Raw genomic sequence first — 72,089 nt, 5'->3', positions numbered from 1 at the left:
CAAGTGTGGTTGCATATAACTCCATCAATACTAATTAGTAAGAAGCACAATTATGTGTGTAGACTATATATGGACAAACAATCAAACTTCTTCTGGTGCAGTAATGCATATAAACCATTGAGTTTGCCATTATTATATTATTATAGCCACAAACATTTGGTCACTCTGAATTAAGATCTTGCCTATGTTTGGTTAATGACGGATCCGCCAATTTTTTGGCAGATCCACCACGTTTGGCATTTTGGCCATGATCGACCATGGTCAAAACGCCATTTACCATGTTTGGTTAATCAGCGGTTTGCTCCAAAACACCCCCAATTATATTATTATTATATATAAAAAATAAATAATTAACAGGCAGGGAGGCGAGGAGCCTAACTCCTCAAGCCTGACCATTCATCTTCTAGAAATTACATCTTAATATTTGAGACTTGAGGCTCCTTTAAAAATACGGCTCCCCTTAATATTTTTTTTTTAATTATTGTTTTAATTTATTTTATAATAATAATAATAATAATAATAATAATAATAATTATATATATATATATATATATATATATATATATATATATATAAAAGAATAAAAGAGCCATCACAATGAAATATATGTATACCCTTTTAGGTCATTTTACATGTTAACCGCTGATATTAAATTGCTAATTTTACTAAACATCTACTATACTAATAAGAACCTAAGAGAGTTAGGCCTATAATCTACTATCTACTATCTACTATACTAATAAGAGCCTAAGAGAGTTAGGCCTATAATGGGTAGAAAAAATGACGGTCAAATTTTTCAAATGAATGGCTCAGATTGATCATATTTTAATTTTTCCTTAAGATTTCCTAATTTATCCTTAAATGAATATGATTATCCGTTAACTTTTCCGTTAAATATTATCTTTTCTGTTAATTTCTATTAGTTCACCGTTAACTTACTCATTAATTTCAATAAGAAAGGTCTTAGGTTCGAACCGCATCTCAATCAAAGTTGGTATAATTAGTACTATATTTTACTCTTATTAAATTAAATAATAATTTAGTAGCTAGAACAAATAATAATACATAAATATGCATTTCTTTAATTTAGAATTATGTGTCTACAATGTCTTTATTCAAAAAAAAAAAAAAATTATTCATTATCAATCAATTAAATAAGAGAATTAATTTCATTAGTTATATTGTATTTATTTTTCTCCAATATAAAAATTCTTTACATTCAAATTCATTAATTAATACCAGGACTATATGGTCCAATGGTACTCGGGTTAGACTTCCATGTGGAAGGTTGTGAGTTTGAGCCTTAGTGGAGGCGTTAATGCGTTATTAGCTCTTTGTGTTTTAGTAGGTTGAGAAAGTATATGAACAGATACTACAATGTAATAGAGCTAGTAGCATTCAAAAAAAAAAATCATTAATTGATTATATTCGCTACATTGTCCCTACAATGTCTTTATTTATTAAAAAAAATTATTCATTATCAATAAATTAATTAAGAGAAATAATTTTATTAGCTATATTGTCTTTATATTTCTCCAATGTACAAATTATTTACATTCAAATTCATCAATTGATTATATTCACTACATTGTCTATTATCTTTTTTGTGCACTATTTTTTAATTAAATATCAAAGTTATAATACAAAATAATGTTATATATTTATTTACCAAGTATTTTATTAATACCATGAAAAAATTAAAAAAATATATATAATTAATAAAGTCAATCATATTAACTACTTGAGGGATTTGTTGACAAAGAGAGTATTCAAATTACACAACAAATTGAAGTGAAAAACTATCTCACAATATCCTTGTTTGGCAATCAGCAGTTAGCTCTTTAATATTAGTATATATTTAATATTTTATGCCCTAATTTTTATTTGCTCTCCCTTATGTCCCGTATTTGGTTTCAACTATACCTATACAATTATTTTATTGACAATTATAATCAATCTTGACTATATTATCTTGCATTTGTAAACTTAGAATTGCCTATTTAAATACACAAATTTAACATTCAATTATCTATGCATGAACAATTTCAATATAATCTTGCCTTGATATACTTTAAAGTACTTATTTAAAAAAAAAAAAAAAAACATTGGGCATTATCTCAATCGCGCAATGCGCGTAAAAAACTAGTCTTTTTATAAACCGCTAATACAATCCGGTGATCAAACCCGCTAACATAAACTGCTATTCACTAACCGCTAACACAATCCGCTAACCGTAATCGCTAACCGCTGTTTGCCAAACAACCAACTTACCGATCATATTCTGATAGCGGGCAGAAAATCGCATTATATCTTGGACCTTTTGGTTTAAATTGTAAGGGGTACTACTAATATATAGATTTATTTTAAATATACTGAAATTTCATTGTTTTGAATGTTAAATTTTAATGTAATGCAAATTCAATTTTAGTATAAACATATAATACATTAAAATTGAATATGAATCATATGGATCATGGTACATTGTATAATTTGCTACAATCGTTATGTTGTGGAACCCTGTCTACCTTGTAAGGTGGACACAGTTCTATATTAATAATTACTGAATTATATGTTCATAATTATAAAGCTATATATGTTAGATATAGAATAATCTAACTATACTGAACAATAGTATACGAGAGATCTGACCTCGTATAGAAGCGGAAGCGTAGCCGTGTTGATCTCCAACCATAGTTGATGTTCCTGTTGTGTTGCCTCTTAACGGTAGACCGTTAGCCATTATTTGCCTCATACCTGAATCAGAACCCTAGATGGTGTATTGGTGTCTACTGAGCAGTATGAGTACCGTAACTGAATGTGCTATATCATCAATCATCATGTATCCCATCAATTCAGGATTATATTAGACACAGAGTTTGGTGGACTAACAACTTCTAGTTATTCAGTCCAGCCAAACCACTTAATAAGTCTAGTCAACTTGCACCACTTAATTAAGGCCCTAATATATAATATATATTATATAATAATAGGAAAAATCTTATATTCTCCCACTTGGTGCAAGTACTAGCACAACCTTCATCAAAGAATATATATAATATATAATAATAGGAAAAATCTTACATTCTCCCACTTGGTGCAAGTACTAGCACAACCTTCATCAAAGAACAAAACACACGAATTGAATCATAGTGATATGTCCTCTATTTAATCAGAGTAGTATCCATTATGGTCACATGCATTTTAATTCTCCAACTTAGGCCCTTTATGAACAAACCCTATGTTTATTTTTGGTACCTTAAGGGATGTTTCTCAAAATAATATATGTGCACAACTGAAAAGAGAAACACATCCAAATTGTACAAAGAGTACACTGTATGATCTCTAAAACCTTATAAGCATGCCTTAAGTAGAGATCTCTTAATGTTAGCATAATGCTAACTATATTCTATGACTTCTTTATAAGTTAACATAAACACTACCTCTAACGGCTAAGAACTTGGAGTTAACACGTCTGTCACTCCCAATTATCAAAAATAGCCAAAAGATAGTCAAGTCACAAAAGCATTCCAATAACTTAGACAATAAACCAAAGTTCTAAGTCCATAAATTTGGAATCTTAAACATACACCATAACTTCCCAAATAACTTCAATGTCCGCTTTAAACGAACTGAACATAATGAGTTTTACTTATATGTCTCACAAAATTGTTTTGAGCCTTACAAACCAAAATGGCCCAGGATCAATTTTGAAGAAACTAAAGACTATTAGTCATTGAAGAATTTATTAAATGACAGTGCACCACAAGTTAAATGCTTTTGTTCTAATAAATTCCTTAATATTGTTGCAACATTTTCATTAATATGTTGCACAACCCAATGCTCAATAATTTGAACTTATGAATTTATAAGAACAAATACAAGATTAATACTTGTGGAATATTTTGGACTTATTGTTTGACATACAATCCAATTTGAGATGTATGAAACCAATATTAAATCCATAATCTTTAATGGAGCATCTTAATGATCTTTTTCTAAATGATCACTCCAACTGATTAAGATATTCTTCAGCGAAATTAATAAAGTGAACTTAATAATATACATACTCATAATTGATTTGACCAACTAACAAATGAAGACATAATTCCCCACCATTAGTTGGACATACTGAATAATCAATTTTTGGTTCCAATTAAAGTCCAACTACATAAATGAAGATATAATTCCCCACCATAGTTGGACATATATACTATAAAAAAAAAAATACATCTTCCAAAACCAAGTTAGAATTTGGCTCAAAAGATACGTTTTATTATTAATGGAATCCAAAAGATGTATGTCAAATCACGTAACTTACTACAGTTAGTTCGAAGACCCGAGCAAGATCCGTGGATCAATTAATAAAAGTGGCTAAATTTTGGGAAGTGACTGAATACATGTTTTGCCAATGCAAACCATGAAACTTAGAATTTTTTTTTTTTTTTGAGAAGATGAAACTTAGAATTATAATTGAACTAAATTTATAAATTCTAAGAATTGTGAAAAAAATCATTATCTAACGGGTCGAAGGATTTATTGACATAAAACTTGCATGTGGGCTAAAGTTTTAATTCTATTAAATCCAATTAAACCCTTATATGACAATATTTTATCTCAATTACTAAATAGCCAGAAAAATCTAGAAACATACAACTTACCTGTGGGCTAAACTTTTAATTCAATTAGATCCAACTGAAATTGTATTTATGATGAAACAATTATCAAATGAGTTGAATAATCAAGTGACATAAAACTTGCATGTAGGCTATAAAGTTTTATTCAATATGACCCATTACAACCATTATGATAAAAGAAAAAAAATTAAAAAAAAATTAAGAGATCATGTTCCTTTTCTTAATCCCTGTAGGTAAATTAAGAAATATGATCTAAAGTTTACATCATAAAACTAAACTTCATGATAGAATTGGAAATTATTTACAAATAACCATAAAGTAAATAAATTGATTTATTTCTATCATCACTGATAAAACTACTAAACTACATTCCGATACATAATTGCAATCATTATTGTATGGATCATGGTCCACACAAGTTGTGTGAACCATATTTTGTCTACTGTAAAATAATGTACATTCAGTATAAAAAAATAAAAATAATGTATATTCAATACAAAAATAATGTACATTGTATTCGGGGGATGTACATTATTTTTGTTCTGAGTGTACATTATATTGTATAATGTACATTCAATACAAAAATAATATACATTTAGTATATTAAAAATGTACTTTTTGTTATGGTCCACATAACATTGTGTGGACCATGGTGCACACAATAATTTGCCACATAATTGCATGTGGGCTAAATTATGATCGTAGTCCAGTCTTTCATTTGGAAGATTATGAGTTCGAGCCTCAGTGGAGGCGTTATTGGTTCTTTGTGTTTCAGTAGGTTAAGAAAGTATATGAACAGATACTACAATGTAATAGAGCCAGTAACTTTCAAAAAAATGATCGTAGTCCAGTATTGCATCCTAATTAATTATACAAACATAATGAAATTGCCTATGGACTAAATTCCATCATATTACATACAATTAATCACAAATGATATGTCAAAAACTTTATGTAATCAAAATGAACCGCTTAATATATAATTTTATTAGATTAAGGATGTTGTGGCTACTCCCAAACCAAATTAAAATTATAAGATCACTAGACAATTATCAATTCCTTGCCTAACATATATAATTTTAACTGATTAAAGATGTGGTGGCGTACTCCCTAACCAAATTAAAAACTATAAGATCATAACTTAATAATCTTAGGTAGTTGAATATGATGTAGCTATTCCTTAATTAACCAAGATTGAAAACTTAAGAGACTTCAGTAAATTAAAGATGATATGTCTATTCTTTAATGAACCGAAATCAAATCACATGCATTGGCAAGGAATATTTAAAATTTTGGCAAACAGATTATACCAAATTGTGATGGGAAAATCTAAATATATTCTCAAGAAAGGTGGTTAGAGACAAAGTTTCACTGAAAGCCAATTCCTTAAATAGAGTATCAATTTAAGGAGACTAGTGGCACATGATGTTCTTAAGTCATGTTCATTAAAACTAGTATGTCTCAATGTATAACTGATCTGTTTGGAGGTATGAACCTAAAACTGTAGAGTATACACCAGTAAACTGTATGGTTCGCCTATGATTAAAGTTTAAATGGTGAACTAAATTAACGGACTAAACATGTTTAAATTCAGGCACTACCGCAACTAAAATTTATGCATAAGTCCAACTTAATTAAGAACTGATATAATTCCATTCTAAATTTATGCATTGCTAAAGGCATAATAAAATTGCATAATTTAAAAAACATAATATTATGCGGTGGACAAATATGCACAAAATTAAACATTAAACTCATATATATTCCAAATAAAGTGCATAACTTAAAGCAATTTACAATATGAGATTTCAAAGTATAAACTTAATATTCAAACACCAATGAGTCCAAACAAAAAGAGACCCAACATTTTGAATAATAACGTACTGGATATATACTTTAAAATTTTTAACGTACTGGATCTTCATGGTAAAATATTTTAATGCATGAAGATCAAATTTATGAGAAATAACTGAATTTACAAATTCAAACAATATCAAACCAAAAGGATATGCTATCATTTGTAAATCAAAATCCCACAAACCCTATTTGCATAATTAAACTCAATATTATACACTTAATGTGATCGAATTCATAAAACAATCTAAAGAGTATGAACCAACTAAAAAATATGAATTTACACCAAATATTCATTTATTCATACTTAACCAAATATGGGCAATCATAATTCAAAGAACTAAATGAATTATGGAATTAATGCCAAAAGTCAATTGCCTAGAAAATATGCTTTCCAAGATTACTAAATTGATTCAAAATCACTCTCCATAACCCAAGTGACAATATTATTATTATTAATGACAAAATTGCAAATAACCAAAATAGCAATAATAATATTATCACATTATGTAGGAGACTAAATATGGAAAAACAATGGTTAAAACCGCTAACATTGATAAATATTTTCGGATAAAATTTTGAAAACTTAATAAAATTTGAAGTCCGAAAAACATTAATTTCAAGAAAATTATTTTCTATACTGGAATATAATAAATTTATTTGGAAACAGTTCAAGGTACATATCTGAATACCATAACAATATTAATGTTATCACTAATTAATTATTAATAGCAATAATTAACATTATAACAACTATTAACATTAATAATAACGACAAACTAGAGTATGGTAATGCACCTTTAAATGTTTCCATTTTTCTAAATAATAAAATATGTGACTAGTCCAGATTAGCGGTTTAACCGTAACGGTAGCACTAATTATCAATAATAACCATAAAAGATAATTAATGGCTAACCTTAATGATGCAAATCACATCTCCCCATTGCGCTAACAACGATGCTGATCCACAAGAGAAGAAAAAACTCCAGAATTCTCTCATATTCACTGTCGGTGTCAATAAACTCGATGCAGCGTCCAATGGTACGTTAAAAACTTATTTGTAGGACTTAATTACCAATATTAATAGTCATGTAAAATGAAGTGGTAATCATACCAATGTACCAAATATAGCAGATTACCATAAAATAATAATTATTATAGAATGTAATAAATGAGATTAGCCCCTAAACTTAATAACATTAAATAATAATGTCAATTAATAATAATTACAATAAAAGCAAAACGGTAATTAAGGGATGCCAAATACTAATCTCAATTTACCACATAATAATTAACCATGACTATTATGATACTTAGGGAGACTGAAGTTAAGGTAATAACCAAATTACCATTATACAGACAATATACCAACTATATTGCTTTTGCCATAAAATTAAAGACTTAATATTATTATTAAGGCCGAAAACTATTGATAGATTAAAATTTAATCGACTTAAACAATAATTACTAATTATTAATGGCCAAAATAATAATTAAATTCTTAAATCCTTAATGTCTCAAAATAGACCAAGACAATAATTATAGCACTTAATCACTCAAATTAGGCTCATAAACTTCAATGACCCAAGTGAATTATGACATGGACGGAAAATGGACTAATACTGAAGTAGATCCAAAACTTAATATTATTACCAACGATGAATACCAAAATATGGTAGTTAGTAATAATTATTAAGTGCTACGATTATTATTTAAATACCAATCAAAATGGTGGAATCCATACTTTAATGACCCAAGATAGGTTCCAAATAGTTTGTTCAAAATAGGTTCTAAAGTCCCTGAGACACATAGAACTAAAATGTGCTCAAAATTAAGAGGAAACCAAACAAGCTGCTTTAGTAGGTCATAATACCTAAAATTGACCTAAGGATCCAAAATTGAATGATATTTAATCATGAATTTATGAGTTAATAATATGCTAAATCCAACATTAATACATGCTATTATGAATGCATAATTATAACAATAATTTATGAATATACGTAGCATACTTGGATTTGCATATTAATATATTATTAACCCATATATCCTAAATAAATTTCAATACTTCAAGCAATTTAATATAAACCTCAATATTAAATTAAAATTCAAATAGCAAATTAAAACTTAATATTTGCCCAAATTGAATGATAATTTAATAGTTACTTAAGAAAGAATTAATTGAACAATTAACTTTAAAAAGTCCAAATATGATGATGGAAAATACTAAAGAAAGCCCAATAACTAAAGTAGGCCCAGAATCTTTTTTTATTAGTATTGGACCAGGTCTGCCCCAATGGGCCTAACCCGGCCCAACCCTCATAACCCATCATCATCTTCTTCACGTTAATCAGCCATAGCTGCCTTCTTGAAAGAGAGGAAGGCAGCAGGACGAACAGCGCCTGGTCTCGTCACAACGCCAGCGCCTCCATCGTCCGTCTGTCGCGATGCAACCAGCCAGGCAACAATCTACAGCGCTCGACGTTCCTTTGCGTCTTGCGTTCGTCACCATCGGCCTACTATCATCACCGGAAACCAACGCAGAAAGGCTTGAGGAACAGCAATCAACGCCGCCCGGAGGGGATGTAGCAGCGACCAATGCCTGGAGTCGGCTCCGCCTGTAGAAGGGAAGAGAGTGACGACGACGCCAGGAACCCAGCCCAACGCCAAACGTCTCCCAGATTTCCCCGTCGCAGCATCAACACTAGTCAACACCCGCCGTTGTTTCTCCTCTTCTTCAGTGCCAACGTCCGCCACCAACCGACATCAGCCGCGCGTGATCAACAGGCTGACGATCTACAACGCTTGACGGTTCCTCAACGTCGTTTACTCGTGCAGTGGTCGTGGTCCTCACATGCTTTACTCAACAGAATCGGAGAGAAAGGTGACAAAAAAACCGAACAGAAAAAAAAAAAAAAAAAAAAAAAACTGTTTTTTTTGTACTGTAGCCTCCGTCATAGCCGCCGGAAAAGATCGTCGAAAAATTTCCCAATTCCAGTAGTTCATAATAAAACACAACAGATAATTCTACAAATCCAAAAGGAATTAAAATTGTGTTTAATGCTAAAAATAATTCGAGGAATCCAAAATCAATTACAAATAATTCATTCAAAATATTCATAATATTTTGCTCAATTATATCAAAAGATATATTTTTATATGGATATTTTGATGAATTAGAATGAATGTAACTGAAAACAAAAGCATATACAAAAACTTGATGTATATGAAATTAATGTTGATTTTTAGGCATGCAATAATAATCAACCAGGCAGAGATTGATAAAGGCTCTGATACCAAATGTTAGATATAGAATAATCTAACTATACTGAACAATAGTATACAAGAGATCTGACCTCGTATAGAAGCGGAAGCGTAGCCGTGTTGATCTCTAGCCCATAGTTGATGTTCCTGTTGTGTTGCCTCTTAACGGTAGACCGTTAGCCATTATTTGCCTCATACCTGACTCAGAACCCTAGATGGTGTATTGGTGTCTATTGAGCAGTATGAGTATTGTAACTGAATGTGCTATATCATCAATCGTCCTGTATCCCATCAATCCAGGATTATATTAGGCACAGAGTTTGGTGGACTAACAACTTCTAGTTATTCAGTCCAGCCAGACCACTTAATAAGCATAGTCAACTTGCACCACTTAATTAAGGCCCTAATATATATATATATATATATATATATATATATATATATATATATATATATATATATATATATATATATATATATATATATATATATATTAATAGGGAAAATCTTACAATATATTCATAACTTTTGAACTTCATATTCTTAATTATTGAATTCTATATTCACAATTACAGAACTCTATATCCATAATTACTGAACTACGTGTTCATAATTATAAAAATATATATTCATTATTTTTGAACTTCATATTCACAATTATTGAATCTCTATATTCATAATTACATAAGTATATGTTTATAATTATGTTCACAACTTTATGTTCATAATTATAAAACTATATGTTCATAAATTTTTAACTATATATTCATAATTATGTACAATTTTGAAACTGTGTTCACCTTGCAAAGTATACACGGTTCCACCGCATAATTTGCCAATTTGCTACGGGTGGGCTAGGCGCCTGCCGTAGTTATTGCTAAAATTAGATCGTCTATTAGCTCTAACACGATGGATCAAGAAAAGAGAATTGCACATCAATTATTCAAATCCTCTTGGTTTGAAAATGTGCAGTCACCAAATTTTCAAGAAAAACTGCATCACATGATTTAGAAGACCATGGAAATAGGATCTTAACAAATTTGAATGTTTGAACAAGTTTCACCCTTCCTGAATTGTGATACGAGTATATCCACAGTAGAAGAAGGTGAAAATCAAGAATTGGGAGAAAGAAAAGAAACAACCCATGCTACTATGCCAAGGAGAAAACGAAGGAAACCGGCATGGATGGTTGATTACATTTGTTAGACTAAGTTTATTCGTAATAGGATACATTAGTTTAGTCCTAATACACTATTATATCATATTAATTAGGAATCATAGTCCTAAGCATAATAGGAGTAACTTAGTATATAATCACCATGCATGCTAGGGGGAAAGACATGTGAATTATTATTATCTTTTTCTCTCTACTATCATCTTCCTTCGCTGAAATCTCTCTCCCTCTCTCTCTCTCTCTGACTTTCCCCTCCCCTAATTCCATCTTTGGAGTCTGCATCCACTCAAAGCAGTGCCGGCTTGATACGGGTTCGTATCAATTGGTGCTTTCATTGCATCGAACTCATCTTTCTTGTTCTTTTACACACTCAAAACAGTAATCTTACTTCATTATGTCAGACAACCAATCTACATCAACAACTCGTCCTTGGGAACAGGCAATTACCGAATTTCAAAAAAAATTTGATAGACAAACTGTTACAAATCACCAACTCATTCAACAACTCATTACCTCCGTGTCACGGTTGGAAACGATGGTAACAACAAATAAAAATGCAGCAGTGCAACCTCAAACACATGGAATTTTAGGGCCTCCACCTGATAATCATCTACAACCATCTTTGCAACCGGAGAGTGGCCAAGGGACTCAACGATTTCATATGAAACTTGAGTTACCTCGCTTTGATGGCTCAGACCCTCATGGTTGGATATTTAGAATTCAAGAATATTTTGATTTTTATGATACACCCGACACACAGCGATTGCGAATATCAGGATTCACAAGGGAAGGGATTGCTTCTGGGTGGTATCAATGGATGAAAAGGAATGGAATGTTAACTACATGGAAGGAATTTTTACAGAATATCACAAAGCGGTTCGGCGAGTCTCGTTTTGAGGATTCCCAAGGAAAATTGTCAAAATTGACACAGCAAACCACAGAAGATCCAATCTTAGAAGAAGAAACCATAGTGCATGAGCAAGATGACATAATCGCATGAGATATTTCCAGTCTAAACTCATTGGTAGGCCCGGGTAATCCCAGATCACTTAAACTTTTGGGAGAAGTTAATGGCCGAAAGTTACAGATTTTAATAGACAGTGGCAGCACCCACAACTTTGTGCAACCCAAAATTGCTGAACAATTACAGTTACATACTTTGAAGGTCACACTAAGTGGCACAACACTGAAGAGAAGCACATCATACCATCCACAGACTGACGGGCATACAGAAATAATGAATCGAGGCTTAGAGCAATACTTAAGGGCTTTTACTCACATAAAACCAACCAATTGGACGTCATACTTGGGATGGGCAGAATTTTGCGCCAATACAAGCTACCGCAGCAGCATTAAAATGACTCCATTTCAAGCACTATATACAAGACCACCACCCACCTTAGCACCGTATACAAAAGACACACCAACAGTGCAAGCACTAGATGAATTATTGTTGGATCGTGACAGATTGATAAGGCCACTGAAACACAATCTTCGGGAAGCTCAGCATCGCATGGCCCAAAAAGCCAATGCCAAAAAAAGCAAAATGAAATTTTCAGTAGGAGATAAGGTTTGGCTTCGTCTACAACTATATAGACAGATATCAGTAGCACGTAGAAGCTCTAACAAACTAGCACGACGCTATTATGGTCCATTCAACATCTTGAAAAAAATATGGGAAGTTGCATACCGCCTCGAGCTACTACCACAAACAAGAATTCATTCAGTATTCCATGTCTCACAACTCAAGAAACACATAGGAACTGAAGAAAATATAGAGGTCCAATTATCAGAAGAAATTGTGGGCCGATCACCAATTTCAGCTCTACTAGCACTCTGTGGGGAACAGAATGTTCTAAAAAATGGAAAAATACAACGCCAAGTCTTAGTGCAATGGTTAGATAGTAGTCCAGAAAACGCCATTTGGGAAGCTGCCGAGGAAATGGAACGATGGTACCCGAATCTCCACCTTGAGGACAAGGTGGTCGTCGAAGGGAAGGGGAGTGATACGAGTATATCCACAGTAGAAGAAGGTGAAAATCAAGAATTGGGAGAAAGAAAAGAAACAACCCATGCTACTATGCCAAGGAGAAAACGAAGAAAACCGGCATGGATGGTTGATTACATTTGTTAGACTAAGTTTATTCGTAATAGGATACATTAGTTTAGCCCTAATACATTATTATATCATATTAATTAGGAATCATAGTCCTAAGCATAATAGGAGTAACTTAGTATATAATCACCCTGCATGCTAGGGGGAAAGACATGCGAATTATTATTATCTTTTTCTTCTCTACTATCATCTTCCTTCTCTGAAATCTCTCTCCCTCTCTCTCTCTCTCTCTCTGATTTTCCCCTCCCCTAATTTCATCTTTGGAGTCTGCATCCACTCAAAGCGGTGCCGGCTTGATACGGGTCCGTATCAAACTGCATCCTGACGCTGATCCAGGCGGAGTGTGCTGATACAGAGACTGGACCAGATCCAGAGCCTAATAACAACTAGAATTTTGACAATTAATAATGACAACCAAAATTGAGTTTTATGTGTAACATGTTTTACGCTTACATGTATATTTTATTTAAGTTTTTAATTTAATTTAATTTTAGTTTAGAGAGACGACACAGCAGATCAGACTCGAACGACGGCTCTCTCTAGCTCCACGGCCTCCCTTGCGAGGCTGCGACGACGCAACAGAGGCTGCCTTGGTTGTGTATATGTCCCGAGGGAATCTAGATCTCCTGAGTTCAAAGGTGTCTCAGGTACAAATTAATTTTTTCAGGTCATTAAAATTTAAACCTTCATATTCTGCACAGTGTTGCTTATGTAGTTATGTGGAACTATTAAAATTTTGGGTGACATTTATGCTTAGACTCTGGTAATTTAGGTTTAAAGTTTAATTGCTAATGCAGATTATGTCTCTGTAGAATATCTCATTTCCTTGACTGTATAATCTCCAAAATCTAGTAGATAGCTTTTATTGATGTGTATTGCATCTCTCCCTGGAACATCTATATATGTTTTCTTGTTGAATGGGGTAAAAATGAATGCTTTTCAAGTACCTCCATTGAAATGTAATTTTCCTTGTATATGAATCTTGATCCACATCTGCTAAACAAACAAGTAATTAAATAATTGTCTCATATAAGTTTTTGTTATATCTTTGATGGTAAACTTAGTTGTGATTTTGCTATAGAATTCAGCTTTTAAATGGGGCTTGAATGTTAAATTGTTATTGAGTATTGCAGTTATGGTTGTCTACTTCTATATTTACTTTAAAAACTTAGGGAAAATGACACTTTTTCTCCCTGTGTTATATGCTTATAGCACTTTTTCCCCCTGAGTTATTCATGCATTCACATTTACCCCCTCAATTATTATAAAAGTGGCGGTTTTTCCCCCTGATAATATTAAATGGACATTTCTACCCTTAAAACAAATATTTTATTTATTTATCTTCTTCAACAAATTATTGCTTATACGTAGGGATGACCACGGTTCGGTTCGAACTGAACCAAACACTATAACAATCAAATTAAAAAATTTCGGTTATGATTCATAACATAACCCAATATTTGGGTTTCCGTTTATTAAAATCGTGAACTGGAAAAAAATGGATCCTGAACCGTGAACCGGAGGTTCAAATCGAAACAACTACTAGCAATAGCTTAAATTAGAATTATAATATTTGCAAATAGTGTATATTTTTTTCCGCATTTATATTGACTCTCACATATAAGTATATATAATCGCGGTTTGAGTTTTATTTTGAACCGTCGGTTCACGATTTTAGATCCAATTTGAACGGTTGGTTCAAACTTTTTTTTAAAATTTTATTTTTTTATTTTTAAAATATTCTAAATTCAACACTTAATGTATTTTATTTTTTCAAATCGTGGTTATAATTTGTTGGAGAAGAAAAATAAATGAAATATTTATTTAAGGGTAAATATGTCCATTTTATATATCAGGGGGAAAAACTGCCACTTAAATAATTTAGGGGGAAAAAGTGCTATAAGTATATAACAAAGAGGGAAAAAGTGCCATTTTCCCAAAAACTTAATATATGGTAGTCAGATACTCAGATCGGTTTTCCTCAACCTTCCAACTAATTGAAAACTTAAGCTCAAATGTAATTTTCCTTGTCATGAACCTTGTATATGATTGTTGTGTTGAAAAATTTAGTTCAAACTGTTAGATATTTGAATATGTTTAGTGTTGAAGGTATAATATGAACTTTTAGTTAATGTGTTGAATATATGAGTTAGTTTTGTAGTATATTGTGTTGGTGTTGTGTGGTTGAGAGCTTCGAAGTGGCTGCGACAGTAGTGGTAGACTGACAGTATTGTTGGTAGTGTGATTTTGTATAGGATAAAACTTAGAAATTTAATCAAATGAATTGAAAAAATAATAATTAGAATCTGCGTCCAGAGTTCTAACTCCGGACACGGATTGTATTTTTTAAAAAATATATAATTACTATACGCGTTCGGGTTTTAAGAAATCTAGATACATATAAGTATTATGTGCGTCCGATTTCACTTTGAACTCAAATTGTATATACAATCTGCGTCTCCTGCTGTGACATCCTGTTAATTTAAATAATTCTGATTTTGATAAATATTCTTGAGATTAAAATTTATTTTTTAATCTTTAAATATTTTAACTCGAGTACTTTATTAACAAATTATTTGTTCTTAAGTTCAAATAAACTACTCCGTATTTTATAACCCATAATTTACTACCCAATCTGAGAAAACCTGCCAAGATCTATGTATCAAATCTCCTAAGCCCAAATGATTTTATTTCAACCTAAAAATATTTCTAGCCCAATTTTCTTAACTCAATTGTAGAGTCCAATTCTAAAACCTATCCCTATCATCTCCAATCGTTATGCTATGGACTCGTGTCCAGCTACATTGTGGACACGGATTGAAACAACGTGTAATGCAGTAACGGTGTCGTAAGTGACACCGTTATCTTTCACCAATTTTTTTTAAAATTTCAGACGATTTTTTTCCTGATGATAAAGCATTCATTTTCGCGAATTTCCCAATCGTTATATTCTACACCACGGCGCGCGTAGCACTGTGCGCCGCGCGGTCGTTTTGGGAGGCGCGGTAGGAAGTTGTTATGGTTATGTATATTTGTTCACACAATTATGTATATTTGTTCATACAATTATGTATATTTGTTCATACAGGTATGTACATTTTTTATACAATTATGTACATTCTTTTTATACAATTATGTACATCCGAATCAGAAAATTTGTGTGTATTATGTTAAGAGTTGATGTATATTATGTTAAAAGTTTATGTTTATTATGTATTATGTTAGAGTATGTATATTATCTTTTAAAAAGAGTATGTATATTTTGTTATATAATTATGTACATTCATGTAAACAATTATGTGTATTCTAGTATAACATTATGTACATTTTTGGAAATGGTTTTTTTTAAAAGAAAAATTAACTGTCATACACTGGGGCTGGAAATTTCAAAAAAAAAAATTAATTAATTAAAACGACGTCGTTTTGCATCTGGGCGCACAGTGCAACGCGCGCCGTGGTGTAGGATATAAATTGCTTGAATTTCCTGTCGATCAAGCTTCCATTTCTCACACAAAAGCTCTCTTCAACGCTCATTCTCCCATTTTCATAATTATAGGAGCATATGTTCATAATTTATCACTATATGTTCATAATTGTAAGTTCATAATGTCAGAGCTCTGTGTTCATAATTTCATAATTGTACATTCATAATTCCATAACTGTACATTCATAATTCCGTAACTGTACATTCATAATTCAATAACTGTAAATTCATAATTTTTGAAGCTCTATGTTCACAATTTTAGAGTTCTATGTTCATAATTTTATCACTATATGTTTATAATTGTAAGTTCATAATGTCAAAACTCTGTGTTCATAATTGCATAAGTGTACATTCATAATTCTATAACTGTACATTCATAATTTTCGAAGTTCTATGTTCATAATTTTAGAGCTCTATGTTCATAATTTTATCACTATATGTTCATAATTTTATGTTCATAATGTCAGAGCTTTATGTTCATAATTCCATAATTGTACATTCATGATTTCATAACTGTATATTCATAAGTCCACAAACAAATAACGCCGTTAATGGAGAGACAAAAACAATTTTTTTAATTGAAATACAAAAACGATGTTGTTTTTGGACTCGTGTTCACAATGCACTTTGGACATGAGTCCACCGCACAATTTGCCCTATCCTCTCGCTCATTTGTTTTTTCGGCCATCTCACTCTTCTTCCACTTTCTCTTTCAAAACCCAGAAAGGCTGTAATGGCAATCTCAGTGGAATCATCTTCACCATCTCTGTCTCTCGGTCAAGGGATTACCGTCATCGTCATCTCCCAGATCTATGGGTCTTTCTCCAGCGCTAAGCCCAACCTCAGACGAACATTTTTGGAGCACTCTTCGTAGCCGAGTAGATGTTCTTCTCGAAATCGCAAATCCCTCGATCAAGTTTGTAGCTTTTCGAATTTCTTTTTGAACTGGTTGTTCTTGCCTAGTTGCCTGACAATAAAATTTTGCCATTTTCTGTTTTAATGTGAGGACGGGTGGATCCGAGGAGAGAACGAAAAGAACGAAGGGGATACTCTGTTTCTTCCACTCTGTCGTAGCTCTATAGCAATCTGGAAATTTCCCTCAGCTTTGGCGTGAAAGGTGGGGAAGATGATGAAGTGGAGATTGGGTGAGTTGATGATGTTGAGCTGATAATGATTTTAGTGATGATGATGCTTGTTCGGCAGAATGGTGTGAAATGACAAAATGTTGGGATAAAGATGAGGTAATGAATATAGGATAAGGATAGGTGTTGATTAATTAATAATGGTTAGACCATCTCCAACTCATATTATACCAAAACACCAATTTCTTTATTAAATATCACATTAAAAATAATATTTTCACACTAAATTTTATTCATTTTTAAAATATGTACACTCAATTTTATTCATCTCCAACATATCTCCAACCCATTAGTGGGTTAATAATAATGAAGATGATGAGAGGTGGGATGATGATGTTAATGATTCGGATGAGGTGATGATGTTGGTTTTGTATAATAATAATAATAATAATAATAATAATAATAATAATAATAATAATAATAATTACATTAGATTGTTTTCCGATCAAAATGGGTATTGATACGAATTTTAGATTTCGAGGGTAAGTATGCATGATCACTAAAATTATTTATTTATTCCAAAGTATATATATATATATATTTCTATGATGTGTGGATGAGGATATGATATTAAAATTATTTGCTCCAAAAATTTATTTCTGCGAATTTTGTATATATGATAATTATGGAGTTATAATGTTCATGTGATCATAAGTGTATTGTAATGTCATGTGGTGATTCTCGAGATATCGAGAATGAGTTTCGACGTGCTGAATTCGTGTGTCGTGTAAATACTTGGCTTGGAATGATTTTGTGTAATATATATATCCGTATGGTGAAAATTTGTATTACCTCTATGTTGTGGACTAATTATTATGGGAAAAATCATGTGGAGAAAATGATGTTTTAGAGAAATTGTCCATATATTGGAAAAAAATATAATTCAATATTTTGGAGGAAGTGATATATTTTGGAGAAAATGTTGTTTTGGTAGAAAAGTATTTATCTGTGAAGAAATTATGTATTTTAGAGAAACCAGGATATTGTTAGTGTTCGGTAAGAGAGATTATTGTTCATTTAGACCAATTACTACTCATTAGGCTTGGAATCCCATGAGGGTGTATCACATAGGTTATGATCGAGTTTCCATTATCTTGCTTGAGGGGTAGTCAGAAAGAAGTCTAACTACTTGGATCATATACTACTCAGTAACTTGAAATCTGCTGGGAGTGTGCATATAGGTTTTGGTTCAGTTTCTAAATGAATTTCAAAAAGATTTGTTATTTCTCCACAAATAAATATTAATTCTTCATATGTATGTACGAAAATTGATTTTGAAAATTGTATCTCCACATATATTTTGGAAAGAGTATATGAGGTTTCAAATTATATAAAATCCAAGCCTATTATTTTACAGGGTGAAATGGAACTTAGTTTACGCTAATTTTTGGATACAATTTGTTTTTGTATAAAATGATTTTTACAGGTGAACATGGATAGGAATTCAAGATGCTGGATAGCATGAGCGCGTTGTAGAGGCATTATATCTTTTGGATGGTGGTAGATTAGACTAGTGGTTTGTAATAGTGTTGTTGTAGATAGATGGAACCCTTTTGCATGTGCATTTGGGTCTAGTTGGTAGCCCAAACGTGGCGGTAGCACCTCGTATATGTAAAATGTTATTTTCGCTTCTGTATTCAAATTAAATTCTCTCTTTTCAATAAACATAATGTTTTTTATTTTAAATTTTTCGATTTTAAAAATTGGGAGTGTTACACACTTACACCTACATATGCGTCCGAGCAACTTCGGACACAAATTGCACATTTTCTCGGACGCGAATGACTGTTTTTGTACTATTGTGGACAATTAATCTCATGGATATTGTGGCTAGTCATTTCCATGTTATATGGTATAAATGATCCCTCTTTGGTCCTAAGTACCTCTTTTGTCGAAAAGAGCAAGCCAATCGCTTGTAGAAAGTTTTCATCAATCACCACGCCGTTTAAACAAGCTAAAGGATGTCAAGTGTTTTACTGTTAAGATGTTATTTTAGCATAATATCGTAAATATTATAATTCTTACAATTACCCGTGATTGAGCCTCTGTTATTTCTTTACGATATTACGTTAGAATAATATGATAGCTTCCTTTAAAAATAAAAAATAAAAAATGATAGCTGACTATTGCGTATTATATGAAATTGTGATTATCATTATATTTTCACAAGATTACTTGAATACGTGATATAAATTTTGATAAATATTTGTGTATTAATCATGTATATGTTATTAGTAATTGTCTAGTAATCACTATTGTGATTATTATATATGTTGAACTAGTTTTTGCCCCGTGCGATGCACCTCATAAAATTTAAGTAACTTTATTATTGATAATATTTTAAAAATAATAAAATAAAATATTAATCATAAAATTAAAATTTATTCTGAAATGTATTTTTTCTTTAACAATACTAAATTGGTTGTTATATCAAACATCACATACTGTTAGCATATATTATAAAGAATTGTGTTATAACATACCACATGAAATTTAAAAATTGTACATACCACATGAAACTAACTACGAAAATCTTTTCTTAAACATTGCTTAATTATAATAATTATTTATGTACAGCATATATAAATCTAAACTAAATATGAAATATTTCATGACATGAAATAAAAAATAAAACATGTAATGCTAAGCCCAATAAGCATTTAATTATATATCCATATAACCCGGTTACGTTGCATTTCAGCCCAATACCCGAGCCCATTAACCCAATTATAAAACCTGATTACCAAACCCTAATCCATATTTTTTGACGATTGCGCTTCCGTTTACTCTGTTGCGTTCGTCATTCTCTCTAAAATGTTCACTAACTTACGCGAACCTTCTCTTTTTCCGGCGTCTTGACACACTCAATTTTAAATCATCGCACGTCCAAGTAATCCACTGCTAAAAAACTTTTAGCTTTTGGCCGTTGTGGAATTGCTTTCTTCCCCAAATGCCGATATGAAAAATCGGGTTGCCGGAGCAGATCTAAAACAAACTAATAAATACAGTATCATCTTCAGGTAAAACTTATTGTTTAAAACGAAATTAAGAAATACATCATATTTTCTAATTACTTAATATCAGTTCAATAATTATTTGTTTAAACTTATTCGTCTCTCCAATATTATTGTTCATGCAACTGATTTAAATTTTAAAAAACTTTTTTTCAATTTAGTAGCTGATTTAGTAACTTTTTTAAAAAAAAATTTATCCCTCTCAAAACTATATTAGAATGAACAATTAAATTGTTGTCGATCAACAAATTTGTAAGAATAAAAAAACAGGTTAATCTTATTTTTTAAAATCGGATACTCTAATTTTTTTTTATTTCAGTAAACAATAAATTAATTTATATAATAAAATGTTAACTTAAAAATACTGGAATGTATTACCTGCTTCATCATTAAATAACAATAATTGTAGATTAACATGTATTGAAAATAAATAAGTATGCTGCATTATATACCTTAACAGGGCGTTTGGTTGGAGGGGGGAAATTATGTGGGAAAGGAATTGTAATTCCATGGGAGTTGAATTACTGGGAATAAAGTGGAAATTTAAATTCCAGTGTTTGGTTGACAGGAATAGAATTTCTGGGAATTTCAATTCCAATGTTTGGTATACATGGGAATTGAAAGGGAATAAGTAGTATAAAGTCAAAAATGTCCATTATTGTTGTTAGACATTAATTTTAAGTTAAAAAAGGAAGGGGTAATGTTGACTCATCACTATTTTTTTTTCCCAGGAATTAAAATACCAGGGGGGACATGGGATTTTAATTCCATGAAAATGGGGGAATTGCAATTCCATGGAATTGCAATTCCCTCCAACCAAACTACGGAATTTAATGGTCTTTAGAATTAGGTGGGAATTAAGTGGGAAGGGAATTTAAAATCCCTCCAACCAAACGCCCTGTAAATGATGCAATTTCATTTAATTGGTATTTAATACCTTAAAATGATGCAATTTCATTTAGGCGAGAAACTAATGTGGCAAAAAACATTTTGCTATTATATAGAGTAAGATATTCTCATAAGTTTTTCTTAATGATTTCTGTAGCAATAGTATATATTTATATTTTTATATGTTATGAGTATTGGCATGTAATCCTTTTCCTATGGTGTTATATCAATTTTTTTGCGTTTAGCCATTTCCCAAAAGCAATATATATTATGCATATTGTATTTGAAGTTAGTGCATATGTGTATATGGTTAGAACTTTGTGATTTGTAATCCTTTCATCGAAGCTTATAAATATTTTATTCTCAATTTTGTGTGTTATTTTGATATAATATTTGCACACAATTAAATTTGTTTATGTTTTTTATTTTATAATTTGCAAAAACCCCATCGGGTAATGCGAATCATAAAATCTTGGTTTGGATATGTTTACATTTGATTTATTTTATAATTTGTAAAATCTCGGTAATGCGAATTATAAAATGTTTGGTGACATATATGTATGGACATGTTAATTGCTACTTTTAATAATGTTCATGAATCTCCATGGAATAAGTGGATATTATTAAAAGTTGGATGTTATTACTTATTACTTGGTGCTTGGTTTATATGATATATTCATAGATGTCCATATCGGTGATGTCAGGGATTTCTTTGCCTGCACCAACTGGTGGTTCTATATATCCAGGGGCGGACCTATAGTGGGGGCAGTGGGGGCGGCTGCCCCCACTCACCCTACCCTCATCCTATATATAACTCCTGTATGTATATATGTATGCAGACCCGGTCCTGAGCAAGGGCAGGCTGGGCCCTTGCCCAGGGCCCATGCTTGGAAGGGGCCCACAATCCTATCTAAACACCTTTTATATATACTATAGATATTTGATATAATAATAGAGTAGAAATTTGTGTCACTAAATTGAAGATTAACTGAATTGGAAAAGTTTGGGAGTCTAAGGTTTTTTATGCCCCAGATCAGGGGATCGAATCCTTGTTATATGCCTTTACATCAAAATTTTCCTAATTTTGGGATATTATTATATAGTTATTAAATTTTAAGTTATGAAATTTATTTATATTTATAATTTGTATTTTTTAATTTAATTTGTAACTTTGTGATTTTTTTTTTTACCTTTCTATAATTATAGTGAGATTTATAATATAGATTGATTTGTGATTCATATCAAATTTTGAATCTATTTCTATTAGAGTAATTTACTACTTATATTTAAAATATGTGTTATTTTGTGAACATTATAATGAGTTATGTATATGTAATATATTTTGTGATTTAGTTATGAAAAATATTTTAAAAGATAATTTAATTTTTCTATGAATTATCTAGTCAATGTAATTTAGAAGTCCAATTTGTGGAGCGTTATGCCATGGAACCGTGTTCACCATTCATGGTGAACACGGTTCAAACAGTGTTAGTACACCGTTATCCTTTTTTTTTTTCTTAATTAATTGCGTGACTTTTCTTCTTCATTTTCACATTTTGCGGTTTCACTTTAATTTGAGGTGAACAATGATTTCGGACATTCATAAATTATGAATTCATGCCTGCACATTCACTTTGGAACCATGCCTACACATTCCCGTCCGAAATCACGGACATTCATAAATTATGAATCCATGCCTGCACATTCACTTTGGAACCATGCCTACACATTCACTTTGGAACCGTGAGATTATGAATTTTCTGTTATAAGATTATGAATTTTCTGTTATAGAATTATGGATTTTCTGTTATGCGATTATGAATTTTCTGTTATGCGATTATGAATTTTATGAAAATTCATAATCTCATAACAGAAAATTCATAATTTGATCAACGCGCGCCGTTTACTACACATCCGCGATTTTTTTTTTTTTTTTTTTTTGCCTAAAAACGACGTCGTTTGGTCTTGTGTTCACCATTCACGGTGAACACGTTTTTAGGGCATAATTTGCCCCTATTTGTCCTATTGTGCGTCATCATATTCAAATTAATCTATAGAATTTTGAAATTAATCTAACAAAAAGAAAAAGTATTTATAAATATGATAGCAATATAGAAGATATGTGATTTATTATGCGTTTTTCATTTGAACTATTTTATTCAATTAATTATGTTTCATATATTATTATGAATATTATCTTTTATCACGTTTAAAGTATTTTGATTTAATGCTTCCAATAATTAAGATTTTATGCTATGCTCTCATTTGTGAGTTCTGTATGACAAATTTTTATTAAAAATAACTTCATTATTTATTATAATTATAATGTGATTTTCTATAAAAGTTTAGAGTATTTCGGTTTATTGCTCCCAATAATTGAGTTTTATTCATTTTTATAAACTATAATTCTTTATTTATGAAAGCACTGATGCAGTTATTGATTATTTTGGATTTAAGAATGCATCTAGAAATGTTTTCATGTGTATGCATAATTGTTAAAAAACTTGAGAATCTTATTTCATGTTATTTAATATTGGTATTTTTCTATTATTTAATTTAAAATTTAATTATAAAAACATATATTAATTTAATATAGGGCCCATTTTGTTACTACGCCCCGCGCCTATAAAATGATAGGACCGGGCCTGTATGTATGTATGTATACAAAGTTTAAGTATAAGTAGAATAAAACAGATAATATTAACAAAAGATAGGTTAGTGTAGATGGTAAGACATGTGCGTTAGGCTAAGAAAGGTTAGGGGTTTGATTCTAACTTATGGCTTTAACCCATATTTTATGGTAATTTGAATAATAGTGGCTTCAACATAGTTAGACTCTCTCAAAATATATGTATATAGTAAGATAATGTGTTTTCTATAAGAATTATTTTATCAAATTAATTATGTTTTATATTTTGTTATAAATATTTTTTTTCATTTTTTGTTCATATCTAACAATATTTATGACTAACTTCAGATGCGTAATTTATAATGTGTTTTCTATTAATAATAAAATGTTTAATTTATAATGTGTTTTCTATTAGAATTATTTTATCAAATTAATTATATTTTATATTTTGTTATAAATATTTTTTTTTGCTCATATCTAACAATATTTATGGCTAATTTCTTAACTATTTCATCTTTTTTAAGCTATCCTTTTGTTTTAATATTTCGCCCCCACTGAACAAAATTTTTGGGTCCACCACTGGTTCTATCTTTTTTGATATTTTATGTTGATTGAAAACAAAGAGTTGATATGTTGCTATCATTTTATGGTTATAACGACATTATTTGTGTTGATGAACCTCCTAAAATGACTAAGGAAGTTACTTATTATACTAGGAATGCTAAATATGAACATGAATTAAGTGTTTATAATTCTTGGAAGGTGGCTAATGATAGATCTAAGTTATATGTGTTTTGTGATCTTATTAAATCTCTTCGTCACTTATTTCTACACTACTATAAAAGAAATTTTGGATAAATTAGAAGCGAAATATGGAAAAAAAAAAATGAATCTCGATTAAATAATTTATGTAGAAAATTCACTAGAATTATTTGTGATATTGAAAATATTTCTTTTGGTGTATAATTTGATATTTGAATTTGAGATAACCTTAATAAAACATATTTTTAAAAGTGAGAGAGTATAACAAGATAAATCAAGCTTAAGAATTGAATTTATAATGTAACAATAGTGACGTGATAAGATGTGTAATTTGATGATAACAACACATAAGCAATAGGTCATGAGTGTCGGAAAAAAAAAAAACAAAACAAAACAAAAAAAAAAAAAAAACAAAAAACAAAAAACAAAACAAAACAAACAAACCCCCACCCCCCTATTTTGTCCATATTTAACAAATAGTATTTCAAAGAACAACTCTTTTTAAAATTCAAAAAAAATTACCCTACATATAATATATATATATATATATATATATATATATATATATATATATATATATATATTAATGCATTAGTCTTTATATATGAAACCTTTCAAGTTAAGAGTGTAAAGGTCATGACAGTGCATTCCTTATTACTTTCAACATCAATAAATATATTATATTGTCGTCTTTGTTTGATAAAACTTATTTTAGAGCTTATAACTTATTTTAACTACAAATAAATTATAATCTTTGTTTGATAAAATTTATGGAGTTTAAAATATTACTTATTTTGAAACGCTTATTTAGGTAGCGTTTCAAAATAAGTCATTGACTTTTGACATTTTTTTCTTTTTTATCCTTATTAATTTATAAAAATGACACAATCTATCCTTGTTTAATTATAAAATATATCTAAATATTTTCTAAATATTCTTTCACGTTCCTAAAAGTACACAAAAATTAATTCCAAACATTGCTACTTTATTATGAGATATATATATATATATATATATATATATATATATATATATATATATATATATATATAACTTTAAATTGCAATATATCAATATTTAAATTTAAATATATAAATTTATAAAAATGTCCTTTTATGTCTTTTCTCACTTATCATCTTATTCAACGATTAATTTTACCAAACACGTTAATTTCAATCAGTTAGCTTATTAACTATTAACTTTTTAGCTTCAGCTATTAACTTTTCTGCTTTCTGCTTTTAGCTAGCTTATAAGTTAGGTATACCAAATAGAGCCGAGATCATATTGAGACTTATCTTTAGCCTCTTTTTGCTAGAGCAAGTCTATCAATGATGTTTTAATTTTTACAGGTTTTGAGGCTAATGAATTGAAGACGAGAGGTGAGAGGAGAAAGAAGGAAAGAACATAAATTACTTTTTACTTCTTATATTTCTCTGTTTTTTTTTTTTTTTTTTTTTTTCATATATAAGAGGGAAGCAAAACATTTTAATTTTTATTTTAACTTCTCATATTTTTTTCTTTTTTTTTCTTTTTCCTCTTTTCATCTATTTTTTTTTAAATATTATTGACTTTTATTACAATGTAATATTTATTTATATATACTTTTTTAACCTATTAAAGTATAAAGAGATAAATATACTCACTAAAATTCGAATATGTAACCTTTCTTCCTCTATCTTATTTTGTTTCTTAAAATTTGTGTAAAAATCATGACTCATGGATGCTATAATAACTTTATTTATTTATTTATTATAGTATAAGTTAGTTTGGGATGGGCGTTGTGCATGGTATTTGGTAGTGTAATCATTGGATACTGAAACTTCTGGACCACCTATCTTTAGACTTTAGCTTCATTTCCAAACTAGCATTATATGTGGTGTAACTCATTCAATGGACATTAATGGATGGCCCCCATATGATACGTCTTGTCTCTCTTTTTCTTTTTTTTTAATATTATTTTTTATTGCTATAAACTCAATTTTTTCAAAATAAAATAAAATATAACTTGGAATTTGTTTTACCAAATGCACCGACACTTTCATCTTGCGTAAGTTATCATCATTGATTTTCGACAATCTATAAACCTGTTTGTTAAAATGGAGTGTTTTTTGTATTTTATAGTGTGAACTAAAATGTATGCAGTGTGCGTATATAAATTTTTAATACATTGCATTTTGCCTAATAATACATCACTTTTCACTTTTCAAAAAACTGTTCACACAGGTGATATTTTTAAATGGGTCCAATTTATGGTGTTATGGATGGAATGATGAAACAACAAAACATCTGAAGAAATTTGGTTCAAATAAAATCTCGTCTTATAAAATGAAATACTAAGTGTTAGGAGGACTCACCTAAAATGTAATTTAATTTCAAAATAGTAGTTCAACTACAAATTAAAAAGAATTAATGGAAAAACAAAAAATAATAATAATATAAAAATAAATTACTCTCAACATTTAGTACTCTAGTATATTTACACTTTTACACTGCTCATGAGTCATGATATACTAATCAAATTGGGCTCAAGTTTTGATGTTATGGGTGGGAGGTTTAAGTAACGAAATTGTGAATGAAGCAAATTTGCTAATTTTAGTTATAGTAGGACTTTTTAAAATGAACTAGTGAACCTTTAGAGAATTTGTTTAAAATATAAGTGGTTGGTGGCCATATTTCCCCCCCAAAAAAAAAAAACTAATGAGAAAAAAAAAAAAAAAAAAAAGAGACAAAAGAGAAGGAAAACAAAAGTCTAAACGGATGGCGGTGATTGAAGAGGCACAAAATTGAAAAACGGCACGCAATTGACGAGGCATAGCATGAGGACGCACGCTGCCCCAACCTCCTCCATGTGGGGTGGGGTGTATGCCCTATTATTTCGTCATCTTACCTAACGTATATTCCTCCAACTCCACATGCAACTTCTTCCTTCTTTTTTTCTTCTTTTATTACATGATAAAAAAGATATAATCATAAACTTCCTATATTAAATATAATCTTATTATAATAATCCTCAAAAATAAAATAATTAAATACTCACGATGAGAACTTATATTTTTGCATGATCACAATGTTCCAGGATATATATATATATATATATATATATATATATATATATATATATATATATATATATATACGTAGAAGAGTTACAATACAACAAGAAATAGTTGAGTTGTAAAACTCCCTCTCAAGCTGAGGGTAGTCGAACAATCTGAAGCTTGTCACCAAGAAACGAGAAATGTGGGGCCGGAAGAGGCTTCGTAAAGACGATATTCCCTAGCTGGTCCTTAGTGGAAATAAAATTCACTTGAATCTCATCTAAGGCCACCTTGTCCGAAACATGCTTAGTATGTGCCCAGGAACACGACTAACATCAAGCTCACGCAACAATGAAACAAGCCATGTGACCTCCGCACAAACATCCGCCAGGGCCTTGTACTCCGCCTCCGTAGAAGGCCGTCCCGTGCCGCCATTTTCTGCTTCTTGCAAACCCGCGAGATAAGATTAATTGAAGACCAGGCCAGGAACACAACAAAACCACTTGTTGATTTCCGATCAGTGGGACAACCTGCAACCTAATCAGAATTAGAGAACGCGTGAAAATCAACGAGGAAAATTCACACAAAGGCATGCCCTTTGGTTAGCGAATCTGTTACATTATTCTTTAACCTCACATAATCAACAAAAATAACACCTTTGTGAGAAATTATTTAATAGTTATTGTGTCTACGACGTATATGCCTGCGAGGAGTTTTGACAACTGAAAATTAATGAAAATGAAAGAGTAGCAGAAACCTCGTATTGAATTTGTTAAAGGTCATACGGGCAGGATATGATGCCGGCGTATGTAATTATACCACGTTAGTTACGTTCCAGCTTGTAATTAAAGTAATATCAATTTGTGGTTTGAAAATGATGGAGTAGCTCATCAGTAATATTCTATACTATCAATCAGTATGGAAAACGACATGGAACTTTAGTGCTTCACAATAGTAAAAATTTGGTTGTGCATATCGGATTGGATGTGATGGGATAGGAAGAGACGAGAGTGTACACTGCAAAAGGGAAATTGCAACGAAGGCACTCGGAGTGTTGTTTCCGACTAGGTCCAATTGTATTGAAGTACAATTTAATTAGTTAATTAATTTAAGAGTTAATACCATCTGAGGTCCTCTGAGTATAGTAATTTTGTCAGGTTCAGTCCTAAACTTTCGAATTAATCATTTGTGCTTCTTCGACTTTCAAATTTAACCATTCGTGGTCCAAATTAACCACACATGGTCCTTCAAGTTTCAAAATTTAACCAGTAGTGGTCCTCATGAAGGGACCATGAATTGTTACAATTTAATAGTTGAAGGACCATGTGTGGTTAACTTGGACCACGAATGGTTAACTTTGAAAGTCGAAGGACCACATATGGTCAATTTGAAAGTTTAGGACTAAACATGGCAAAATCACTATACTCGGAGTACCTTAGATGGAATTAACTCTTAATTTAAAATAAGTTTATTATTAAGGTATATATATATATATATATATATATATATATATATATATATATATATATATATATATATATATATATATATATATATATATAGAGAGAGAGAGAGAGAGAGAGAGAGAGATGCACTCAGGTGCGAATAAGTGCCCAGGAAGGAATATGCGAACGAATCAGTGCGCGACACGTGTCCAGATCTAATAGCTTAAAAATACGCGGTGATATTTTCGTAAATAATTGAACATCGAAGTGCAAGTAAAATCACTTACAAGTGTACCTACTTTTACCTATAAGTGCATGTAATTTTGCCTTGTTAGCATTCACTTCCATCAAACATTCATGTACCTGGGTGTGCTTATAACTATAGGTGCAACTATTTATAAGTATAGGTGCAACTACTTATAACTATAGGTCCACATACTTTCACCTATAAGTGCATGTAATTTTGCCTTGTTAACATTCATTGATCTGAGTTCAGCCGGTAGTAATACCACTAAAAATCACCTGCAAACATTCATGCACTTAGGTGCAACTACTTATAACTATGTGTGCAACTACTTAGAACTATAGGTGCACTTAGTATTGATGCTCGGTGTAAATTTTTTACTTGCACTTATTATACATTTTACATGCACTTATAATACATTTTACTTGCACTTCGATGTTCAATTATTTACGAAAATGCCACCGCGCTTTTTAAAAAAATCAGTGTTTCTCATCCATTAGATCTGGACACGTGGACGAACAGAATCTATTCCTATTTCGCTCCTGGGCGAAGCATTCGCACCTGAGTGCAATTATATATATATATATATATATATATATATATATATATATATATATATATATATATATATATGGAATTTTACAAATAATTTAAAAACAAAGAGTTATAAAATGATTTATTGTGGATACAAGTATATAAGCATTTAGAAACTTATGAAGTTTGCACCTAAAAAAATTTAGAAACTTAAGAGTTATATTACTTGAAACATAATTTGTGATTTGAATAAATTTTATTTTTGGTCCTAGATTTATATGTGACAGTTTATTTTTAGTCTTTTTTTATTAGACCATCCTCATTTGATCCTAGTATTATTGTGACATGATCATTTTTAATCCCCCGTTAATAAAATTGTTGAAATACTGTTAAAGTTAAATACAAAGACATTTTGATCTTTTTTTTTTTTTTTTGTTTTATACAAAATAGGTTGACCCAATATATCTTTTTATATAATTGAAGACTGAAATTCCCTTGTATTTAAAGATATTTAAACTATTTTGTTGATAAATAACTAAAAATGGTCATATCACAATAATATATACTATGACCAAAAATAAATGTTCTGATAAAAAAAAAAAAGATTTTGATTGTCACCTATAAATCTAGAACAAAAAATAAAAATAACTCTTTGTGATTTATTTCCTCTGTCAATTTTTATAAGAGCATTTGAGGACTTGTGAATTAGTTAAAAGGATTTTACATAATTTACCAGATCATCAATCAACTTGGATATTTGAGATTTGCATTTGGATTAGACATATTGTATGTAAAAGTATACAATTTAATATTAAATCTGAAAATCAAATTAACTAAATTTACCTTTTAATGAGCCTAAACTGGATTCATAAAGTTTAGGATACAGTAAAATAGGAGAATTATTAGTATGTGAAAAAAAGAAAAAAGGAGTACGTGCAGAGTCAGCAACATAAATAGGACAGCTCATGTGATCCCTTCAAAATCTTCTTTTCCTTGATGATATCATCAATCTCAACACTCCTTTCTCCTCACTTTCATACTCTTCTTCTCCTTCTTCCTAAACCCATTTCTCTTTCTCTCTCTTAAATTTTCTGCAGATTTACTTCCACAACTTATCATCTGCTCGATCTCAGCTATCAGCAATGGCTCCTGAAAAGGTATGTATGTGAATCTGAGTCTCATCATCTATCATCAGTTTCTTTGACCATATATTCATTCAATCTTTGTATCTATGTACCATATATGATCTTCACCTTTATATATATATAATATAATCAGTAAATTGGTAGTGTGTATATATTGCAACAGACCACTGTGATGTTCCTGAGTGTTGATCTCAAGTGCTCCAGCTGCTACAAGAAGGTCAAAAAAGTCATTTGCAAAATTCCTCGTAAGTCTCTAACACCTATATAGACACATATCTGTGTATATACACTTTGTGTAATTGAATTAAGTTGGATCTATACATAAATAATGGTAATGTATGTCAGATTTGGTTTCAATTTTTGAGATATCTAATATATTTTGCTCATCAACACTTCCACTCTCTTATATTTAATGGTTTTTCTTATAAAATAAATGTTTCTACACTATTACAAAATACCCTTTAATACTTTACAAAGTTACATGTTTTTTTCTAAAATAAAAATTAATTATGGAGGTGTGGATCCAAATATTGTTAATAATTACATTATAGTACACCACCTGAAAGTGATCTTAAATTAAGTCGAAAGCCTTGTTCCGACCACTTTTGTTATCCGGAAAAACCTTTGTTGCTATTTCCGACCACATTTTGCAGTGGTATCTGTTCATACAGAACAAAGAATCAATACCACTTTCACTAAGGCTCAATCCCATGACCTCCTACATGAAAGAATCACTACATGCTATATGAGCACAAGATGCTTGATACAATAAAAATATCATGTATAATTGTATATGATACCTACAAATTTGTAGAGTTCCATACTTAACTTTTGTTGTAAATTTTTGGACAAAAGAAATCAGAGACCAAATATACAATGAGGAGGAAAATAAGGTGAGGATCACAGTGGTTTGCTGTAGCCCTGAGAAGATCCGTGACAAATTGTGCTATAAGGGAGGTGGTGTGATTAAGAGTATTGAGATTGTTGATCCTCCCAAGCCACCCAAACCTGCTGAAAAGCCCAAAGAAGCTCCAAAGGCTGATAAGCCCAAAGAAGCTCCCAAGGCCGATAAGCCCAAAGACGCTCCCAAGGCCGATAAGCCCAAAGACGCTCCCAAGGCTGATAAGCCCAAAGAAGCTCCCAAGGCCGATAAGCCCAAGGACGCTCCCAAGCCCGAAGCCGATAAGCCCAAGGATGCCAAGAAGTCCGAAAAGCCCAAAGATGCCGATAAGCCGAAAGAGGCTCCCAAAGAAAAGCCCAAAGGTCCTCCGGCACCGGAGGGGGTACCGGTGCCTATGAAGCAACCGGAGCCAATATCAAATGTACCGGCTCCGGGGCAAGTGACGATGATGTCAGTTACTCACGGATTTCCACCACCGATGTACTGTTACGAGCCAAGTTATGAATGGTATGGAACACCGGTTGCACCACCTCCACCACTGCCACCACCGCGGCCGTGCTACGACAGTTATCCAAATTGGTGTCGTTGTGGACAGGCTAGAGGCTATTATGGGGGGTGCAGATGCGATAACACATACTTTAGTGAAGAAAATGAATCTGGGTGCACAATCATGTAACAATAATAATAAGACTTAAAGGTCATGATCATTGGGTTTAAGTGCCCTACTTTTTGTTCCTTTCTCAAGTCCGGCCAAACACATAAGTGTCTTTATTATATTATCTTTTTTCATAAAAATAAGGTTAGTGGCCAGGTTGTTGCCTGAGTCGTATACTCGTATTGCATATATTGTATATTTAAATTGGTTTCAATTCTTTGTTAAACTAATAAAAGCCTACATTAATCATTGACTTTTGCATCATATCATGTTCTAATCTTTCTTTTATTTCGACGTTTTAGCATTGTTTATTTTAATATCCAAATATTTATTTTGAACCTAAGCTTAATCTTGTTCAAATCCAAATAAATAAAATCAAGTAATAACGTTTCCTTGCCCATAATAATAAAGTTTTCTAGTCATACCAATCGAGGAGAGAGCAGTGGCGGAGTCACAATGGGGGCAGTGGGGTCAGCTGCCCCCCCTCACCTCTTTCCTTTAATATATATATACATGTATAAGTCACTATGTAGTTTAGTTGCTTAGTTGATTGAGCTTTGAATTTGACATTAAATGTCATGGGTTCAAACCCTCTACAGCAATATTGTGTGTATATTTTAGCTTCTTTTATTTATTTAAACACTTCTCACCCTTCAATAAATTAAATATTTTGTATACTATTTTTGTGTGTATATTTTAGCTTCTTTTCTCTATTTAAACCCTTCTCACCCTTCAATAAATTAAATATTTTTTAAGTCTATTTTTTTGGTGAATCGTTTAGTTAATGTAGTCAACAAATCTTATATATAATAAAGCCCATAGATTTGGCCAATCAAATTGCCCCCCAAATCCCGCCCAAACTGTTTTGGGGGAATTTTGGCTTTTATTTATTTTTTCTTATTTTATGGAACTAAGGATATCTAGGTTTTTTTTAAATATTTTTTGGATTTTGAATTTTTCTGATTTGTTTGTTTTTTGATTGGTTCTTTTTTATACAAGACTGATTTTTGTAATCATTTGTTCTCTGTGAAACGTGCGTGTTTAGGTTGTTGATTTTCAATGTGATCTTTTGTGTATCTAGACTAATTCTAATAATTTTGTATTGGTTTCGAAGAGTCCTTCTACTGCTTGCCGGCGCATGCCTAACTTTTAATCATGGGTTTTACATCTCTAATACAACTCTTTAACAGTATAAATAGGTAGGTTGTGCTAATGTTCTTCCACTTCCGATCTTCTTCTTCCCTGTAAACCACTCCAAAAGCTTCTTAGCGTTAACCATGCCTGGCCAGTTTATTCTTTGCTATGAAATCCATCCTCAGCAGACTTCTAAGGCAATGCGTTTGCGTCTGGTGCGTACCTATTTGGCATTTGAAGGAACAGAAGAGAAAGTCATTAGAAGTCGTGAATGTGTGTTTCATGATTCGGCAGTAAGTAATTTTTTTTTTCCTTTTGTTCAAAGCAATAATATTTTTAGTAGTTGCTATTAGTGTCTAATGTTCTTCCCTTTCTTTTGCTTATGTAAATCTAAGGGGAGTTTCATACATGATCAAATACCTAAGGATCAAGTTCAAAAGTACAACTCTTACTTTCAAGAGGGCAGTGTCTATGTGATTAGAAACTTCTTATGCATCACCAACTACTTCAAATATAAAACAAGTGATCACAAGTATATGATCAAGTTTAAGTTTGATACTACTGTTAAGCAGTATAGGCGTATTGATTTCCCAGATTGTATATTTCGTATTAAAAGTTTCAGGGCTGTTTTGGATAAGGATGGTGTGAATGAGAATGAACTATTTGGTAAGTTTTTTTTTTCCTTTTCTCTTTTCCTGTTTACAATACCTATATTTCTGTGTTATAATGGTTCTATGTTTGTTTGTTTTTAGATGTAATTGGAAGGGTTGTGGAGATATATTCTCCGGTAGATAAGGTTATTGGTGGAAAAGCTACAAGGTTGTAGATTTTGTCATCGAAGATGCTGAGTAAGTTCTTCTAGCACACTCTATCTTTTTCCACTTTTATCTTATTTTTTACTCAGTTTACTTTTCCCCCTTTTTTCAGAAAAAAACAATTGCAGTGCACAGTGTGGGGTGGACATGTGGAGCTTCTTATGCCTTACTTTAATCTGGAGTTCAGTGATCCTGTTGTTGTTTTGGTGCAACTATGTCGTGCTAGGTTCCTTCAAAGTGAGTGTGTGTCTTCCTATACTTCTATATTTTCTCTATTAGGGTACTTACATTTTATGTTTACAATTAGATGGAGAGGTCAGGATATCTAGCTCTTTTGATGCAACGCAGTTGATTTTTGACCATTCATCAAAAGTGTTTGCTGATTTCAGAAAGAGGTATTTCTATATAATTTGTAATCACTTATACATTTTTTTTTTAGTGTTGCACCTATGTTCTTTATTCTTTATTTTTTTAATCTTTTTTGGGCAGTGTTGGCAGTGACTACACACCCCTTAGGTGTAAACAATCTGATTCTAGGTTTGGCCTTAGGTTGAATGTGCCTATGGTTGATAGTGATACTGTGGTTACTCCTATTGCTGAATTATACCAGAAGCAACAGGTATTATGCTACTTTTTCTGCACTTTAACTCTCAATTTCTGCTAAAGTGTTTTTTTTTTTTTTTTTAATATTAATCTTTCGCTCTACTTTTGTTGGTGTAGTTGGGTCAATTCTGGGTTGCTGGGAAGGTCCTAGGTATTGAGAACTACTTGGACTGGTTCTACTTTTCTTGCAAGAATAATTCTTGCAATAAAAAGGTTATCAAGTTGGAAAATGGTTTAATGCATTGTCCGAAATGTCTAAGGTCTTGGGGTGAGGGTATTATGAGATATAGGTTGGTCTTGCGTGTTGCTGACCAGAGTGGGGATGCTCCTATGCTCGTGTGGGATCGAGAGTGTTCTCGATTGATTGGCATGTCAGCTATGGAGTTGAGGTCTAAGTACTCATAGATGGTTGATTTTGTTCCAGTTGAGCTTCAACAACTTGCTGGAATGGTTTTGTTGTTTCGAGTTACTGTTACTAAGGACCAGCTCCAGAGTTTGTAATCACCATTCCATGTACTTAGTGTTTCTACTGATAATGAAGTGGTTTCCCAGCACAGCTCAAGTGTGGTGGTTGACAATCCATTGACACAAGTTCCTCAGGGTTTAGGTCCCCTGGTGGATGAAGGTGATGGTTCTGAGGTATGTGATTATTTGGTTCACTCTTTAATTTTCTAAGGTTCTAGGTTGTTAATGTTATTTTATTTTACTGGATTAGGACTTTTGTGTATTGAATGATGAGGATTGTGATGGACTGGATGCTATTGACAATGAGTATTGAATGTATCTAATTCACTCCCTCTCAAGAGAAGCCTTCTGGAGGAATTTGAAGACCAAGGAGTTTCTAAGAAGTCTAAGGCAGTCACTATTAAGCAGGAGAAGTGAGAAACTGTGTAATGTAGTGTTGGTTGTTATTTTGGGATTATCATCTTTGTTTGCTCCTGACTGTTATGGACTCTCTATGTTTTTTTTTTACCTATGTTTGTTGTTGTTGTTCTTTAGCAGCTGTATTTTGTTCCTATCTAATGATATTTACCTAATGTTTTTGTGCCTAGGATGGTTTGTGTCAACAAGTTGTTTAATATGCTACCAGTAAAATCTGTTCTTTAAATTGTAAGGGTTACCTTGAGTCTACTTCTTCAATGTTTTGGTTGGTGGGATCCCCTTCTTCCTTTAACCTTTTTGATTTAAGTGTGGTTGCCCTTCTTACTTCAATGTTCTTTGGGATTGCCCTACATTCCCCAATAAAAAAATAGTTAGTTCTAAAAGCATCATTTTTGTCTGTAATGTTAATCCTCTACTTGAAATATGATATACATAGTCATGAAGGGAGTCAAATTCTTAAATTATTATTTTTCCCCTTTCATTTTTTAGCTGGCTATTTAACTTCTGGATTCCAGTGTTCTTGATAAACATGTAACTTATATGAAAAAAAAAAGAACATGTTAATTCTGGTATTAGAAAGGAGATATTAAGTGTAGCTTATATTTGGAATTATTGTCTAGGTTTTCAAATTACCACAACGAAGAGTACAGTTGTTACCTACCAGCATCTTGAAGTCATTATTCCTTATTTTCCTCCCTTTTTTTGCCATGCTAATGCCCTTGATAGTCCAGTGATCTTCATTTAGATGTGCCTCACACAATCACAAAAATCAAATAAGTTTTCTAATAAAAAATACAGTGTAAATGTAAGATTTGATTGAATTATTCTAAAGGTTTGGATGTAATAGTTGATAAGTGGTAATTGAATTGCCCACCTGAGAATCCAGACAAATTGATGGCTTCCATCCTCTACTGATGCCTTTCTCTCTCAAATGGTGCATTTTAATAAGGTGAATGCAATAAAGACATCAGGAACATAAGGGTGTTCAACATCTCCATCACAGCAAATGTAATTTTTCGTATAGCAAATTCTCTCTTTCTTTTTTTATAACCTCTTTGGCTTCATGTGTTGGTTGATTGTGATCTACCAAAAACAAAGTGAAATGTAGTGTTACAGATTCTGCTATATGAGTTGAAATAGACCAGTCATATATCTAGCAGATATGTCACACTAATATGGTATTAGACCTTACTCAGACAGAAGAATATAACTATGCAAAACCAGCAAATGGTCATTCGTACATGCTGTTATCTTAGAAAGACAAAACAACTGAGGGTGTGTTTGGTTCGCACATAGGAATCGGAATTGGAATGGGTATCAAATACTTGGTAATGGTAATGGGTTTTGGTGAAAGTATTTAACATGTTTGGTAGTAGGGTGGAATGGGAATGGTTACTAATAGTAGTGCTTGAAAATGAATAAGGGAATGAAACCTTTATTGTATTTGGGTATGGGTTTTTCAATTGATGGGGTATTCGATATTCGAAACCCATAGTAATGTTCTAAAAGCCTATCAACCAAACAACAGCAATCACTTTCATACCCATTCCTATGGGCAAAACCCACCAACCAAACACACCCTGAGTAATTATCATCAGATACCATTGAAACAATATGTTTCTATTTCCAGTCAACTAATCTTGCTTCACATAATTAGAATTTTATTATTGAACCAATTAACATATACAAATTGAGAGTGATATCAACTAAAACATTCACATCTTGACCAATGTTCTCTATGAAGCTGAAATCAATGAACAGAAAAGTTTCTATAACTTAAAAATTTGAAAATATGGTTTCCAAAGCTTACAACACATAAGATGTGTTGTAGTATGATTACAAAATGCACATCATTGAATGTCGATTATTTGTTGTTAAAAAGAGAAATCTTGACAACATGAGAGTAGCACTTCTTTCTCTTATGATGTGCAGCTATTTTATGTTCAACCCCCATTGTATCCTGAAATATGATAAACAAATCAAAACTACACAAGTGTAGGAGTTTAGGGTTTGAAGAAACAACTACCTGTGAATATTCCCAGTAAAATATGGGAGTAATTAGTAAATTGATTAAAAAAAATAATAAAAATGCTCTAATTTAAGTTCACCTCTGCTCTAGGTAAATCACACAGCTTTAATGTATCAGATTGTTGGGCCACTTAGAAGGTCAAGTTTCCATTGTCAGCTTAGATTAATAGAGTACAAAATAGATATAGGTATGCATGAGATTTTAATTTATCAGAATCAGTTATACCAAATGGTTATAGTAGACTAAGATTGAAATACTATCTCTAAAAAATTTATATTCCCAATAAGATAGGTCATATTTTTTTGCTTCCAGCCTATGAATAAGTAATCATTGTGTTGCTATTATCAATGCTTTCTAGGTGTTATAAATTGGTATCTTTCACATGTGTGAAGGAAGCATATTCATTTCCACTTCCACATTTGAAATGTAGCTTACAAGTTCCAGAATAAAGACAAATGAAAAAGATAGAGAATTCCACAATAATCACTGGCAAGAGAAAACATGAGCATGGAAATAAATGTATAATCTCATTTAAAAAGTTATATATGAATGTATTTTCCAGTCATTCTCACCATATTTGTAATATAATATAATACTTAAAATAATGTTTGTGTAGAAATAAATTATAGTTTGCAGTTTAAAAACATATATAGTCTGCAAATTGATATCAAACAATAATAATATGCTGTTAAAAATTGGAATAAAAAAATCATGAAATTATTAAACATGCTGAGAGTGAACCTAGAACAGTTAAAAAATTGAACAAATTAGGACTATATCTCTTTGAAGTAATCGAAGCAATTATTCAATTAAAATTGCAGAGAAATATACATGCATGCCATAAAAACCATCAAAATTGAAAACCTAAACATCATATAGAAATTATAGCTGCTGATTTTTCATATTTCTGCTAAATAAACAAAAAAATACGAATAAGATACTTATCTCTGTTGGTATGTTTCTTTCTCTTCTAATTCGTGTTCTGCTGCATAATCGTTGAGCTTTTTGCATACGGTTTCACTGTGTTTTTATCCACAAATTGTATTAAGAAAAGAATTAGAGTTTGTGTGAAGATAGGTATAAATAGATGAGTAGATTGAAGAATGAAATAAAGATTACCTGATAAGGTAGGTTCTTTCATGCGCTATCGTTGAACATCTTCTTTCTCCGTTGAACTCTTTGTGGTAGAAGAGTTTGGATCTATTGAGTTCTGGGTTTTAGAGGTAGAAATGATGGAATTGCGATCATATTTGCGTTGTTTTGGTGTAGTTATAGCTTCGATTGTAGGTAGTTGTTAGTAATTTGGCACGGTTTCCATTTTTGGTGAGCTTGGAGGTGTTCAGGCAGAGTGACGAAGAAGGCGACGGAAAAGGGAGAGGGGAATTTGGGGTCTGATGTGGGGCAGTATGGTTTTATTTGTTTATTATTTGGGTCGGGTATAGGCTTGTGGGCTGGGTTAGTATTATGGGCCATATATATTTATATATACAGATGGGTTAGTTGGGTTGGTTGGGGTGTTTTAGTTTATATATATATATATATATATATATATATATATATATATATATATATATATATATATATATATATATATATATATATTATTTTTGTATAAGTTATGTTTTGTAAGATTTGATTATGGACATGTTATTGAATAACATTAATTTTTATTTTTAATTTTTGAAATAATTTGGGTAGATATTATTGTTATTATTTTGTAATAATTAATAGTTATTTCGTATTGTAATTTATTTTTATTTGTATATCTTATTTATAATTTTTTTGAAATGATTTATATTAGTAGAGTTGTTCTGTAATTTTTTAAAATTTATTTCATGTATTGGGTAATTTTTTTTTTAATTTTTTGAAGTATTAAATTAAAATTAAAATAAATTTTAAATTATATTTAGATAAATATATGATTATTAATCAATTAAATATAATTTTGAATGAAAAATCAATATTTGTTTTTTTTTTTTTAAATACAGATTTGAAATTGTTATAAATCATCTTATATTTATTTAATATCTATTTTTTTTTATTATTTTTTTCTGCTAATTTTTTTTAATGTAGAAAACTTTGGAGTAGTTTTATGCAATGAAATTTATCCCAAAAAAATGAAATATACAGGGGTTACAAATGAATAGGCAAGTGTTGGTTGGAGTTTTTGGGGATTCAATTAGTAAGCCACTTCGTATTTTGAGAAATGGTACGTGTATTTGTATTTTTGATAATGTACAATTTATTGTTGTTTGTGAGTATTGATATATTTGATGTATTTATATATTTGTTTTGTAGATAATGTTGTTAATAGTACAAAATGTTGCAACGTGGAATTATCTCAAACGAATTGCTCAAATAGTCAGAATGTTTATACCATTCCTATGACATCTTATATACAAATGTTGTATATAAGGAAGTATTTAATAATTTATAAATATTGGAATAAACGTAATTTTTATTTTATTATAGTTAATGTGCATATTCCCAATTGTATTTTGTATTTTATAATTATATCTGTGTCTATAATACACTATTGACAGATAATTGTTCTCATGATATTATTATACCGTGCATCGCACGGGTTCAAATACTAGTTTATATTATACTTCATCGTATTCAAATTAATTTAAAAAAATTTAAGTTGATCTAATTAAAAGGAAATTAAAATTAAAGTATTTATGAATATAATGTCTTTTCTATTCAAACTATTTTATCTAATCGATTATGTTTTATATTTTGCTATAAATATTTTTATAACATTTCAATGTGTTTTTTAAATTTCACCCTACCCAAGTATAGTTTTGGCTCCGACCTTAACTATCATGTAATCTATCATAAATATTGTATTATAATTTATAATGTATTTGAACCATATTATAGGTGTTTGATATTTTATCATTGACAATTCTAAAATCATTTCAAGTACGCCCCCACTCACGTCATTTTCTGGTTCCGCCACTGGGAGAGAGGCAGAGAGAGAAGGGAAGGGGTTGAATGTGTTTAAAAAATAAAGTTAAATAATGTTTAATTAATGCTCCAGAATCAGCAGCACCTCTAGGGATGACAATGGGTCGGGGTGGGTCGGGGAGGGCTACATTCATCACCCGACCCACCTTATATTTTCTCCACTCACTCCCACCTCCAACCCGCATTGGGTGAAATTTTTCAAAACCCATCCCCACCCCACCGGGTGCGGGTGCCCACTACGGGTACCCACCACTTATCATCTTATTATTTTTTTAAAAAAATAATATTTAAATTACTTACACATAATAAAATAATAAAATTCATTAGTGATACTAAAACATAAAATAATAAAAATATTTAAATATAATAATTAAATTGTTAATTTTTAAAAATAAACTTAATAGTTTAGATATATAAATAGTAAAAAGATACACGAAGTTATATAAACAATTATAAATAACTACATACTATTACTTATTTTACTACTATAATATATATATATATATATATATATATATATATATATATATATATATATATATATATATATATATATATATATATATATATATATATATATAGACACACACACACACACACACACACACACATGGTGGGTCGGGTGGGGTTCTAGGCGAGTTTTGTACATAGAACCCGAATCCAACCCGACCCGCCGCGGATTTACTTTTTTTAAGACCCACCACCCACCATCACCTAAAAAAACCCGATCCATGCGGGGTGGATATCCGCGGGGCGGATGGAAATTGCCATCCCTATTCACTTCCTTCATCATGTTCAGAAACCATTTGCGTAAAAGTTGCTGCCTTGGCCGAAGAGAGAATAGTGAATAAAAAAAAACATAGAGTTCATATTAGAAGAAGAACAAAAACTTGTGTGAGATCGTCTTATCATAGAACCGATTGGATCAATATAAAAATGTAATACTTATACGAACAATATAATACTAATTAAAAATAAAGTAATTACTATTGTTGGAAATTCCATTCAAATAAGTGGCGTTGCCTTCACTTCTTGTCCCATATTGCTTTCACAAGAATGCTTTTTCCACCTTTTAAACATCAACACTTTTACCCCTCTTAAAGTATATTGTGAAAAGGGAGGAGAAAGGGAACCCACATGTGCTTGCTCCTTCTCTGAAGTTGCGACAGAAGCTACTCTCTTCTTCTCTGTTTTCCCTTAGCTTCTTGTCTGAGCTTTAGTTGGGTTCGACTGCAAGTACCTGTCGAAAGCACTCTGTGTATAAAAGACTGCACAGTCTCCAGCAATTTGCTTTTAAGGTAGTGTACTACACACGACACAAATTTTCCAATTTTTCTCCTTCGTAAATTCAGCCTACATAAATAGCAGTGCTACTTGAGACATTTTCCGTCAGAAAATTCCAACAGTTAAAAGCAAATTATTACTCGTGAAAATGTCAACAATAGTCTCCAAACCTTCCTCTGACCTCGCCAAACTCGAGCTACTCACCGGTCTCAATTACCGCCGGTGGGCCATCAAGATGATGATCACTTTGAGTCTGTCGAACTCGTTTACATCCTTGCTCTTGACTATGATCCTGCTCAGCCTAAGTCTACTGGTTCCTCTTAACCCGAGAACCAAGTAACAATCCTAGATGACCCCCCGTATCCAAACTGACCCAAAATCTACATCAACCGAGTCGTCTGACAAGTCCTAAGAGGTTCGTACCAAGTACGAAAGGGACAACAAAGTTGTTCGTGGTACTTTGTTGCAACACATGTCTGATAGTGTACTAGACATTTATGCAAAGTACAAGTCTGCGAAGGAAATATGGGACCTATTGAGAAAGAAGTATGGAGCAGACGACGCGGGCCGAAGGAAGTGTGCAGTCGGCCGTTGGCTCAATTTCAGGATGGTGGATTCAAAGCCAATCATTGAACAGGTGCACGAGTACGAAAATCTGGTGTTTGACCTAGAGGCTGAAGGCATCCCATTAAGTATCATTCTGCAAACATATGCCTTACTCGAAAAACTACCTGAGTCTTGGGGGGAATTCCAAAACAAGATCAAGCATGAGTCAAAGGACTACACCTGGGAGCAAATGGTTAATTACCTCAACATTGAGGAGGCGTATCGCCTCAAGCAAAGGTCTGTTTCTCTTCCTGGAAATTTAAAGGCTAACATAGTGGAATCCATTGGTGTGAATTGTGAAAGGTGATAAGTCAAGATATGGAACTGGAAGGAAAAAGAGCTGGAAGAAAGGAGTCAAGGTGAACAATGGCAACAAGTTCAAGAACCAGAACCAAAGGAAATGAGGAGCCTGTTTTGTATGTGGGGAGCTTGGACATCGAGCAGCCCAGTGTTACCACCGCACAGGGGCAAATGAGAAAATGACCAATCAACAAGGAAACAAGAGTCAAGCAAATGTGGTTGAAGAAGCTGGGTGGTAGCAGGTGTGGTGACGTTGGAGGCGAATGTGGTGCAAGGCACTGAGGAATGGATTATTAACACTGGAGCAACTCGCCATTTCTGCGCGAGTAGGATAATGTTCAAAGATTTTCAAGCATTTGCTCAAGGACAAGGAGAACAAGTGTATATGGGGAATGATAGTACTTTTGAGGTAAGAGGTAGAAGAAACGTAGAAATTAAACTCAATTCTGGAAAGTACTTGTTTTTGTCAAATATGTTGTATGTCCCCTCCCTACGTAGGAATTAGGTCTCAAGGCCCTTGTTGGTTAGGGCTGGGATCAAACTCGTATTTGAGTCTGAGCTCATGATAATGACTTGTAGGGGGGAATATGTAGGAAATGCTTATTTACGTGGGGGGTTGTTTGTGTTGCCCCTCATTGCTTACACCTCTGCAAACATTCAAACTTTTATGGATAATCTTTCCAAGGCATTGGCGGTTCTGCGTATAATGTTGTTTTCTTTGATGTATGGCATGCTAGATTAGGACATATTGGGTTTAAATGCATGAATAGACTAAAAACCATGAATATGCTTTCAAGCTTGCAAAATGATTCGTTTTCCCAATGTGGAGTATGTGCTGAGGCTAAATTAGCTAAAAAACCATTTTTTACTGCAAAGCATCATAATACATGCGCTTTAGAGTTAATTCACTCAAATATAGTTGATTTTAAGAATACAGAGACTAAAGGTGGGAAACGATATTATATCTCTTTTATAAATGATTTCACTCATTTTTCAAAAGTATATATGCTTAGAACAAAAGATGAGGCAGAACAAAAGTTTATTGTCTTTAAAACGGAAGTAGAAAATTAGCAAGATAAAAGGATCAAAAGGCTTAGGTCTGACAGAGGTGGAGAATATGAGTCCATATCTCTTAAATCCTTTTATGAAAAACATGGAATTATCCATGAAGTTACCGCGCCCTATTCGCCACAACAAAATGGCATAGCTGAGAGGAAAAATAGAACCTCAAAGAGATGATTAGTGCCTTCCTAATCAGCTTGGGTACTCCAACCTCATTATGGGGAGAAGCTGCTCTTACAGCTAACCACATTCTCAACAGGATACCTCATAAAGGGTATGAGAAAACTCCATATGAACTATGGAAAGGTTATGCTCCAAACCTGAAATACTTCAAAGTGTGGGGGTGCCTAACAAAGGTAGGACTTCCAACCTTTAAAAGGCCTAACATTGGGTCTAAAACCCTAGACGTTGTTTTCGTGGGGTATGTAGAAAATAGTGCTGCATACATGTTTATGTACCTAGACAGTCGCTCTATGTGCGAGGCACGAGAGGCTGAGTTCTTCGAACATGTCTTCCACTAAAATTAGCTCCAACTACCTCAGAAAGAGGCGCCTCTTCACTGCCCCCTTTTTCTCAAATTGAGAACGAGCCAGAAGAGCCTAGGAGGAGCAAGAGACAAAGAACTGAAACAAACTTTGGGCCTGATTTCATTACGTACATATCTGAGTTGATTGGTGTTAATGAACTTTCTGATCAGTTCGTTTGTCAGTTAATCTTAGAAGAAAAACCAAAGTCCTTTGAGGATGATGTGCGCTCCGTAGATGCTGTCTTTTGGAAAGAAGCCATCCAAAGTGAGTTAGATTCCATTAAGTCTAATCACACTTGGGAAGTGGTAGATCTACCCAAAGGAGCCAAACCAATTGGCTGCAAATGGATCTTTAAAAGAAAATTAAGATCAGACGGGTCAATAGAAAGGTTCAAAGCCAGGTTTGTAGCAAAGGCGTATAAACCGAAGTTTGGTGAAGACTACTTATGCACCTATTCCCCCGTGACTAAAATAGCCACAATTCGTGTGTTGTTTGCCTTGGCCTCCTCCCACAACTGGTTAATCCATCAAATGGATGTCAAAACAGTCTTCCTAAATGAGGATCTAGAGGAAGAGATCTACATGGATCAACCACCTGCGTGCATTGAGGCAGGGCAAACGGGAAAGGTATGTAGACTAATAAAATCTTTGTCGGGCTAAAACAAGCCCCCAAACAGTGGTATGAGAAGTTTCATAAGACACTGATAGATCTGGGCTACTCGCTAAACAGATCGGATGCTTGCCTATACTCAAAAGAGATTGTCTCAAGCATTGTTCTTATATGTATCTATGTAGATGATATGTTAATCTTTAGTCCCAATATAGATGCGATAAGAGAGATTAAAGAGTCTCTATGTGATAAATTTAACATGAAGGATATGAGGGAAACTGATGTGATACTTGGAGTAAAAGTCATAAAAAATGAAGATGGCTACAAGTAGTTATCACAAAGTCACTACACATATAATCTATTAAGGAGATTTGATAGCTTCGAAGTGACTTCGGCACAAACCCCGTATGATCCGAGTGTGAAACTGTCAAAAAATACAGAGACAGGCGTGTCTCAAGAAGAATATGCACAAATAATTGGAAGTTTGACGTTCTTGATGAACTACACCAGGCCTGAAATCGCTCTTGCGGTAAATAGACTCAGTCGATACACTCATAACCCGAGTGACGCTCATTGGCATGCAATGGGGTCGGCCAACCGACCCCGTGGGCCCGACAACTCGGGGGGTTGGCGTAGCCCGACCTTCTGATAACCGTTGCTTTGGCTGGCCCCTTGTGGTTGCGTTGTGCTTGTTCGGCTGTGACACCCCGCAAATCCAAATCCTATTTAGCGATTAATTAAGTAATTAATCCTAATCCAATTGGTAATTTATTCTTTAAATTCATGAAAATTCAATAGTCGGGGACTAGTAATTGACTAGTCAACACAAGTCAAGGTGTTGTACTAAAAGCTTTGTGGATAGTTCCCTTGTTCCCTTACACTTCTTCATCTTAGTAAGGGTAATAAGACATTTCACCTCATGTTTGTATTCCAAGCTAACCTAAAAGACACCTTTCATTCTTTCCCTTACACTTTCAAAACAAAAGTTCTTCATTCTCTCTAGAAATTTAGCTAGCTTTTCCTTCAAGCTAAGTTTGGGGTTTTCAAGATCTTCAAAGTTTGTCTCCAAGATTCCACCTTTCCTACTCTTGAGCATCTAGGAGGGTAAGATCTATGTTCCTTTTGTGTTTTTAGTGCTTTCTAAGGTATCTTTTTCTAAAGATGAAATCTTTATGGTCTTTTGGTGTGTTCTTGAAGTGGGTGTTGAAGGTGAACCTTGTTAGGAGCTTTGAGAAGTGTTATAAGTGAAGGTTTAGTCTTCAAGAGGTAACACATGCTTTACAAAATCTATTTTACTTACCTATATGAGGATTCCTTGGATTCTACTTGTGATTTTACTATGAAATGTGAGTGTTGATGCATTGTCTTGTGAAAATGCATATCTAGAGCTTGTTATTAGCGTTCTTGCATGCCTTTGCTTGGCTATTCCTTTGATTCAAGTCATTTTGTTGTATTTGGTGAGATTTTGGGTGTTTTGGACTTGAATTTGAGCTTGGTGTTGAAAATCCCCGAAGGGATTTTTTGTAGGGGGTATGGTACCCGCGGGCAGAACGGCGGGTAGGGGTCCACCCGCCGCCCCACCCGCACGGTACACACCTCGTGGGACATGGTTCCCGCCGGCGGAACCACGGATGGGGGTCTACCCGTGGCTCCACCCGCGAGTACAGTATTGTGAGTGTGGGGATTTGTTCCCCTGATTCTTTTGGCTCGGTAATTGATGTTTTGACTTCCCGATGTTCTTTTGTTGAGCTTTTGAGTGTCTTCTTGATGTTTCGTATGTCTAGAACTATATGGTAGGATTCCATGTAGGTTTTGGTGTCTTGAATTGTGCTAAGTGTTCAACCTTGTGATTCGTTGAACCATGATGAGTCTTGTGTGTTCTCCGAAACTATGTTTAGTTTACCCGTTTGATAAGCATACTAGTTCAGTGTTTAAATGCTAGCGTGTGTGGTTTGTTCTTTCCTATCGTGGATGATGACTTGTGTTGATCATCGTTGTTGTCGGATTGAGATTCTTTCCTTATTGAGTATGGTTTCATATCTTCGTTGTGATCCGTTGATTGATTCCTATGATGGTGTTGAGTGTGTGGCTGTACCTGGATTGCACGATTAATGGTATGGGACATTAGTCACCAAGGTACGGCAGTGGTCCTCGTGGTGGCCATGACGTGATTATGGAGTTTGTGACCTGTGTGTCGGGTTCACGTATTCTTGGGTGGCTGTAGCCTTGTGTGTGATTGGTACCCTCGTGTACTTTTGTTGGTGGAAATTGTTGGTGGTTTGTTAGTGGATGGGGACGACGGTCCTCGGAGGGATAAGGTTGGACTTGGATGTACAGGGGTCCTGGAGGTAATGGTTGGAACTAGCTATAAGGTTGGGGGTAGCCATAAGGTTGGAACCGGGCATAAGGAAGGAATATTGATTCGTGATGTGTGATGTCACGAAGGCATGTGTTGCCGCTGTGTGTTTCTCTATTCATGACGAGTGATGTCACGAAGGCATGTGTTGCCAATGTGTGTCTCTATATTCTCTTGTGTTGAGCATGTCGGGTGATATTCTACTGAGTGATGGTAGAATACACTTTGAGCCTTACTCGTGTTTTCGTTGTTACATCTTGATGTGTCTTGGGATGTGCTTTCCCTCCTTCTTATTGTGAGTGATATAGAGTCTTGTGGTTGACTTCTATCTTTGGCTTTGAACTTATATATATAGTATTCCGTTTCAAAAATGATTTTGTATATACTATATCTATGTATGATACTTGACATGTAATGGTGGGTTACCAGCATCATTGGCTGACCGGGCGTCATCCCATTTATTTATGTGCTTTTCAGGTCCCGAGTAGTGGCGAGCGCGATATAGAGATGGCTAGTGTAGTTCCCCGGACTCTATTAGTTTTGTTATGGGTCTGTGTGCCTCTTATGATGAACAATAGATTGTTGTTGGTTTGACCTTGTCTCTTGCTAGACTTTTAGACTGTTGATGTTGATGATGTTCTTGCCTATGCGTTCACCTTAGCGTGGACGTGACATAACACTCTTCGTTTTCTAGTTTTATATAGTTAGACTTCCACTGTGTTTTGCTTATATTGTGGTTATATTATCTTACATATTTAAGTTTAAAATGGCATGGAAATCAGGGGTGTTACATCGGCGATAGGCGAGGTCAGACCTCGTATCGCCCCTAGGGCATTAGATTGCGTTACGCTGGTTCGGCGATAGGCGAGATCGGGCCTCGTACTGTCCTTAGGACATTTTAGCGATTCTTGGGTTGTAGTCTTTTGACTCGCACCCCGAATCCTTCCATTCGGCGATATGCGAGGTCGGACCTCTTATCGCCCCTAGGGCATTAGATTGCGCTACGCCCGTTCGGCCATAGGCGAGGTCGAGCCTCGTAATGCCCTTAGGACATTTTAGCGATTCTTGGGTTGGAGTCTTTTGACTCACACCCCGAATCCTTTTGTTCGACGATAGGCGAGGTCGGACCTCGTATCGCCCTTAGGACGTTTTAGCGATTCTTGGGTTGGATTCTTTTGACTCGCACCCCAAATCCTTCTGTTCGGCGATAGGCGAGGTCGAACCTCGTACCGCCCCTAGGGTATTTAGCGATTATGGGTTGGAGTCCTCCGACTCGCACCCCTAAGCTTTTCCGTTCGGCAATAGGCGAGGTCGGACCTCGTATCGCCCTTAGGTCTAAGGTGTTCATGCTGGCTACTGGGGTTGCCCGCGGAAGCGGCTGATTAGCTGGACGCCGACCCCGGGGTGGCCGAACCTGAGGTGGCCGACCTTGTGGTGGCCGACTCTGAGGCGGCCGACCCCGTGGTGTCCGGCCATGGGTCGACGGTGTTCTCTCGACCGCGGAGTCGGACTTGTTAGGTTGGTTGCCACGTATTCTTTCTCGATTTGCCGTAAGACAATTGCACAACGAAATTTGTTATTTCATTACGAGCGAGAATTATTAAGGGGTCGAACCGCCTTACAAAGGTGCATCTATTGATAAAAGTGCTCCGAGTTCCATACTCTATCTACTGCCTTGCCATTTGGGTCTTTAACTTGTAGCTGCCCGGGCGTATTATCGCCTCGATCACGTATGGCCCCTCCCATTTTTTGGCGAACTTGCCTCCGTCCTGAGGTCGGCTGGCTTCTCTCCTCCGGAGGACGTAGTTGCCGACTTGAAAGTAGCGAGGTCGAACTCTCTTGTCGTGGTACGCCTTTGCTTGGCGCGGGTAATTTTCTGCGCGACCCATGGCGTCTTCCCTTTTATCGTCAATGAGGTGGAGGTCGGTGGCGTGGTGTTTCTCATTGAGGTCGGGGTCGTACTCTTCGACCCGGTGGGGTGGGATCACGCTTCGGCGGGAGCTTGGGCTTCTCCTTCTCTTGGTGGCCGAGCTCGGGCTCTTCATTCTCATGGTGGCCGAACTCGTGCTCTCGGTGGCCGAAGTCCTTTGACTTGGACCCAAAAGCTCTTTCGTTCGGCGATAGGCGAGGTTGGACCTCGTATCTCCCCTAGGACGACCCTTGCAAGGTCTGGAGGATCCTTGCAAGGTCTGGAGGATACCTGGAAGGTCTAGAGGACCCTTGCAAGGTCTGAAGGACCCTTGTAAGGTTTGACAAACCCTTGCAAGGTCTGATGGACCCTTGCAAGGTCGGGAGAACCCTTGCAAGGTCTGAAGCACCCTTGCAAGGTCTGGAGGACCCTCGCCAGGTTTGACGGACCCTTGTAAGGTCTGAAGCACCCTTACGAGGTCTGAAGCACCCTTGCAAAGTCCTTGGTCTCTTGGTGGCCGAGCTTGGGGTCTTCATAGTTGTGGCGGCCGAGCTTGGGCTCTCGGAGGCCGAGCTCGGGCTTTTCGTAGTCGTGGTGGCCGAGCTCGGGCTCCTCATTATCTTGTTGGCTGGGCTCGTGCTCTCGGTGGCCGAGCTCGGGTTCCTCATAGTTTTGGCGGCCGAGCTCGGGCTCCTCATTCTCTTGGTGGCTGAGCTCGGGCTCTTCGTAGATATGGCGGCCGAGCTCGGGCTCCTCATTCTCTTGGTGGTCGAGCTCGAGTTCTTCGTGGCCAAAGTTTTTTGACTTGGACCCAAAAGCTCTTTTGTTCGGCGATAGGCGAGGTTGGACATCCTATCGCCCCTAAGAGAACCCTTGCAAGGTCAGATTGACCCTTACAAGGTCTAAAGCACCTTTGCAAGGTCTAGAGAACCCTTGCAAGGTCTAGCGGACCCTTGCAAGGTCTGACGAACCCTTACAAGGTGTGAAGGAATCCCGCAAGGTTCGACGGACTCCTCAAGGTCCGGAGGACCCGTGCAAGGTCCTATTGTGGCCGAGCTCGGGTTCCTCATTCTCATGGCGGCCGAGCTCGTGCTCTCGATGGTTGAGCTCGGGCTCCTCATTCTCATGTTGGACGAGCTCGTGCTCTCGGTAGCCGAGCTCGTGCTTCGTTGTCGTGGCGGCCGATCTCAAGCTCCTCCAAGTTCCTCGAGCTGAACTCAACAAGCCTTGAGCTTGGCTTCTCGGAGGATGGGAGAAGGATGAGATCTCGGGTGTGAACTCGAAAATCATGAGTATGTACATCCGAGACAAGTCGAGTCTCTCAACGCGTACTCGACAAAAAGAGGGGTTTGATCAAGCTGAGGTCGGCCATGAACCAAAGTAGGGCTAGCTGGGGTCTCTCCCCCTTCACGGAATTGAGGTTGGCAACGTGGGGTCATACCACACCTTAGGAGGATTGAGGTCTCCCAAGATGTCTCGAGGCTGAGTGGAGGGGGTTGGACACCTCCTTAGAGCCCCTCCATGGAGTGGGTCAACAAGGTGGTAGCTTGTTGGAGCGCGTCTACTCCTTCTTGAAGACCCGAGATCTAAGGTAGGATAGGCGCAGCCAGCCCGCCTTGGTGGTTGCTGTTGATCGGATCCTTGAGGTTCTTTCCCGACCCCACGGGTAGGGTTTGCTGGTCGGGAGACGAAAATCTCAAGACAAAGGCTCGGCCATGGTGTCCTCTGTGAAAGGTGTGGCTAGGGCATCTCGAGACTCCGGTGATTCGTCATGCGTTGCAGCTCACGCATCTGCCTGCGTAGTTGTTCCAACTCGTCATGCTGGGAGTTTGGGGGTCAGTCGAGAGTTTCTCCCAACCGCTCAAGCCGTGAGGTCTGCTCGTGGCGCCTTGGAGGCGGGGATCATGGCATCGGGACCTCCGTGAAAGTGACGAATCTGCGGGCTGCACTGTCGACCTCGGCCCAAGGCGGTCTCGCGCCGGCACCCTAGGGCCCAACCGCCCTAGGACGGATGTGGCGCGGGTCGGCCGAGTTCGTCCCTCCTCTCGCTGTTCGCGCCGGCCTCTGTTGGTCTCCGTGTCATCTCTCCTTTCCGACGGTCGTGGCGAGTTGACTTCTTCGTCCGCCGGTGCTTCAGGTGCTCGGAGCACATGAGTGCTTGGGCCACTGCGTCCCTGCGGCGGTGGCGGGGGTGGAGGTGCCGGGGCACCCTGTTGGAGCCTTTCCGCGACGCGGTTCAACGTGGTCGCTGCCTGTTCGAGTGCGACCGCCTCGTCTTGTGGGTTCAAGATCGGGCGCGCAATGGGCGGGGCTAGCTCACCGTGGGGGCGGTTGTTGTTGAGCTAACCCTGGAGGTCCTCCACCACCCCTTGTGGGTTCCCGTTGATCTGATCCCTGAGGTCCCCTCCCGTTCCCACAGGCACGGTCTGCCGACTTGCCGTCGCCGTCCCGTTGGGGTGGTTAGCGAGGGAGAGGTCACGCGTGTGGCATGAATTATGTGAATTGCGGGTGTTCGACCCCGATCTTGCCATCGTTGTGGCGTGGATAATAGTAGGGAGAGCGCTTAAGCTTGTACAACCGCTCTCAACAAGAGCACCAATGATGGATTATATGAACCCGGGGGTCTGGATTATACAACCTGAATATATGATCCAATATAATAAATAAATAATAAAACGAGAATAGGGGTTGAAACAATGTACGAATAAGCATCATGGGGACGAATATTGCATTAATCGAGTGTATAGTGCTATTACAGAGGTTCGAGACTTGTAATAACAAGACAACTATTGTAAGAAGGTAGAAGATGCCTTGATTAGGACATCAAGGAGGGATTTTATAGCCTATGTCGCCAAAACAACCCCGGAGAAACCGTTGGAGATGACCCCAACCGCCTTGGGCCGCAACAATAGCCGCATGACTCGGACAACGCGGAGACCTCGTCCCTGGCCGAGCCGACCCCACGTAGGGCGACCCCGGGTGACCGAGCCCGTGCTGGCCGACCCCGTGGTGGCTGAGCCTATGTGGGCTGACCCCGGGTGCCGAGCCCATGTTGGCCGACCCCGGGGTAGCCGACCCCAAGGTGGTCAAGGACCCCAGGGTGGTAGTGGCCGAGGACTCCGTGCTAGTAGCCGGGGACCCCGTGGTACTACCGAGGACTCCGTGATAGTAGTCGAGGACCCCGTGATAGTAACCGATGACCCTATGGTAGTAGCCGAGAACCCCGGGGAGGTAGACTCCTCCATGGTCCGTCCGGCCGCGTGCGTAATCAAGTCGGGTTCCGGGTCTGATTCGCTTCATATTACGTCGCCCAGATCCGCTCCGTAATTATTCCATCAGGTTTATTGGTATTAGTCTGAGCAGCATGAATACCATATGCTATATGTGCTATGTACTATACGCCTTGTATCCCATCAATGAATCCATTATAGTTTTCTATTTTTAAAGGAACAGTAGCCATGGCTGTTTTTTTTTTTTTAATAGTTTTATTAATAGTGTCATTGCAATTTCTTTATAGGAGAAATATTTTAAAGCTATATATGCAAAACATACTATATACATATATACGACCATACGGCAATCAAAGAAACAGCCCCTTTTTAATGGGGGTGGAACATATATCTGTGCGAACTTTTCATTTGGTGGAAGTAGTGCTTAGGAATTATTAACAAATCAAATCAAAATGCTTTTATTGAATGCCATTCATGTAAAATCTAGGGAGAAAAATAGCAGTGTAAAAAAGAGACATTATGGCCTTCAAGATTCATGGAGGTTCTTTCTTGACTCGATCCTCTTTTACAAATGAATTGGTAGTTTTTATTTTTTCCACTGCACCCAAACAAGAATCATTCATTCATATGTACAACCAAGATCGGAACTCGCGAAACTGGAGCAGGCCACCTGCTTTACATCTTATGTTTTTGCCACCTTGATTGAACTGGAAAACATCAACAATTAACTTGTTAATTATCAACAATCGCATAAACAAAATGAAAGAAAGATGTATTTAGATTGATTACTGCAGACCTCTTTAATGAGGAGTTTGTTTGTCTTATGTTGCCATCATACTTATACTTTATTGTTGATGAATCCTTTTCTCTTATTGCTGCTTCTCTCTTTGTTTTCCGAGACTCCACTTCTATGGCCTTTGTCAGTGTCTCAATCTTTTTTGTTAGCATCTGCAATTAAATATGAAGTTAGGTAGTAGTACGTGTTTGTATGTGTTTACTGATCTGATAGATAGATAGATACTTGACCTTGATTTCTTCGTCTTTGGTGTTCAAATCATTTTCTTTCATATCAAAGCATTTCCTCATGTTTATGACCTCTTTCTGAAGCCTGTCATAAAGGAATCCGGATACCATATCCTCGTCGTTTTTACTGAAATTCCCTGAATCTGTCAGTTTATCAGAGTTCTCTTTCATCCCTGCATTTTCTTTTTCATCAATCTTGTTTCTGGAATACCACAGGCCATGATGTCTCTTTTTCTGATCATTATATTCACCAGAATTCTCTGAACTACTTTCTTGCTCTGAAGTTGTGTTAACCATGGAGGCTCTTGGCTGTGATGCAGACCTCTTCTTGCTTGACAGAATTCCGAATAAGTGGTTGGCTTTTTCGGGCTTTGAGAATCCACTCAACACTTTAGGATTTACGTTGTTATTGCCTGTCTGTTTCAACCCTTGTTCAAGAGTCTTCAACCTTAACTTCAGCTTGTCCTGCAGCCAAAACCAAAATGTTACCATTTCAAAACCTCAAAATTGGTTTTGTTTTGTGAGACTTTTTACTTTCAGCTGTGCTTCTGCCTTTGCTGTTCTCTCTGATATGGCAAGCTTGTCCTTCAACCGCTGCATCTCCGCCTGTAAATCCAAAACAACATATAATTAAACAACAGATCTTGAATCTAAACAGGCCAGCGGGTATGCTCAACACGCCCCCTCACGTGTGCGATGAGTTCCAAGCAACACGTGGACTGTAGTCGCCCATGACCTTTGGTCTGGCTCTGATACCAAATTGAAGCATGTGCTCCATCTCAACTAAAAGCCTAGACTGATAGTTGGATTGCACATTAATGGTTATATGCAGAAGCACTCCAGCTTCGTTTTTATTTCTAAGTTTCTACGCTTGTGACGCGATTTTAGATATCCCGGCCTATAACACCAGCCAGGATCGGAAAGTTTGAAACCTGCAATATCCTTCTCTCTTCTAGCCACTGTTTTACTGGCATAACTTTGTCATTCTCATCTTTCCACTCGTTTGCCACGATAGTTGCCACTCGATTTGCAGACACCTTTACTCTTGCCAGTTCTCTTTCCAGTGTCCTCCTCTCTTCCTATATATAACAAGTTTCCAGAAAAAAAACTAAGATCAGATGATATATTAATTAGTTTGCAGAAAAACTGATCTGATAGGGATCAAACATGTTGGCATATATATATATGATTAGTTTTTTTTTACTTGTATCTCAGATATCTGTCGTCTATAGTCACGAATAGTGTTGGCAGCTGCACCCCCGGCAAGAATGGCTTCCTCGAGTTCCAGAATCGTTTGGCTCAGCCTTTCAACCTCCAATACCTTTTGACGATTTGTCTTGTCAAGGATTTTGTTCTCCTCCTGAATGCATGTTCAAATTTGCATCAGATGAGAGGAATAACGAACATTAACTTCACCGATACTGAAAATTTCTTGCCTGACAGATTTCGATCTGTCTCCTAAGCTCGAAATTTTGATTTTGAACTTCCTCTACTATGAGAACTCTCTCCAGGGCACTCTTCAGTATCCTCTCAGCTTCCAGCAAGGCTGCTTCTTTCGACTTGTTATGCCGTTCCATTGCCCTTTTATCCTCCTGCAATGCTGCAATCTGGAAACGGTACGGTTTTAACATGAGAAATTATGTTATGTTCAGTAACTTAAAAGAATTTTGAACGTCAACGTGCCTCGTTCTTGTACATCTTGATCTCGGCTTCAAGGGGAGCAATGACAGATTCAATGGGAATGGAGTCATCTTCCTTCTGCTCAGCATATACTCTTCTTAGTGCTGCTTCTGCAGCATATTGTGCTGTTAGGGCTTCTTTCTTCTCATTGATTAGCTTCTTGGTTTCGAGATTCTGCATCGATTTTGGATCAAAGATTTCGACAAGATTACATCTGCTTTGCTGCATGCCTTTTACTTGAATTTACAACAGAATTGAATGAAGTAGAAGTGTAGAACAGATTACTGGCAAACCTTTTGTTCAACAAGGTTTTCACTGATTTTCAACTTCTCTTCCAGTCTCTTAACTTCATTACCAAGCTGGAAAAAAAGAAAAAAAAAAAAACATAAAAAGTTACACTTGAGGAACAAATTTTGTTTTTCTTAACTATTGTCTGGTTTAAGACATTTTCATGAGTACCTCTTCAAGAGCCTTGTCCTTGAGCTGTTCTGTTGCTCTCAATCCCTTGTTTTCACTTTGTGCCACTCCCAGCTCTCTTTCCTTTTCTGGAATTCCAAAATTTTCATGATAAATTCACCCACATTTTTACATTGAAAAATTTTACAACTTTTTTGAATGTTACTGACTCTATTACAATGTAGTATCTGTTCATAAACTAAATAAAAAAAAAAAAGCTACCGAAGAAGCCAGTATGATTTTTATTTTTTTTTCATTATTAGTACTATGATTATTAAAAGAAGAAAGGCAACCTGAGCTCTTTGACAATGATGATTGGTGAATAAAGTGGAAGTGATAGGTGGAAAATCCCACCTAATACCCCAATTACAAATATTGTTAAATGTTTTTTGTGGCTTAAACAATCCTTAAGTCCATTGTAAGACAGTCTGGAACAACTTACTCCCTATTGACTGCCTAGCAACACTCCATTTATCAATTCAATTGATCATCACTGATTAAGCTTCAAATCCTACCTTTTTCTTATTATTAATTATTTGACACTAAAAAAAAACATATACCTCATCTTACGCTTATTTTATTTGAACTAGGAGTTATGTCACATAATTTTATATTTAGAGACAAAAAACTTCTACCTATAAATATAAATTAAGTAGTGACTTATAAAACGTCAAATAGATGAATGCATTATTATGAAACTAATAGTTCAAACTGATGGATACAAAGAAACGAAAGAAAGAAATTAGAAATGGGACAAAAAAATTTCACTATTATTAGTCTTCGACTATTGTGACATTGTTACATTTAATCTTATTATTTTTTTTTAATTTTGTGATTTTTGTCACATTATATCCTTAAATTTTATTTGCTTAGCTTGTCACAATTAATCTTCCATATAAATTTTTGTCATTTCACAATTTAATAAAGTGGGTTAATTTGTAATTTTACCATTCAACCCTCTTGCCCCAACATTTAATTTATCTCCCTCTCTTGTAAACTTTTAAAATTGAATAATTAAATTACATATTAGTAATATTTATTAAATGATAGGATAACAAATTTTTAAAAAGATGACTAATTGTTACAAGCAAATGAAAAATCAATGATGTAATGTGACAAAAATAAAGAACGAGACTAAATATGACAACATCATATTACCATAATAAATTACCACGTACATTAGTTAATGGCTAAAAGTGAAATTTGTTTTATAATTGTATAAATAAGATGAGATTGATCACAATATATGGTCAGTCTTGATGCATGCATGAATTGAAGTTTTATATAGACTTATAGTTGAACATCAGGTTTATGTTTTATATTATGTGCAACATTGTACTTTATATTATACTCTGACCAAATTGCCCTCATGGTATTATGTTTAATTAACCAAATTGTCTTTCAGTATTAAGTTTTATACAATGGTTTATAATTCTATCTCTTCTAATAGTATTTTATGAGATATATATCATGAATCTAATAAAAACAATTATGGATTATAAAAATAGAAACTCACTTCAAAATTATATATATACGGGGTATTGTTTCTTAGAAGTTTTATTTTCTTCAATAATTTCATTATGTGTGTGTATATAAAACGCCAATGAAGGATACACCCTTAATTTTTTAATTTTTGTCCTTTTTGTCCATAACGATTGTACATCATGCAATAGGTATTGTACCTTGCATTTTACTCCGACCAAATTGCCCTTGTGCTATGTTTTTAAATAGTGGTTTATAGCTTCCCTCTCTTCCAATAATATTTTATGAGTTATACCAACAATCTGATAGCAAAATTATAGATAATAGAAATCCATAACACATTTCAAAAATCAAAATTATATACTGCGTATTACTTTTTTCAATAATTTGAATATAATCATTATTATTTTAAGAGTAATGCTAAAATATCACTTATATTTTGTTTTCATTCAATCCATCTCTCATGATGTGGAATCATTTAATTGGTTACTAAATTTCACTTTTAATTGCTGAGCATATAATATATATATAAAAACATAAATGTGCAACCATTAATATACAAAGAGCAGTAAGAAACATTTTCCTTATTCTAATATTGAAAATTCACAGGAATGGTTTTGCTAGTGTGTTATGCACACATGCACATATATATATATATATATATATATATATATATATATATATATATATATATATATGTATATATATATATATATATATATATATAGAGAGAGAGAGAGGATAAACCTTTGAGTTGATTCTGCAGACTGGTGAGCTCCAAGATGAAAGGGTCAGTGTGAAGAAGACACAGTTCTGCAACACCAACTTCTTCATATCCAGCCGCCATCTTTATTTCAATTCCCTCCCTTTTTGCTTAATTGTTGCAAGCAACTAAGCTTGTATCAGAAGGCGGAGACACAACAAAGACCAAAAAGAGAGAGAGAGAGAGAGAGGCCAACAATATAATGTGAAAGATGAGAACAACAACAAAAAGAAATAGTAAGTGTTTAAGGAATATAATGAAAGAAAGAAGAGAAGAAAGATGGAGATGAAGTTAAGGTCAAATTTAAATTGCTTTACAGGGTTAAGTTAGGAGAATGAGTTGAATGAATGGCATAGAAAGAGTAGTCCATACTTATAAGGGATGGAGTTTGGAGTTTGGAGTTTGGAGTTTGTAGTTAATTCCCTTTTTGTGAAGCAAACTCTGACAATTAACATATCCCATTAGCCGGCTTTGCCGCCTGTCTTCCTCATTTTCGATTATGACCATTTTTATTTTTTTAACAAGATAATAATGACTGTATTTTAATTTTAGAATAATATAATGAATAACTAATAATCAATTTTTTCAAATTGTTTACAATGCAAGTTCTCATATTATTTAGTTTAGTATTAATGTATAAAATTCATATAGATAAAAATTAATTACACTAAAATTACTATTCAACTAAAAATTAAAATTAAAATTAAAATACAATATATATATATATATATATATATATATATATATATATATATATATATATATATATATATATATATATATATATATATATATATATATATATATATATATATATATATATATATATATATATATATATATATATATATATATATATATATATATATATATATATATAGTGAAAGGTTCCCGTGCGGTTGAATGCTTCCCGTGCGATTGTGCGGGTGATTAATGTGCGTGAGATTTGTACTCAATGTGCGTGAGTGTTGTGTCTAATGTGCCTGAGATTTGTATTTAATGTGCGTGAATGTGTAAAATGCAGCAGAAAATATGAATGTCAGTTTCTGCTTTCCCAATGGGGTCGATCACCCTTCGCCGAAGTTCCCGCGTGATTTACGGAGAATCGAATTGCAGGTTTTCGTGAAAAAATGGCGCTTAATCTTGGAAGTTTCTGAGGACACTCAATATGCAAGAACGAACTCAACACAGCAGCATAACATACATAAGCAAGCTAAGGCAGCACTGCAAAGGTTTCCAAGAGAAGAGAGAAACAGAAAGAGTTTTTGAAGGAAGAAGTAACAAGAAGCTTGGGCTTTAATGTGCGTGAGTTTTCTGTTCTGCTTCTTTCTGAGCTCGTAATTCTGAATTACTCACGCACATTAAGCACAAATCTCACACATATTAAGCACAATACTCAGGCACATTAAGTACAAAACTCACGCATATTAACATGACGCACATTAAGTACAAATCTCAGGCACATTGAGTACAAATCTCACGCACATTAAGTATAAACCTCACGCACATTAATCCACCGCACATCCGCACGGGAAGCAACAAATGCACCTGATCCCATCCCTATATATATATATATATATATATATATATATATATATATATATATATATATATATATATATATAGAATTAAGTTCTTGTGTGGTGATTAATGTGCGTGAGTTTTGCACTAAAGGTACGTGAGTCTTGTGCTTAAGGTGTGGATTTTGTGCTTAAGGTGCGTGGCTGTGTACTTAATGTGAGTAGTGTTGAAACTTAAGGGGCATGAGTTTTGTGCTTAATATGCATGAGATTTGTCCTTAATATGCGTGAGATTTGTGCTCTTAATGTGAGTAGTTGTTGAAACTTAAGGTGCATGAGTTTTGTGTTTAAGGTGCGTGAGTTTTGTGCTTAATGCACGTGAGATTAGTGTTCTTAAAGTGTTTTGTTTATGTGTTTAATGTGCGTGTGTTGTGTACTTAATGTGCGTCAGCTTAATGTTTAATGTGCGTCCAATTGCACGGGAAGCCATTCCCGCACCTGATCCCTTCCTTATATATATATATATATATATATATATATATATATATATATATATATATATATATATATATATATATATATATATATATATATAATTAGGTTCTGGTGCGGTTAGGGTGCCCAGGTGCGGTTGTGCGGTTTAATCTGGGCCATTCATCTCGCTTAATTCAATGTTCAGGATTGCCAAAATTTAAAAAAAAAACGCGATGGCAATTTTGTAATTTTTGCATCTTGGTCAAAATTAAGGTGAGCGGATCTGTGATTAATGTGCGTGAGTTTTGTATATAAGATGCGTGAGGTTTGTGCGTAAGGTGTGAGTTTTGTGCTTAATGCGCGTGGGGTTGTGCTTAACGTGAGTAGTTGTTAAAACTTAAAGTGTGGACTGTTGTGCTTAAGTGCGTGAGATTTGTTCTTAATGTGAGTGGAGTTTGTGCTTAATGTGCGTAGGGTTTGTGCTTAATGTGTGTGAGGTTAGTAATTAATGTCAGTAGTTGTTGAAACTTAAGGTCTGTGAGTTAATACTTAAAGTGCGTGAGGTTGATGTGCGTGTGTTTTGTACTTAATGTGCGTGAGTTTGTGCTTAGTAGTTGTTGAAACTTAAAGTCTGTGAGTTAATATTTAAAGTGCGTGAGTTTTGAGCTTAATGTGCATAAGGTTGTGCTTAAAGTGTGGGTTTTGTACTTAATGTGCGTGAGTTTGTGCTTAAGATCTAACACGTAAGGTTCGTGTTTCTATCACTTAAGGTGCGCGCATTTTTTTTCATTGATTTGAGCCGTTGATATAAATTTGATCAACGGCTCAGATCTAACCGCACAATCGCACGGGAAGCTATACCCGCACCTGAACCCTTCCATATATATATATATATATATATATATATATATATATATATATATATATATATATATATATATATATATATATATATATATATAGAGAGAGAGAGAGAAGAGCGCTCATATGCGGCGGGGTCTTACCGTGCGGCGGTGCGGTCAAATTCCAGAATACACCAACAGTGTTAACAATATGCACCAACAGTGTAATAAAAACACACCACAATGAAATGCAATAAAACATCACAAAATACACAACAGACTCAAAAAAATACACCATATAACTCACCACCCCCAATGGTGTATTTTCGAACAGTGTATGGTGTTTTTACTCACACCTAATGGTGTGTGTTTGGTGATGCAGGACTCTGTTTACTCTGTTTTGTGTGGTGTATTTTCCTAACGTTGATGGTGCATATTTGTTGAACTATTGGTGTTGCCGCAACGTAAGAAATAGCCGCACCTGAACCCGCATATATATATATATATATATATATATATATATATATATATATATATATATATATATATATATATATATATATATATATATATATATATATAGAGGAAGGTTCAAGTGCCGCAGTGCGCTTAGGTGCGGCGGTCCGGTTAAATGTAGGCCATTAGATTAGATAAATTCAACGAATCACATTCATCCAGGCTTTTCCGATATTTTCGCGCACGTTCTCAAACTACGCGAACTGCAAGGTTAAAGTCGTCATTGGGCACATGAATAGATCAAATCATAGTGTTGTGTGTTTTATGTTCGTTATTGGTGCATTATTAACCTTACTGTGGTGTATTTGAGGATTCGTGTTGGTGCCAAGTTTAGGTGCGCCCGCGCCTTCCCATGCGGTCAGTGCGGGTGCACTAATAGTTATACAAATATACACCATCCATGTTAGAAAATGCACACCAAAAAAACGTGTCACAAATTAGATTTGCATCACCAGAACGCACCATTAGGTATGAATAAAAGCACCACACAGTGTTCAGAAATACACCATTGGGGTGGTGAGTTATATGGTGTATTTTTTGAGTGTGTTGTGTGTTTTTTGGTGTATTTGTGTATTTCATTGTGGTGCTTTTTCCTAACACTATTGGTGTCTTTTGTTAACACTGTTGGTGTATTCTGACAAGCGGCCGATATAAATGACCACTACAATTACCATAACAACCACACTTATCAGGACGCGCTTAAATCTTTAAATCTTCAGAAATTAGCCGCTGCCGTTAGATTAAGCAAAATGGACGATGCTGATATAGCCGCACCGTCGCACCTAAAGCCACTGCCGCATTTGAGCGCTAATCTATATATATATATATATATATATATATATATATATATATATATATATATATATATATATATATATATATATATATATATATATATATATATATATATATATATATATATATATATTATATAAGAAAAATAAAATGACAAGTAAAAAAATGTTGATTTGGTCAATAATTATTAACATGACAAGTAAAATAAACTGAATAAAATAGATTCTATACAAAAAGTTTAAAAGTAGTATTATTATTTGTGATTATATTGTTATAGTGAAAACAATATAAATCAAGACAAAGAGTACTAGAGGATGATGAAAGTGAAGTTGCCCTATACCCTTGGACGAAAGATTCACCCTTGTGATGGAAAGCCATTGATAAGCATAAAGAACAAGGGTAGTAGGTGCCCAAGCCGGACATCCACTTAACAAATTCGAACAATCACTTGAACCTCGGTATTCAATGACAAATTTTACAGTGGACCATAATCTATGTAGGCTCTGTTTGGCAGAACTTATTTATGAGCTTATAGCTTATTTTAAGCTACTAATAAGCTATAAGCTCTGTTTGGTAATGTTACGTTCCTAAAATAAGCTCCTAGCTAGCTTAAAATAAGAGCTTATTTTGAAACTCTACTTTAGGTAGCGTTTCAAAATAAGCTCCTGACTTCCTAACTTTTTTTCCTTCTTTATCCTTATTATTTTAAAGAAATGACATAATTTACCCTTCTCAATTAAAACCCTTCTCTTCTCCTTTAATTTATCCGCAACTTTCACCACAAATATTATTATTATTATTATTATTATTATTATTATTGTTATTGTTATTGTTATTGTTATTGTTATTGTTATTGTTGTTGTTGTTGTTGTTGTTGTTATTATTATTATTATTATTATTATTATTATTATTATTATTATTATTATTATCATTATTATGAGATTTGCAACAATATTGCTACTTCATTATTAGATACTAGATCATGATTATGCTAATAGTTTTATTTCAAAACGTTAATTTTTTTAAAGACAAATTGTTAAATTTTAATATGTAAACAAACTAATTTAAATTTTATGAAGATGTTCTTTTTAGTCTTTTTACATTTATCAGCTTGTCAAAAAGCTAATTTTACCAAACACTTTCAATCATAACAGCTAGCTTAACAGCTCTTCAGTTTTTAGCTCCGAGCTTATAGCTTTTCAGCTTTCAGCTCCTTTTCAGCTTTCAGCTCCTTTTCAGCTTTCAGCTCCTAGCTTATAGCTTTTCAGCTAGGTTTGCCAAACAGAGCCGTAGTAGCTTGAATATTCATGGAGTATGTATCATTTTAATTACACTTCAGTTTCATTTGACAATATTGCTATGTTTCTTAGTTTCATTTTTTCCTCCCGCCACACTAGTTTCATTATAGCAATACTAAAGTATAATTTTAATTATATTATAGTTTCATTTGATAATATATATTATTGCTTAAGCTTTAGTTTTTTGCTTCATCATTTTTCACACACACTAGTTTAATTATAGTAATGTTGAAGTATTATTTTTATTGCACTTCAGGTCATTTGACAATATATGTTATTGTATGACTCTAGATATTAGTTTCATTTTTCACGCACGGCGGTGGCCGGTGATTGGCTGCTCCACTGCCACAAACGGAAAATGATTTCCCTAAAAAAAAAAGGAAGTCATTTTCCAGAAAATCCCCTCTATTTTCCATTGACCACACCCCTTTTTCCATTGACTTCCATTTTCCCCCTCTAGCCAACCACTGGAAACCCGGAAAATAATTTTCAGAAATCATTTTCCGAGTTTCCAAACGCACCCTAAGTGTTAAAATGACGCATCTTAAGTGTAGAACTTATGCACTTAAGTATATAACTAGCGCACCTTAAATGTTCAAATTGTCCACCTTAAATGTTAAAAGGACACACCTTAAGCTTTGAAACGACACAACTTATGCTTTGAAACGACACACCTTAGCTGCGCTTTAGAATGACGCACCTTAAGTTAAAAAAAAATGCACCTTAAGTTCTCAAGTGTATAACTGACGCACAATAAGTATTAAAATGATGCACCTTAAGTATTAACATATGCACCTTAAGCACAGAAAATACACACCTTACGTTTGAACAATACGCAAAATTACCATATTGCCACCGCATTTGATCTCATACATACATACATACATATATATATATATATATATATATATATATATATATATATATATATATATATATATATATATATATATATTTATTTATTTATTTGTTTATTTATTTATTTATATATATGGAAGGGTTTAGGTGCAGGGAAGGTTCCTGTGCAGTTGTGCGAAGGACGCACCTTAAGCATTAAAATGGCGCACCTTAAGTACACAAACCACGCACTTTAAACACACAAACAAAACACCTTAAGAACACAAACCACGCACCTTAAGCAAACAACAAAACACCTTAAGAACACAAACCACGCACCTAAGATTTTAAATGGTTCATCTTAAGTTTCACACAACTGACACACCTTAAGCATACAAATCACGCACCTTAAGATGGAAAACAACACACCTTAAGAAGAAAACCACGCACCTTAAGAAGAAAACCACGCACCTTAAGTTTCAACAATTACTTACATTAAGCACACAAAACTCACGCACCTTAAGCACAAAACTCATGCACCTTAAGTTTCAACAATTACTCACATTAAGTACACAACCCACACACCTTAAGAACAAACATCACGCACCTTAAGCACAAAATCCACGCAACTTAAGCACAAAACTCACGCACCTTAAGCACAAAAACCATGCACCTTAAATTTGACCTAGATGTAAAAATTACCAAATTGCCACCGCATTTTTTTTAAAAAAAATTTTGATGATCCTCGAAGTAAATTTAAGAAAAATCAATGGCTCTCCTCTTACCGCGCAACCGCACCTGCCGTTGATTTCTCCAAGTTGGAAGTCCTTGAGAATTCATAAGCTTTTGAGTCAACATCGCATGGCGAAGAGTTCCTGACTTTGGCTCGACGATGTTGTCACCGGACGAGTCGAAGAGTACATAAATCTTGCCACAGTCGAATCTGCAACTACGCTTCATGATTTGCTGCTAGTGAGTCTGAGTGCTCCCGCTGCTGCTTGGGATTCTGACCACTTGAAGCTGTTGTAAGTTGATCTTAATGGTAGCACAACTGAAGTATGGGTCTAATGCATTCTTCCTCCCCAATTAAGCTAAGTATCATATAATGCTTTAATAACATTAATGTGTTTGCTTATTATTTTAATTAGTGTAGTAGTGCATCCATGCATTTTATACGGCTTTTAAAAGTCATGCAACCTACGTACTAAGAACAATACTATGAACTTTTATATATATATATACACACACACACACACACACACACACACACACACATATATATATATATATATATATGCATTATATGATATGCATTATGCACATGAATACATAGACCATCGCCAGTGGCGGAGCCAGGAAATTTTGTCAGTGGGGGCAGAACATTACAACAAAAAAAGATAGTTTTTACAAAAATGAAACACTTAAAAGTATAATTATAAATATTTTTTGATATAAGTAAAAAATAAACCATATCAAAACTTTATAAAAATATTTATAATAAAATATGAAACATAATTAATTTGATAAAATAATTAGAATAGAAAATAAATTATAAAGTACACATCTCATTTTATATATATGAAATTGTGTTGAAGCAATAGCCTAACAATTAATAATAAAAAGTCATAAAACTTATTTAACACCCAACAAGATTCAAACCCTGGACCTTACCAAAAGCCAAACACACGCCCAACCAACCGAACTGAAGCAATCCTTGTTTAAATTCTTGTGTTTTATTATACTAATACTGAAAACCTGTTCTATATATACATATATACATACAAGGATAATATAGGGGTGGGGTGGGGGGGAGGGGGGGCAGCTGCCCCCACTGCCCCCATGCTGGCTCCGCCCCTGACCATCGCTAAAATGAGATTTGCATGATTGAAAGATTAGCTACATTAATACACGTAAGGCTATGTTTTTAAATATATAACAGTATAGTTTTATGCTTTTTATACCACATGTATCTCCAATAATTTATGTGGTTTTGTGGTCTTGAATTTTAAGAGCAAGTAATTATAATTATGATGATATATGAGGTTATCTTACAAAGTTATCTTTTGCAGCATATTGATCTTGAAGAATTGAAATGGCAAGATCATTATGTTATTTAAATATTCTCTCTTACTCTTAACGTCCAAGATATAAATGTTGGATCTTGATAATTAATATCTTATGTTATTATATGCTTATGTGGAGGCATGTGTTTCTTGGGCTTGGAGTTGTATGTAAACATTATTAATGGTGATGCTCGCAATTTGAGATTTAAAAAAAATTAAAAAAAAATAAAAATAAAGGGAGAAAATTTGTTTTTGTTTAGACAATTGAGGAATCCAAATGTTATCATACCATTAATTTATTAATAGGGCTACTTGTTCTTTCAAAAAACAAAAAAAATTAAACATGAGATGCTTATATATCATTCTCACATGATTTTTAAAGATTTGAATCATGTACTGAAATTATTTGTATAAAGATATAATAAGCATATATCAAAGGCTTTAATGCAACTTGTTTGTAGCATGGAATTGAAGCGTCATCCTTCTTAAATACTCTGTCTAGGAAAATGGTTGTTAAGTAAATTTTGGTTTCACCACTCGACCTGGGAGTTTTTAAGAAGTAGGGTGTTGATTATGCAGGCTAGTTAGAGCGCCACTTGATCTTCACCTGAAATGATGTTGACCTTCATATGTTGTTAAACAATCAAAGTCCTGCAATAGAAATTGTTGAAGTACTACAATAGTAATATTCATCTGCATCATATGAATACTTTATATGAGCTTTTAACTTCTTCAAGTGAAGGTATAGTTGTGCAGATGGAATAACTTTAAGTATTAAAGTTATACTTATTGAATTCACCGTATTGAAATATATTCTCTAATAAATGTCAGTTTGAAAATATTCTTTGCGTATGAGATTAACTTCTTTTAAGAATATAATGTGAAATTTGTGATTATGTTGTCCAATTTGAAGTAGCACACAGACAACATTATCGTTGTGGCTTACAAACAATGAGCATTTATATATATTATTTAAATTCTCGGTTGAGTCATCTTGAAAGACCTAAAATTCATGTTGAAAAGGTAATATGATGGGTCAAGATAACCAAGTTTGTTGAAATATATTCAATTGAGTATGTATCATATAAAGTGCGGAGCTACTATAATGCTTCACAAAGCAAATTTGCAAAACCCAGTCTACAAAGGAACTAAAGTTGGGCACCAAAGATCAATCTGGGTAAGAGATCAAATACTTTTGAGACAAATATTTATAAGTGTTGCGTTGTGGGGCTGCTTAGTAAAGGTAGGCCTTCTATCTTTCAAGAGACCTAACCCTTTGTATAAAATTCTAGATGCAGTTTTTGTGGGATATGCAGAAAACAGTGTTGCATACAGGTTTATGTACCTAGACAGTCGCTCTATGTGCGAGGTACAAGAGACTGAGTTCTTCAAACATGTCTTCCCACTAAAACTAACTCCAAGTAGCTCGGAAAAAAGGCAACTCTTTACTGCATCCTCCTCCTCAAACTGAGAACGAGCCAGAAGAGCCTAGGAGAAGTAAGAGACAGAACTGAAACGAGTTTTGGGCCTGATTTTATTACATACATATCTGAGTTGAATGACGTTAATGAAATTTCTTATCAGTTCGTATGTCAGTTAATCTTAGAAGAAGAACCAAAGTCCTTTGAGGCTGCTATATGCTCCGTTGATGCTGTCATTTGGAAAGAAGCCATCCAAAGTGAGTTAGACTCCATTAAGTCTAATCACACTTGGGAAGTTGTAGATCTAACCAAAGGGGCCAAACCAATTGGCTGCAAATGGATCTTTAAAAGGAAACTAAGACCAGACGGGTCAATTGAAAGGTTCAAGGCTAGGATGTAGCCAAGGTGTATAAATAGAAGTTTGGTGAAAACTAATTCTGCACGTATTCCCCCGTGACCAAAATAGCTACAATACGTTTGTTGTTTGCCATGGCCTCATCCCACAAGTGGATAGTCTATCAAATGGATGTCAAAACAACCTTCCTAAATGGGGACCTGGAGGCAGAGATCTACATAGATCAACCACCTGGGCGCATTGATCCAGGGCAAGAGGGAAAGGTATGTAAACTTATAAAATCTTTGTACGGACTAACACAAGCTCTCAAACAGTGGTATGAAGAATTTCACAAAACACTATTAGATCTAGGCTACTCGCTAAACAAATCGGATGCTTGCCTGTACTCGAAGGAGATTGAGTCTAGCACTGTGCTTATATGCATCCATGTAAATGATATGTTAGTCTTCAGTTCAAATATAAATGCGATAAAAGAGACTAAAAGGTCTCTATGCGATAAATTTGACATGAAAGATATGGGGGGAGCCGATGTGATACTTGGAGTAAAAGTCATAAAAGAAGAAGATGGCTACAAGTTATCACAAAGTCACTACATAGAGAAGCTATTAAAGAAGTTTGATAGCTTTGAGGTGACTCCGGCACAAACGCCATATGATCCGAGTGTGAAACTGTCAAAAAATACCGAGGCAGGAGTATCTCAAGAAGAATATGCAAAAATAATTGGAAGTCTGATGTTCTTGATGAACTACACCAGACCCGATATCGCTCTTGCGGTAAATAGATTCAGTTGATATACTCATAACCCGAGTGACGCTCACTGGCATGCACTAAGACGAGTGCTACGCTACTTAAAGGGTAGGATCAACTGGGGACTACACTATACTGGATTCCCAACAGCCCTAGAGGGGTACTGCGATGCCAACTGGGTAAATGACAATAGTGATGTGAGCTCCACCAGTGGGTATGTGTTCACTATGGGTGGAACTACGGTATCGTGGAAATCCACAAAACAATCGTGTATAGCTAGATCAGCAATAGAGGCTGGATTCATAGCTCTTGATCTAGCTGGGGAAGAAGCCGAGTGGTTGAGAAACCTGCTGGCAGACGTGCCATTGTGGGGTGTGCGACATCATCTATGCCCATACACTGTGATTCACAAACTGCTATATGCGTAGGAAAAAAAATTGTGCTTATAATGGAAAAAAAAAAGCACATAAGAGTCAGACATGAGTCTGTAAGACAATTGATTACGACTGGGGTACTCTCGTTGGAGTATGTGAAGTCCGAGAGGAATATTGCAGATCCTCTCACTAAAGGACTGAATAGAAAGGCCATCATCGATGCATCAAAAGAAATGGGCCTGAAGTCAGTAAAGTAAGCAAGGCTTACATACTCATAAAACTACTGAACATGAGATGTTCTTAATTAGAGTCTACTTTGATGTAGACCTCGAGTCAAAGAGTTTGACTCCCGAAAAACCTGCATAATGGGTGCTGATGTGTGCACATGAGTTCAAAACTACATCTCCTTTGCTAGTTCAAGATATAATTCACTACTAAGGAGAAAGTTACTCAAGTCACTACGTGTCAATTCAAGGTTAACCACTGACACCAAGGTCAGTGCTCACTACCGTTCAGACGTCTACGTCTTTCACACTTGTTTGAATCTGTGGAGGATGTTGGAAATTGCATTATTCAAATAAACATGGTCCAAGTTAAATTGTGTGGCCAGAATAATTCCTCAAGTTGTGTGGCCTGTTTCTCTCTGCAGTTGTGATTTTTGTGGGAATACTTTGTGGCTGAAATGGGAGAGTTGGGTATTTCGGAAACTATAAATACCCAGCCTCCCAATGCTTTCAACACACAAAATACATTCATTCTCTCCTCTCCTTTTCTATTTCGTCTGAGCTTATAAGTCGGGTTCGACTGCGATTACCTGTGCTGGTAAGTCGTAGCTTATCTGTGTGCAACCAGTCGATAGCATACCGGGTATAAAAGATCGCACTATCTCCGGCAATTTGCTTTTAAGGTAGTATGCTACACAAGACACAGATTTCCCAATTTTCCTCCTTCATAAATTCAGCCTAAATAAACAGTAGTGGTACCTGCGGCGTTTTCCACACGAAAATTCCAACACATGTATCAATAGTATTTGATATTAAAGAAAAGAATTGAAGAAAGAAATAATAGAATATAAAATTTTCCGGCGTCGTAATCGGAAAAGGGGTGATGGAAAGCTCCGTCTGAATGAAATAACGAATTGCTTAAGCGTTAAACCCTCCATCCGTGAGAAAACCTGGCTTTAGATGTTAATTTATTGGTAAGTAAATGAAGGCTAAGTGTTGATATAAGTAAGAAGTGGTTTGGAAGATATATGCACTTAATCTATCCCTAAATTATTGCGGAGGGAAACATTACCACCACCACTTCTTTGCTTTTAAGTATGAATCACTACTTGAATATTTTTGGGATGATATTATCGTAATGCTAAACCCCAAAATATATATAATTTTTTTTTTTTTTTTATAAAACTTGTATGGGGTTGGCGGGTTGCCCCCAATAACTAAGTTTCTTTATTATATACAAGTATTAATTCAAAATTATCTTAAAAGATAAGTATTATATAAAATAATAATTTTGGTGACTACAATCTAACCGGCAAATTATGCTGTGCACTCGTATGCACCATGCATGGTGCATACGGATGCAAAAACGACGTCGTTTTAATAAAACGTGCGTCTCCCCTTAAAAAAAAAATTCAGGTTCGATTCCCAGTAACAAGATATGAACTAAAATTTCATAATCGATGAACTATAATTCCATAATCGATGAACTATAATTCCATAATCTAATCTATGAACTAAAAATTCCAGAATGAATGAACTAAAATTCCATAATCTATAAACTAAAATTTCAGAATCGATGAACTATAATTCCATAATCAATGAACTATAATTCCATAATCTATGAACTAAAATTCCAGAATGAATGAACAATATAATGTTGTTGTTGGGAATCGAACCTGAATTTTTTTTAAAGGGGAGGCGCGTTTTTTAATAAAACGACGTCGTTTTGGCATCCGTATGCACCATGCATGGTGCATACGGATGCACAGCATAACGATTGCAATCTAACCCTATTCATAGTATTTACTCAACATCACATTCTCGATTGGGCCTTGATTGGGATGTGACTCAAACTTATGACCTTCCATTTAGAATAGTAGTTATACCATGGATCCAGGTCCACCTTGCAAGGTAGACCCGGGTTCAAAATACACAATTTACATACTGAATGTTCACAATTTGAATTATGAACATTTAGTT

At 34.4% G+C, this 72,089-nt stretch overlaps 3 protein-coding genes across 5 annotated transcripts; 1 reads left to right on the top strand and 2 right to left on the bottom strand.

Moving 5' to 3' along the window:
• The first annotated feature begins 31,150 nt into the window (after window positions 1–31,150).
• LOC109178904 (pollen-specific leucine-rich repeat extensin-like protein 1) lies at window positions 31,151–33,176 on the top strand. 3 transcript variants are annotated; one of them, XM_019328461.1, is made up of 4 exons: window positions 31,151–31,379; window positions 31,531–31,612; window positions 32,223–32,458; window positions 32,540–33,176. In XM_019328461.1, the coding sequence occupies exons 1-4, from the start codon at window positions 31,365–31,367 to the stop codon at window positions 32,942–32,944; spliced, it is 738 nt and encodes a 245-aa protein (XP_019184006.1). In that variant the 5' UTR covers window positions 31,151–31,364; the 3' UTR covers window positions 32,945–33,176. The 3 variants fall into 3 exon arrangements, with proteins under 3 accessions (XP_019184006.1, XP_019184005.1, XP_019184004.1); XM_019328460.1 differs by having other exon boundaries at window positions 31,153–31,379; window positions 32,223–32,574; window positions 32,617–33,176; XM_019328459.1 differs by having other exon boundaries at window positions 31,153–31,379; window positions 32,223–33,176.
• A 17,304-nt stretch (window positions 33,177–50,480) lies between these two features.
• Window positions 50,481–51,130, bottom strand: LOC109178833. The gene is made up of 2 exons (XM_019328387.1): window positions 50,921–51,130; window positions 50,481–50,861 (listed from the first exon to the last, which is right to left on the bottom strand). The coding sequence occupies exons 1-2, from the start codon at window positions 51,128–51,130 to the stop codon at window positions 50,481–50,483; spliced, it is 591 nt and encodes a 196-aa protein (XP_019183932.1).
• Window positions 51,131–53,670: 2,540 nt separating this feature from the next.
• On the bottom strand, window positions 53,671–58,975 carry LOC109178828 (microtubule-associated protein 70-5). Its single transcript, XM_019328382.1, has 11 exons — window positions 58,628–58,975; window positions 56,402–56,487; window positions 56,236–56,301; window positions 55,946–56,116; window positions 55,699–55,869; window positions 55,467–55,622; window positions 55,195–55,341; window positions 54,797–54,868; window positions 54,266–54,727; window positions 54,036–54,187; window positions 53,671–53,946 (listed from the first exon to the last, which is right to left on the bottom strand). The coding sequence occupies exons 1-11, from the start codon at window positions 58,725–58,727 to the stop codon at window positions 53,922–53,924; spliced, it is 1,608 nt and encodes a 535-aa protein (XP_019183927.1). The 5' UTR covers window positions 58,728–58,975; the 3' UTR covers window positions 53,671–53,921.
• Window positions 58,976–72,089: the final 13,114 nt, after the last annotated feature.

This window comes from Ipomoea nil, unplaced genomic scaffold, assembly GCF_001879475.1.
Source record: "Ipomoea nil cultivar Tokyo-kokei standard unplaced genomic scaffold, Asagao_1.1 scaffold0873, whole genome shotgun sequence".
Lineage (NCBI taxonomy): Eukaryota > Viridiplantae > Streptophyta > Magnoliopsida > Solanales > Convolvulaceae > Ipomoea > Ipomoea nil.
This window is presented reverse-complemented; position numbering and strand designations above follow the sequence as displayed.

Excerpts from the sequence above, each read along its gene's own strand:
- LOC109178833 (XM_019328387.1), bottom strand. The coding sequence starts at position 51,130 with ATGAGGAGCCCGAGCTCAACCATCGAGAGCACGAGCTCGGCCGCCATG. Across the intron at positions 50,862-50,920 it reads GTTCTCTAGACCTTGCAAAG|GATGTCCAACCTCGCCTATC; the intron begins GTGCTTTAGACC and ends TAGGGGCGATAG.
- LOC109178828 (XM_019328382.1), bottom strand. The coding sequence starts at position 58,727 with ATGGCGGCTGGATATGAAGAAGTTGGTGTTGCAGAACTGTGTCTTCTT. Across the intron at positions 54,728-54,796 it reads AGGCAGAAGCACAGCTGAAA|GACAAGCTGAAGTTAAGGTT; the intron begins GTAAAAAGTCTC and ends TTTTGGCTGCAG. Across the intron at positions 54,188-54,265 it reads CCAAAGACGAAGAAATCAAG|ATGCTAACAAAAAAGATTGA; the intron begins GTCAAGTATCTA and ends ATTTAATTGCAG.
- LOC109178904 (XM_019328459.1), top strand. Across the intron at positions 31,613-32,222 it reads AGTCATTTGCAAAATTCCTC|AAATCAGAGACCAAATATAC; the intron begins GTAAGTCTCTAA and ends TTTGGACAAAAG.